Genomic DNA, 72,089 nt, shown 5'->3' on the forward strand with positions numbered 1-72,089 from the left:
GCATGTATGACAAGTGTGGAGAGTCTTTTAACACTTGTACAAATATATTAGTCCACTTGACTTCAATATTAACAAGTGTACCTAGTCTTTCATGCATGAAGACACATGGTAGATTTGCATAACCACTTGTCAAAGTCATTCAACACTTAGCTTTAAATCAATGTCACATGTAAAAACTCTTGTCATGTACCAATTATCTAAGAGTTTTTGGCCACAAGCTTTATGCAAGAAGCCATTTGGAAATAGATAGGACATTTGAAATAAAAAGACCCATGGCTATTGGTTGTAAATGAATTTTCAAAAAGAAATCTTTGATTTTGTATTATAAATAATACCAACAGACTGTACAGTAAAATGACAGTTCAATTATTATTTGCTAGGGTTGCCAGCAGAAACATTAGTACAAAGGTGTAGAACTGTTGGCTTTGTGAACTGGTTATGAGGCATATTGATTCACTTGTCAAGCATATAAAAGGTCAAATAAGAGGGGTGAATTAGTTGTAGTCCGAGGAATATGAAATGGAACAAATTTATTATGAGATTTTCCTCGTTTTCTGGTTCATCAACTATACATAAAATGTCAAGAAAGAAGTAATGAAAATGATTTTTAAGCTTTTTGTAAACAAAGCTACTCATTCAAGTTCCGTCTTCCATTCCGAGTTCATTTTGTATTGAGCTCCTCTGTACTAATTAATAACATTATAGGAAAAAAGATTTTCTGTCTACACCGCTTTTCAGAAAGAAACAAAAAAATTGATCGACAAAATTTAGTTAAAATAGGCACTACACTAAGAGATCCTATGTGATCTTCCTTTTTAAATTTTTTCATTTTTACTAATGTGATCTTTGTTGATCATGACATCACTTAATTTCTAGTTTTTGAAATGTTCTGCAATTGGCACAAGCAATAAAACTCAGTCACTACCTTAATATTTTCCATCCACCGGTCTAAAATAACATTATACTTTAATTGTTACGAGCTTTTAAAGTAGAATAACTTTATGCAAAGATGAAGAATCAGTTATTTTTAGGAATCAGCTAAGTGTTTGCCATTTTAGACAAATAAATACATTAAAAGAAACTTATTACAATAAATAGTGTCAAGACGACTTGCAAAGTATTTCATGCATATGTTCATAAGATAAATCGTACTTTCCTAATAAACCAATCAGGGCTTAACAAGCGATAAAGAAGTGCCTTCACCGCGATACCAATCTAATAGATGCATGACATAGGTTTGCATATTGATTTCTCTAAATCAACCATGGTTAATTAATACATATGTTTCTCTATTAAATAATTTAACTATGACAAATTAATAAGATTTGTGTAAACAACGAGTCCCAAAGATTCAGATTTTAATGAAAAGACCATTTCCACTTTTGTTTAATCCATTTTTGTGATGGTTGCAATAGTTCTTTTCAAGAAATGGAAAAAAAACATAATAGTACAAAATGTAAACCACAATAATGACATAATGATGATGGCAACGATTATAAAGCACACATTAATTATTAAATGAAAATTAGGTTAGCGAGTTGACAAATGATTGAAAAGAAGTCTTTAGAAATGCAATCCGAAATATAATTGAAGTGAAAGGGACTTGGTTTTGTGTTATTTGGATGTTTATCATCAACCACTATCTAGCCAAACCTAATCCCAAAATCATTTACATATAAATGCACCAACTTAACTACTTTTCTTTCTTATAGTCCATCTTTTTTCTCCCTCCAAAACTAGGGTTTTCTCATTATTCATCGCGACAATAGCTTTTATTCTTGGTCATAGTTATTATATTGATGATCTACGAAGAATATACAACGGTAAATGAGTAATCTTCTTATTCTTCAACTTTCATTTCTTTTTCTTTTTGTTAATACTAGCTATCAAGTTTCAAATGTGATGTTGGAATGGCTCAATCTAATCAAAATTTCCAACATATTTGGTCCTTTAATTTGATTGAGCCGTGCCAATATCATATTGGCTTCCAGCGAGTTGTTCCTTGTCTTTATTTTTTCATCTAATGTCATACTATGGGGGTGTTTGGCATGACGGAAAATATGTTCGAGCAGAAATTGTGTCATCATCCAACACTATCTAAAATTTAAGTATTATTTTAAATGGACGAGAAGAGAAAAATATAAGTGAAGAAAGTTGCTTTTTACCATTAGTGGAAGATATTTTTCAAGGAAAATATCTTTTAGTATTAGATGGCCTGAAATTGACTTATCTTCTGAAAAATACTTTCCTTCCTGCCAAACACATCCGTGCCTCTTAAAATCTATGTCTCTATCTCTCTTTGGGTTAGAGTATTATTTCAAATTTAATGCTCATATTCAGAAAGTCTAAATTTTCTCAACTTTCTCCAATTCAGGACCACTATAATTAGTATTGACATTTTCTTTTTCGATCTTGGATTTGGCCAACTTGTTCTCCTTGGATCATATAAAGATGGGATTGATATTATTCCTAAGGTATCAAACTGTCGATGTGTCGTCTCTCTCTTGTTATATTGACATAGCCAGTAGTTTGGTGAATAAACAATTTTTCATGTTCTTTATGTATTCATATGCAGAATCGAATATCTTTTTCCATACAGAATGTCATGATTTGGCATAACGCTGAAATAAGACTTGAAAGCATATATAATGTTTTAATAGAGTTAAGAGATTATTTTTTTCACTCGATGTCCCGTAATGGTATTAGGATCCGACTAAGTCTGCATTCACACTGAAAAGTCCAACATTTGGGAGGTAAACCGCTCTCTGACAAACACGCAGACTTCATATCGAGGGCGTGAATCCGAAATCTCTGGTTAAAGATAACTATTGGTGTTAAGAGATTTATTATTTCTCAAGAGTATCTTTATTAAAGGTATATATATATATATTTGAATTTTTGTGAAATTTGTAAAAGAAAAAAGAGAAACGTTTCAGATGACGTAATATTATATTGAATTTCTTTTTTTTTTGTTGTTGAGAAAATAGACAGACTCTGCATATCCTATAAAGAGTATAAACTTCTAATAGGATGCAATTTCTTTTCTCTTTATTTCTTTCTTAGGTGGTGTAGGTTTTAGCTAAAGAAAAAAAAAATGATATTTTTGTACCTTTGAATTTTCTTGCTAAAATCTATCTTAGGAAGAACCCACCTTCAAAAGAAAATTTATTATATCCTTATAGTTTTAAAAGTGATTTCTTTCTTATACGAGTGGTAGAAAGAAAATGGGAACCAAATAGAACTAACTAGCAGATGGCTATGGTCTCTGATGATTCTACCCTCTGGTTTGATTGTTTTTATCATAAGTTCCGTCAATGTTTATCTTATAATGATTAGTAGGTGGGTACCATCTCATTGGTATGTGAAACTTAGGTTTTGGGATTATAGTAATATGTGCGATTGAAATGAACTCACCAAAGTTGAGTCTTAATTTTAGTTTGACAAGCGATTGAAGTTGTGTGGTTGAAGAAGTTAGAGTTCCTATTAAGCGAAGTGTTCCACAGGATAATAGGTATTAAGGTGGAGTTTGGAGTTTTGATGGAGGCATTTGTTGTATTGTTGGTAGTGTCTTTGAGACACGTATCTTTTATCAAGTGGACAAAGTTGTATACTTGTGATTTTTGAAGATTGAGCAAAGTCCATAAATGGTATGAATTTTTGCACGAGAAGAAGATGTGATATATGTCTTCTAATTAGTTTGGAGTATTTTTTTTTTGAACGGGAAGTCTTTAGTAGGTAACTTGTGGTGCACAAATAACCACATGAAATATTTCAGCTTGTTCAAACACTTAAGTCGCCAGATACATGAGGTAGTGGTAGTGTTTGGTGGCTTTATTAGGTTGATGATTTGTAATTGTAGTAGGTAGGTTGACTTTGTGGCAAAATTCCCAATGAGTGCTTGGTTTCAGAAGGATTGATCAGTGTTTTGTGAGAAAGAGATGTAAATCTTGTTGACTTTGTGTACAGTATCAGGGTGTAGTGTTAGAGATAATTTATCAAAGTAGCATGAATGATTTGTAAGGGTTGAAGACATTGTTTGTTGTTCCTCCATATATTGTAGAGGCCCCTGTATTGAATATCTTAAACATGTATTATTAGGGATCCAGTTGTCATGCCAGAGATTTATTTTTTTCCCATATCCTATGTTCCAGAAAAGCCCTGAGCGGAATAGAGGATTTGCTTTGGTCATGCATTTCCAAATATATGAATCAGCAGGTTTTGCCTCGAGTATGTCTACTCGTCTATGCTGGTGTAACGATCCGACCGGTCGTTTTGAGCTTTTGCACTTGATCGCCAGTTCTCGGGCATGACTTGCCTCGTGTAATGTATTTATGACTGATGTAGATCGTTGGTTTTGATTTTCAGGAAAATCGAAAGAAACTTGAAAGAACAGTCTCAGATGAAAGCTTCGAATTTGAAAGGTTTGACCAAGAGTTGACTTATTTGTATATGAGCTCGGATCGGAATTTTTATGATTTGGTTAGCTTCGTTGGGAGATTTATGACTTAGGAGCCTAATCAGAATTGATTTTGGAGGCTCGGAGTAGAATTAGGCTTGAATTGGCGAAGTTGAGATTTTGGCGATTTCCGGTTGGTAGGTGAGATTTTGATCCGGGAGCCAGAATGGAATTATGAGAGTTGCAGTAGCTTCGTTATGTCATTTGAGATGTGTGTGCAAAATCTCAGGTCATTCGGATGTGGTTTGGTTGGGTTTTTGATCGAAAGCGTATTTCGGAAGTTTTTAGAAAACTTAGGCTTGAATCCGATGTATTTTGAGTGATTTGTTGTTGTTTGAGGTGTTTTGATGATTGGAACAAGTTTGAATGAGGTTTTAGGATGTGTTGGTTCCTTTGGTTGAGGTCCCGGGAGCCTCGGGTGGTCAATCGGACCATTTTGGAGTTTGGAAAATTGTAGATTTTGTTCCAGCAGTTGCAGGTATCTTGGCCTTCGCGTTCGCGAAGAGGATCTCGCGTTCGCGAAGGGCCGGGTTTCGTAAGCTTCGCGTTCGTAAGGGTCCATGCCACGTTCGCGAAGGCTTGTGAGGGGACTTCATCGTGTTCACGAGTGTGTATACGCGATCGCGAATGAGGATTTGGTCTGATGGTCAGTTATTCATCGCGTTCGCGAAGGTCAAGGCCATGGAAGCATTGCGTTCGCGTAAGGTAAAAGTTGGTCAACGCAATTTTGTGCTACGCGTTCACGAGAGGTTGACCGCGTTCGCGAAGAAGGAAAGTCAGGCTTGGGCAGAATATTTTTAAATCGTCTTGTCCGCGATTTTGGGTCTATTTTCACCCATGGCTGCTCGTTTTTGGAGATTTTTGAAGGAAATTAAAGAGGGATTCAAGAGGAATCAACTTGAGGTAAGAATCTTAGTCTTAAAACTCGATTATATTGTGAAATCCACCTAGAAATTCATGGAAACTAAGCCTAAAAATTGAAGAACTAGGGCTTGAGAAATTGGACTTTTGATTTGGGATTTGAAAGACCATTTGGGGTCGGATTTGAGAAATTTTGGTATGTATGAACTCGTGTAGAGATAAGTCATCTAATGATGTAAAAAATTCTGAGTTTCGAGAAGTGGGTCCGGGGCTCGGGTTTTGGCAATTTCGGGATTTGTGCCCGTTATTGATTGTTTTCGCTTTTGCTTTGTTCCCTTAGCGTATTGTGATGTATTCGTTCTGATTTTGGATAGATTCGACGCACGTGGAGGCCGATTTGAGGGGCAAAGGCGTCGCGAGCTAGAGATTTCGCCGGTTCGAGGTGAGTAATGATTGTAAATGATATCTTGAGGGTTTGAAACCCCGGATTCGCACATCGTAGTGCTATATTGAGGTGAGACACGCGCTTGATGATGAACGTGTGGTCATTTACTATTGGGGATTGTGACTTGGTCAGTCCCGATTGACGCTTCTACCGCGTATTTGATTGAAACTTATTTGTTATCATCATTATTTGGAGTGATTGCCATATTTGGACTTCGAGCCAACTATTTGAACCCTCTGGGGATTTTTATCACTATTTCCTCAATGTTTTGACCTACTACTTGAACTCAGTCGTACTGTTTTCAACTGTTTTACAACTCAGCCACTTTTACTCGGTTTTGAAACTAAAATGATATAGTAAATGATGTTTTGGACTGAGATCTACTGTTTTTACTAATGCCTGAGGGGCTTATGTGATTTATGGACTGAGTATGGCCGAGGGCCAGATGTGAGGATACTAAAGGATCGGGCTGCGCACCGCAGCAGCGTTCTACTGATACTGATATTAGGCCGAGGGCCTAGATTTTTATGCCACGATATGGCTTAATATTGTGCTTGGGCCGTAAGGGGCCCCTCCCGGAGTTTGCACACCCCTAGTGAGCGCCGTCGACGAGATATATGGATCGGGCTGCACGCCGCAACGATATATGGATCGGGTTGCATGCTGCAGCGGTGCTGGTACTGTTTTATGTGTTTACTTTATTTTATTTGTCTGCCATTATCTATTGTTTGTGCTACTTCATGTGATATCTATCTGATTGCCTGGCATTATTTGTTAATTGAGTGTTGTGCCCGAGGGGCAGATTTTCGTGCTTATCTACACTATTTGTTTTGCACTCATTTGCGTAACCGTTGAAAAAGTCATTTTTAAAAGAGGTTTAAACTGAGCTAAGATGTTTTTCCAAGGATGTCAAAGTTTCACTGCTTTTACTCAAAGGGTTTTAGACTGCTCTATACAACATGATGGTTTGTTTTACGTGATTTCTTACTGCTCAGTTATTATTTACCTTTATTACTCACTAAGTTGGAGTACTCACTTTACTACCTACATCTCGTGTGCAGATGCAGGTATTTGTTCACCCGGTAGCGGGTTTTGAGATGGTCAGAGGCTAAGTTATCGGAGTTTAGCGAGGTGGCTGCCAACGTTCACAACACCATTTTTTCTCCCTTTTTGCTCATCAGTCCTGTTTTTTTTTGTATATTTCAGACCTTGTAGTTGTATTTATACTCTAATAGATGCTCGTGACTTGTGACACCCCGGTTAGGGCTGTGTCGGGTTGGGTTTCCGTTTGTTATCTCTATTTTCGCTAAATATTGCTATTGAATCATATTTGAAGTATCTTTATGTTATTAACTGCTTAAAGAAGTGTACTGTGTTGGTCTGGCTGGCCTTGTCTTCACGAGAGGCGCCATCACGACCCGGTTCGGGGTTAAGGTCGTGACAAGTTGGCATCAGAGCTTAGGTTATATAGGTCTCACGAGTCATGAGTAGGTTTAGTTGAGTCTCGCGGATCGGTACGGAGACGTCTGTATTTATCCTCGAGAGGCTGCAGAACCTTTAGGAAAAATTTCACATTCTTGAATTCTTATCGTGCGTCCTTGATCCAGCTTGAAAAGTAACTCTTGAAATTCCTTCCACGCGTTCGCATGCGCGCATGAGCACTCAGTATCAGATGTGCCTTGATGGCTTGTGATTCCCTGATCGAGGGGCGAGATGTGATATCTGTGAGTTTGATGTTGGGCCAGTCTTGAGAACTTGAGGCCGGATCTTTGCCTATGGCTTGAGCACCGAGGTGCTGATTGTGTGAGCAAGTGCTTTGAACTTATATGTTCAGTATAGTCCCTATTAGTGGGAGAGACGGTTGGATAACTATGTGATGAGTATGTTAGTAATGCAAGATGTATATATATGACTTGGAAGTGACGATGAAGGTCTGCTGGAGGATAGAAAAACTTTTAGGTGTTTGAATTCCATCTTGGTTTGAGGTGTAGCCCTGAGTTATGGGCGTATGAGGGATCTTTCAATGTTTCCCAGTTGAGAGTGAAGTAAATTTCATGTTGCGGTATGAGTTTAGACTCAAGAAGGCTAAGTAACTGCGTACAGTTTGTGATAGTGGAAGGTATACAGAAATGTTAATTGAAGGCAAAACAGGTGGGTTATCTCTTGCGAAGAATTTTGGGGTTATGTGACCCTTATATGTCTGTTAGAAGATATCATTTACCAGTGAAATATAAATGTTGAAATTTGAATGCGGGTCACTTCAGAGAGCAAGCTTGACTGTTGCGCGAGTGAATTGCGAGATTTGCAGAAGAGTTAAAATTCTAGATGATCTGTGTTTTCACCAGTTTATAAAAGATTTGAGTTTAATCTCACTATAGTATTGTGGCATCAATAGAGTATAAGTGTTATGAGTTATCGAGTGTGTTTTGATCTATGGTTTCGAGCCAAGTGGGGGAGTTTGCTGTTGATTTGTTGATTGCACGGTTATGTGCTATGTTGGTTCTAGTTTGAGGCGCACTGGTGAATCAGTTATGGCTTACGGAGATTGAGACCGAGGATGTCTCGAGTAAAGGAAAATTTTTGATAGAGGTTATGTCATGCTTCATAGGTGTATGGGAATCTCAGAGTGTCTTGAGCTGTTGTGGTAATGGATGCTTGGTGCATAGAGCAGGAAGTGACTTGGTTGTTCTAGGATGAGGTTACACCCTGCGGTGTCGGAGTGCTATTGAGACACGGGTGGTTCTGTTCATTTGATCAGGCTAATTGCAGTTTGAATAAAGTGAATGACTCTCGAGAATGGTTCTAATATGTTCAAGATTTTACATATAACAATTGGGTATTTTAAAGTTGTATATGTGGTTAGAAACTGAGTTTTCATTGGAAGATATCGAGACTTGTGGTATTTTCTTTATAAATTATGAGATTCTATGTATCAGTACTAGAAAGGTAAAGGTAACAAATTTAGATTCCCAGGAAGTCTCTTCAGAGTGAAGCACTTTGATCGTGGTGCTCGTGGGAATATCTGAGAAAGTATTCAGCGGCTTATGAGCCTTAAACGGTGTGGCATTATGCTTGGGTCCCGTCTGGTAAGTCTGGGTTGAGGAATTGTGATGTTATAGCAAGAATGAGTATCAAGTTGAAGGTAAGTCAGAAGGAAATTCGAATAGATGGGATAGCTTGGTAGTAGGCTGAGTTGGTATGGTAAGAATATGATTAGTTCTTTGGATGCTTGAGATAATGAGTTTCTACAGGTGTTTCTCGGCAATTCTCTTGGGTTTTAGTGATTTGCGTAGCTTGGTTGAGTTAGAAGGATTCAGTCCTGGCAGGTCTGGTTTGTGCAAGGGGAACTCGGAGAGTTCTTGATGATTTCGACCTCGGTTGGAAATGTATATTTTCTATGGGCTTGAGGAGCATGGTATGTATAGTGATTTCTTTTAGATGGGAACAATGGAAGTTCTTGGTTGGTTGAGTACGTAGATGTTTGTGGCTCGGAAGGAAGATAAAGTTCTCATGTTATCCTGAGATGGTATGGTATATGCGGTAGGTTGTGGAGGATTGAAAATTGCGTGTGGAAGGTTACAGTTCAGTTCTGAACGGAAAGTCATGAATTCTTAGGTAGCACGGGCAGTTTCAGATGATTAAGGAAGTGGTAGTGCTAATTGGGGTGATTTGACGAGGGTATATGTTTCAGAAAAGACAATGTGATTAAGTTGATGGTACTTCGGTAGTATTGCGGCACTTTCTTGTTAGATCGACTGGTGATATTCGAGTTTTGCTTGGTGGCACAGGGAAATATTTGAGTATCTATCGTGGAATGATTGGGTATTTGAGGCGTAGCATGTATTCGGACAACGAAATTGGGATCAGATATGGTAATTCATGGACCGTGTGGATTTGGAGATGGAAGTTCTCATATTCAGGCTATGTTGTGGTTATGGATCATATGTATCGGCACTGTTTAACGACAATCGGGATTTGGAGGCTCGAGTGGATCTTTCTTTGTTGGTATGTTAGATGTTGGATGTGATGTTGGAGTTCAGAATGGTTGTCTCAGTGTTGGGTTATTCTGGACTATTATGCTATGGACTAAGCCAGAAATGCCACGGGTTGAGTGGCGAGGTACGGCGGATTATGTTCTAGTAGAGTGGTTTATATTTCAAGGAACCAGCGAACAGTTGGGAAGGATTGCCTTTCTTAATTGAGCCTTCGTGATGGATGTCAGTGCAGAGGATTCTACCACTGATTCAGTTCCGGTATTGAGGGACTCTCCGGATGTGTTTCTTGTGGCGGGGCATGTCACCGGGCAAGTTTGTTGATTTCGGTATTGATTTAGTGCCGGGCACCGTATCGTATGGCTCCGGAAGGAGTTATAGTAGTAGAAGGAGCAACTTCGGGCTTCCGTGGTAAGGAGTTCGTTGGCAGGCCAATGTGGATGCGTGTTCTAGCTTGAGTCGGCTTGGTTGGCCCCGAATTGTATTGTTGAGGGATAGGTTGATTTGACCATTATTGAGTTTATTAGTGATCTGGGGAGATCTATGAGTTGCCTTTCTGTGTTGCGAGACGTTATGATTTGTTGGTTATGGGCACACATGGTGCGGTTCCATTGGGGTTCATAGTGGAAGTCGAGCGGGAAGAGTAATTGAGTGTTGCTCGATGAACGGCGTATGGGTTATGTCCTATCGGGTTTGCGTGGTATATGTTACTTGTTTCACCGTGGGTGTATTGATTTGCTTTGGTTCCAGACGTCAAATTGTGCGTGGTTGTTAATTTCGAGCATAGTGACTTGAGGTGTTTCATGTGGAACAATGTTTGGATAGGATCGTGCATTTTGCAGCGAAGCTATGTGGAGATATGACCTTTCGGGTTAGATTCGGGTGTTCTATTTCTATGATGTGAGACGGGTCCTCAGTCTTGTATTGTGATGGTACTGGTGAGCTTGAGGGGCAGCTCTTTCGTTAGAGTCATTTTCATGATTTAAGTATGTTCGGACAGTTGCTTATTGGTGCGTGTATTATGCAAGTTGTGGCTTAAGCCTGTGTTGATGTGTCATGTCACCGGAGTAGTGTGTTGGATCAGAGGAGATCGTTGGGATCATTAATGAATACGAACGGAATCGATTTCAGCATGTTGGAAGGATAGTATCGAGGTTCGGCTCAGAAATTGCTATGGTTTTTGCCAAAGAAGAAGTGACTTCATGAGTGGTTGATCTGAGAAACTGTTATGGCCTTTCATTGGCAGTATATGAAAGTGTTGGAATGAGACTTTAGTGGATAAGAGGTTTTCTACCGGTATTCGGTTATTGTGTGCAGCTGCTGTGAATGGAAGTTATCGCTACATGTGCTTGAGTTATGCGGTATATCATATAATTGCACCTGAGGTTGCAAGCACGGGTTATTACAGCTGATTCGGGCCTATTCAGAGCATAGATGTAGGGATATGATCGTATTGATGGTTTCAGAAGTGGAAATGTGGTTCTATTGGTTTATGGGCTAGATTGGGATTGTGTAATTTCAGTTACAAGGTGTTATCGGACCTATGTGAGATAGGGTGATGTGGGATCACCCCCGAGTATATGCATGGTAAAGTTATTTATTTATTGGTTGGCTTCTAGAACAACTCTGGGTACGTTCGAGGACGAACGTGTGTTTAAGTGGGGGAGGATGTAACGACTCGACCGATCGTTTTGAGATTTTGCACTTAATCGCCAGTTCTCGGGCATGACTTTCCCCGTGTACTGTATTATGACTGATGTAGATCATTGGTTTTAGTTTTCAGGAAAATCGGAAGGAATTTGAAAGAACAGTCTCATATGAAAACTTCGAATTTGAAAGGTTTGACCAAGAGTTGACTTATTTGTATATGAGCTCGGATCAGAATTTTTATGATTTGGTTAGCTTTATTGTGAGATTTATGACTTAGGAGCGTGATCAGAATTGATTTTGGAGGCCCGGAGTAGAATTAGGCTTGAATTGGCGAAGTTGAGATTTAGGCGATTTCCGGTTGGTAGGTGAGATTTTGATCTGGGAGTCAGAATGGAATTCCGAGAGTTGCACTAGCTTCGTTATGTCATTTGGGATGTGTGTGCAAAATCTCAGGTCATTCGGATGTGGTTTGGTTGGGTTTTTGATCGAAAACGTATTTCGGAAGTTTTTAGAAAACTTAGGCTTGAATCCGATATGTTTTGAGTGATTTGTTGTTGTTTGAGGTGTTTTGATGATTGGAACAAGTTTGAATGAGGTTTTAGGATGTGTTGGTGCCTTTGGTTGAGGTCCCGGGGGCCTCGGGTGGTCAATCGGACCATTTTGGAGTTTGGAAAATTGCAGATTTTGTTCCAGCAGTTGCAGGTATCTTGGCCTTCGCGTTCGCGAAGAAGATCTCGCATTCACGAAGGGTCGGGTTTCGTAAGCTTCGCGTTCGTAAGGGTCCATGCCGCGTTCGCGAAGGCTTGCGAGCGGACTTCATCGTGTTCACGAGTATGTATACGCGATCGCTAAGGAGCATTTGGTCTGATGGTCAGTTATTCATCGCGTTCACGAAGGTCAAGGCCATGGAAGCATTGCGTTCGCGAAGGTCAACGCCATTCGCATAAGGTAAAAGTTGGTCAACGCAATTTTGTGCTACGCGTTCGCGAGAGGTTGACCGCGTTCGCGAAGAAGGAAAGTCAGGCCTGGGCAGAATCTTTTTTAATCGTCTTGTCCACGATTTTAGGTCTATTTTCACCCATGGCTGCTCGTTTTTGGAGATTTTTGAAGGAAATTAAAGAGGGATTCAAGAGGAATCGACTTGAGGTAAGAATCTTAGTCTTAAAACTCGATTATATTGTGAAATCCACCTAGAAATTCATGGAAACTAAGCCTAAAAATTGAAGAACTAGGGCTTGAGAAATTGGACTTTTGATTTGGGATTTGAAAGACCATTTGGGGTCGGATTTGAGAAATTTTGGTATGTATGAACTCGTGGAGAGATAAGTCATCTAATGATGTGAAAAATTCTGAGTTTCGAGAAGTGGGCTCGGGGCTCGGGTTTTGGCAATTTCGGGATTTGTGCCCGTTATTGATTGTTTTCGCTTTTGTTTTGTTCCCTTAGCGTATTGTGATGTATTCGTTCTGATTTTGGATAGATTCGACGCACGTGGAGGCCGATTTGAAGGGCAAAAGCGTCGCGAGCTAGAGATTTCGCCGGTTCGAGGTGAGTAATGATTGTAAATGATATCCTGAGGGTTTGAAACCCCGGATTCGCACATCGTAGTGCTATATTGAGGTGAGACACGCGCTTGATGATGAACGCGGGGTCATTTACTATTGGGGATTGTGACTTGGTCCGTCCCGATTGACGCTTTTACCGCGTATTTGATTGAAACTTATTTGTTATCATCATTATTTGGACTGATTGCCATATTTGGGCTTCGAGCCAACTATTTGAACCCTCCGGGGATTTTTATCACTATTTCCTCACTGTTTTGACCTACTACTTGAACTCAATCGTACTGTTTTCCACTGTTTTACAACTCAGCCACTTTTACTCGGTTTTGTAACTAAAATGATATAGTAAATGATGTTTTGGACTGAGATCTACTGTTTTTACTAATGCCTGAGGGGCTTATGTGATTTATGGACTGAGTATGGCCGAGGGCCAGATGTGAGGATACTAAGGGATCGTTGTGCGCACCGCAGCAGTGTTATACTGATACTGATATTAGGCCGAGGGCCTAGATTTTTATGCCACGATATGACTTGATATTGCGCTTGGGCCGTAAGGGGCCCCTCCCGGAGTCTGCACACCCCCAGTGAGCACCGTCGACGAGATATATGGATCGGGCTACACGCTGCAGCGATATATGGATCGGGCTGCACGCCGCAGCGGTGCTGGTACTGTTCTATGTGTTTACTTTATTTTATTTGTCTGCCATTATCTGTTGTTTGTGCTACTTCATGTGATATCTATCTGATTGCTTGGCATTATCTGTTAATTGAGTATTGTGCCCGAGGGGCGGATTTCCGTGCTTATCTGCACTATTTGTTTTGCACTCATTTGCGTAACCGTTGAAAAAGTCATTTTTAAAAGAGGTTTAAACTGAGCTAAGATGTTTTTTCAAGGATGTCAAAGTTTCACTGCTTTTACTCAAAGGGTTTTAGACTGCTCTATACAACATGATGGTTTGTTTTACGTGATTTCTTACTGCTCAGTTATTATTTATCTTTATTACTCACTGAGTTGGAGTACTCACTTTACTCCCTGCACCTCGTGTGCATATGCAGGTATTTGTTCACCCGGTAGCGGGTTTTGAGCTGGTCAGAGGCTAAGTTATCGGAGTTTAGCGAGGTGGCTGCCAACGTTCACAACACCATTTTTTCTCCCTTTTTGCTCATCAGTCCTGTTTTTTTGTATATTTCAGACCTTGTAGTTGTATTTATACTCTAATAGATGCTCGTGACTTGTGACACCCCGGTTAGGGCTGTGTCGGGTTGGGTTTCCGTTTGTTATCTCTATTTTCGCTAAATATTGCTATTGAATCATATTTGAAGTATCTTTATGTTATTAACTGCTTAAAGAGGTGTATTGTGTTGGTCTGGCTGGCCTTGTCTTCACGAGAGGCGCCATCACAACCGGGTTCGGGGTTAGGGTCGTGACAGCTGGACATATTTTGCTTGCAGATTTTTACCTAGAGTGATTGATTGTTCGTATGGAATCTCCATAGTAGTCCTGCTAGCATTGCATAATTCTTTTCACTGGTTTTATAAAGCCCTAGTCCTCCGAGCACTTTTGGAGTGATTATAGTCTCCCAGTTAATAAGGTGTACTTTTCTTTTTTCTGGAGTTGAACCCCATAGGAAGTTTCGTTGGATACGGTCTATGTGGCTCCTAGTAGAGGTTGGCAGTAGGTTATTTTGCATGGAATAGTTTGTATGGTGGCTAGTACTAAGTGTATGAGGATGGTTCTACCTGCCATGTTGAGAGTTTTTGCGTTCCATCATGAAAGCTTGTTATTCATTTTATTAATTATGAATTGATAGTCTTTGCCTTTGGGGGAGTTGTCAGTTAGGTGAAAACCTAGGTATTTACCAAAGTTGGTAGCCTTGCGGATGTTTAGGGAACTGGTAAGGCACTCTTGAGTGTTGAGTGTCAAGTTTTTGGAGAAAAAAGTTTTGATTTAGAGAAATTAATTTTTTGCCTTGATTGGTGGTGGAGAGAATTGAATATATTAATAATTATGTAGATCAGCACGAGCGAATAGTATCAGGTCATCCGCAAAAAGTAGGCGGGAGACTGGTAGCCCCGATCTACTAATCTTAACTGGTATCCAGTCACTATTGATTATGGCTTGATCAATTTGGTAGGATAGTGATTGCATATAGATGATGAAGATGTATGGGGATAGTGGGGCTCCTTGATGAATGCCTCGAGATGGTTCAAAGAATTTAGTAGGTCTTCCATTTATCATGATTGACACGAAGGAGGTGGAGATGAAATTCATAATAAGCTTGATTAGAGTAGCTGAGAATCCTAGGGTGTAAAAGACTTGCATATGAATGACCATTCCAGTCTATCAAAAGCTTTTTCTAGGTCTAGTTTAAGGATCATGTTTCCCATCCGTCCTGTCATGAGATTAAAGGAGTGGATATGTCTAAATTATTTATTAATACTCTTGAGAAGTCATTTCCATAATTTGCGTACTAAACACCGAAAAATGAATAAGATTACTACTTGTTTTCTAAGAAAACATTTTCTTGGAAAATATTTTTCGTTATACCAAACACACCCTTAGATGAAAATAACTACAGAGACGACTATCAAATTAACTAGTGATGATAGACTATAACTGCATATTTTAGTCGCTTATTACACTCCAATGTACTGCGCTTTAATTGAGTTTTAACTTTAATCGCTAGTGTTTTGCACTAATTATGTATTTTATGCTTTGTAGGAGTGATTCCAAGTTATGTAGATATTATGGAATGAATTCAAGTGATCTGGAGCTTTGAAGTCTGAGTAAAAGCCCAAGGAATCAAGCCGGGATCGTGTTCGGAGATCAATGGATGATAGTTAAGAACGAAACAGAGAATTGAGCGGGCATACGATGCCTTGTATACTAAAATGCACATAACCTTTCTCTCAGAACTCCGTTTAAGCTCCACAGTATATCGTTGGAAAGCTATTTGAAAGGGCTACAACTTTCGTGTTTTGCATTTTTGCGAATTCCCACTACTACAGTGCATGGCGCGCCGCGCATGTGGAAATTTCCTGTAGCCTGTCAGAATAAAGCTGAACTTCCCCATAAGCACACCGCGTGGTGCGTCTCCCCATGCGGCGCGCCTGTGCAGATTTTATAGAGCCAGAGTCATATTTCACGCGGGAGAAGGTATTTTCGTTTGGGCCCGACCCTATTTGGTATAAATACATATAAAAACGCTATTTTGAGAAGGGAGACATACTTTTGACATAATTTAGACCTGTGGAGCCGTCGTGGACATCGGAGATTTGACCTAGGAGGCAAGAACACACTAGGAGCAAGGCGGAGAATTCTTCTACGAGTTTTTCAGTTCCTTCTTTCTATTTCCATTATTGGTTATGAATTCTAGTATTGTAGTTATGCATACTATTATGAATAGCTAATTTGTTATCTAGGGTTTTGATGGAACCTATTGGAGGATAATTTTTCTATTATGTTAATATAGATTTGTTGTAGTATTTTCTCTATTTGTTCAACTACGTTATTATTGTGGTTGGTTGAAGAGCTCCCAATCGACTGTGCCTATTTAGTATGTATTACTCGTGAGAGAGTGCATATTTAGGTAGTTGTTGAACAAAATCACTCTTAACGTATATGAGGGATCAATACGAAGGGTTTAAAGGTTAGGGATAACGAAACCTTGAGTGCGATCCGAGTGAGCCGTACCTAATGCCAGCTAGCATAATTCTGGAGAATATGTCTAGTAAATTATGGTAATTACTCGGGAGAGAGTTACGACAGTCAGAGTGCTCATGATCAGTAGAGAATACTTAGGCGAATTTATAGAAAACGTAGCGGGAAGGATTCCGACAATAGGAAAAATTATAACTCTAGACCTCCTTAATCTTGTCTCTAACCTTTAGTATCTTTAGTTGTTAATTTACTATTTTAATTTGTTAGTTAATTAGTTAAACACAAGAATCTTAATATCTATAAGTTAGGAATTGTTCAAGCTTGTCTTCTTAGTGATAGTGAACAGTTGTAGCTAAGCATTAGTTCTTTGCGAGATTCGACTCCGGACTTGTAAACCGAATTATATTTGTAACGACCGCTTAATTCTTTTTATAAGGCATAGTTTGGCGAAATTAACTAGTCGCGGAACCTTGATGAAAGATTAAAAGGTTTCGGTAAATGGTTACTATGTATTTAGGTAAACAGTTAGCGGGTAACATATGATATGTTAAATTAAATACTTCTAAATAAATACTAGTAGATGTTTTTCTCATGAGATATTACTCCTAGTACAATTATTAAACAATTGACCATATGCCCTTGAACGCTTTCTTCCATTGATTGTGTCACAACGGTAGAAGAGGTGACGCGCCAATCCTTCATTTGCTGTTAGAAATATTTAATCCCACGGGGTGTTTGACTCAGACCAATGAATATAACATAACAATTTTTATCATTTAATCATAGTTAAATAATAAATATTCTTTTTAATTTGTTTATACTTAAAATTAAATTGTTCTAGATTAGAGTAAACGTTGTGCCTAAATAATATTTGTCGTTCGCCATCTCTATATATCTATATCTATATCTATCTATACTATATTAAAAGTGGAGAACTCTTAATAACTTCTAACTTGATAATAAATAAGTATGTATTTATGTACAATTGAGCATAAATCAGTGACTTAAAAGGACGCACCCGAGTAATTAGTCTTATCAGTAATTCTATAAAATTCATTAATTTATGGCTGAAAGGTATTCTTCTCTTACTGTGTGTCTTTCTTTTCTTTCTTTTTTAAAATTAAATTCCGCTCATACCTTTCTTTTGACCTTTTCACTTAATGTTTAGTCGAGTCTCCATATTGTAATTTACAAATAGTGCTAAAGTTCTACACATATATTGAGTTGATTTTTATTTAACTTACAAAAATATGAATATATTTTTTTCTCTTGGGTGATCATTGCTTTAAGAAGTGGAAAAAGAAAATAATTATTGCATCTATATATTATATTTTCTGCTTTTCTACTAACTTTTTATTTTGACAATGCTTTTCGACTAGCTTTAGACAAGGCGATGCGATGCAATGTTTGCATTTTGTAGCATAAGTTATTTATTTTTAAATTCGATCAAACTAAAAATTATTTTACGCATAGATCGTTCGTCTCTAAATTCAAGCACCGGCTATTTTCTATTAACAGTCAGATTTGGAACTAACCAAAAAGTAGTAAAGTTCAATTATTATACTTTCTTGAATTTAAAATCAGATTTAGAATATAAAATATTATATGTCAAAAGAACCGCTGGTCTTTCCTTTTTTTCTTTAGGAAAATAACAAAAAAAAAAGGTTGTGATGTTGGCAATAAATAATTACTACTCAGATTATCTGTATTTTAAAGTTATTTTCATATTCAAGTTCCCTATATATCAAATAGCCTATAAAATTATGTTATAATGATAAATCTTGATAAAAATAAATTAATAGTTTTAATGTCAAAAGAAAAGAAGATCCTGAAAAAAAAAATCAAAATATGATATTTTAAATAAATCGCTACTAAATAAGATAATTCAAATTAATTATTTTGTTAATTAACCATACAAAGTTTATTTTATGTAAATTACAAACTTAAGTGATTTTGTGACATACATTTATTTTTATGAATACATTAGCAATGAGTTTATGTTTTACTAGTTTAGCCATTAGGTTTCATGTACATAATATGTTGTTTGTTTAAGCTAATCGTCTACTTGCAAAGTTAAGTATTTGTTTGGGATGAACTTTCAAAGTCAATATATGATGATTTACGGGGACCATTTGTAGAAATTTATACCTTAATTATATTAATATTATGTTACAAAACTTGATATCGTACAGAGACACTAGTATTATTATAAAAGCATAAAGCCCTTAACTAAAACGTCAAAATACCAAATCACCCTTTTAAATAATCAAAATACCTATTATTAATATACTAATAAAATATTAAATAAATTCGGCGAAACCGTAAACTGAACAAAGAGGGAATCATTTATGACTAGAGTTGTCAAAACGGGCCAGTCCAGCCCAAGCCTCGCGGGCTTTTAAATTTGGAGGGCTAGGACGGCCCGGCCCGTCACATGAACGGGCCTTAAAATGGCCAGCCCAACCCAGCCCTAAGAGGGCCGCGGGCTGGCCCTTCAATTTTTTTTTTTAAGAAAAAAGAATTTCTTTAAATCCTTAAATATTTTTTCGTGACATAATCGATTAATCATGTAAATAACTTCTGTTTACTTAGAGAATTTCTTCCATTTTTCTCAGATTCAGGGATTGCTTCAATAAGTTTAAATGCTGAAGTTTTTTAAGTTAGGATTAATATCATTTACTGATTTCATCATTATAGACCATAAAATTTTTAAAATTCCTGAAATTTGCTAGTGGTCAATTTTTTTTTTGTTGGTGTTTTCAAAAGAAAGAATTACAAGAAAATACACATGATTTCACACCATAACAAAAAATAGCCCATATTTTTAAGTTTTACCCAACCTAACCCATATTGTACATATTTTGAAAGCACTAGCAAATTCAAAACTTGTGTTCTTACAACCATTGCTTCTAAAAGCTATGGAGTTAAATATGTGTTCTCACAATCATTGCTTTCACTCTCTGTTCTTCTTACATCTTCTACATATGCTTCAAAGGGTCGTCCGCCATTGATGCTTGTTACCCTGTGTCATCTAGTTGCAATGTAAGAAAATTGAAAAGTAGAAGTCCACCATTGAAGGCCATTCAAAGTTTTGCTTTCGAAAATAAGATTTTTTGAGTTTGTTATTTATTTGGATTGAGTGTTGTTCTAATTGATTGAAAATATCAAAAGAGGTTCAAAATTTAAATTTGAAGTGATTTGGAGTAGATTTGGGCAAGATTTGAGTTAAATTTTAGAAAAGACGCAAGGAAGAAGACGAAGTCAGTTTTTTGTATAATTATGTATAATCTTGTATAGTGTATATAAGTATATAAACACATCTTATACACTTTTATACAAGCGCCTGTAGACGAACTTCTTCCACGATTTTCAGTTGCAATTCTTGTTTAAAACCAGTCCAAAATCTCCATTAAATGACTTCAAATTTTATATATAACCTCCTTATACTATTTCTAACAAGTCTAAATAACACCCACTCCAAGTTTCTCACAAAATCAAATTCGAAATTTAAACCCACACGTTTAAGCTTGTTAAAAATATAATTTTCACCATCCAAATGAATTTGGTTTGTTGAACTAATATTTGAGTCACAGTTACTGAATCGAAAATTAACTTAAAAGCTTGGGCAATCTTTTTTAAAAATTAAATAGTAATTTCTAGAACCTATTGGAGTTGGATATTGAATCTTAGCCTATTATTTTTGGGTTAGTTGGTTGTAAATTAAAATATGGGCTATAAAATTGAAAAGGAGGGAGCTCAGTTGTTCTTACGTGAAATTTTTCCTTTTAAAAAATTGATCTTTTTCTATACTAAAGAGCAATTTAAATATTAATAGTATATTAAAGTAATCCAAACTGATCATTGGCTACTTAAAGTAATATTTTCTTTTGAAAATTGATTATTATTGCTAAAACTTTTCGAGTTCGTTATTAATTAAGTAAAAGAAAAACTAATTTTATCATATTACATGCATGTCAAAAATGTCAATTCTAGTTGATATGGAATGATAAATGAGCAATCTAGGGTTGGAGAATGGGGATTATAGTTAATAGTTTTTTTTAGTTTTTACTTTTTTCAATATTAAATATTTAATAGTTAATTAATTTATTAATTTTTAGCCCACGGGCCGGCCCAGGCCCAGCGGGCTGACTTGGGCTGGGGTTATAAGCCTCAGTTTTTGAACGACCAATTATAAATCTGGCTATTTTTAAATTTCTCCCAGTATTTTTGCTTTGTCATCTCAAGAATCGAAGTAGAGTTAGCAAAATTATGTACCTATTAATATGTCAAAAATGCTGCATATTAGGTAAATATGCTTTATTTCATGTTTGTACCTTATAAAAGTGAATAAGCATAAAAAATACATACATCTAATTAAAAATTAATTTTTTTATAGTTAACGATATCAAATTATCTTGACCTCAACAAATAAGTCACTACATGATAATCCACGTTGAATATTTACGTAAACTTGTAGTTTATTCTTTCATGTTTTATTTACTTAAAGCTTTATTTAGATAATATCAATATTATTTTCTAAAACTATATATTATATGACTCGGCATACACGTGCAACGCACATGCCGAGAAACTAGTTACTAAATAAAAAGGAGGGTAGCGGGAGGAAGGTGAGAGTTTTCCAAATCTTGTTAGTGTGGAAAAATTACTTTTAAAATCAAGAGTTTTCTTCTAATTCTCTTTTATTGTTCTTCTCAGAACACATGACGAAGCAGTTCATCACTATCACTCATAAAACTACTAATCAACAAAAAGGGAAAAGGGAGATGATGAAAGTTGTAGCTTTATGGTCACAAACTTCAGCTTGCACCACTTTCTAAATATTCAAAGTCCCAATCCACCAAAAGATCTTCCCCTTCGTCTTATTCAAAAGGGCAACAGCACTATTCATTAATCAAACGGTTTTTTAATAATCCATTAGCTATTTAGTGGTAGCCAAAAGCTTTTTCTGCATTTTTTGATATACTAACTATCATGTTTGAATAATAAGTAAAACCAGATCATATGTTGAACTAAAGAGTAATCAGATTAACCTCATAAGGTGAACTAAGTCATCTGGCGTAATTAAATATGCTTATCCGTAGGAGACAATTAGACAAATCCACAAATAAGGTTAGCATATGTTAAAAAAATATTCACCACAAGCCATTGATCATCCTGAATAGAATTCCTAGCTCCTCAGCTGTTGACATTTGATATGTCCTCTATTATCACCTTACCGTCTGTGGCATCAAAGAAGAAAAAGTTTTTAAGGGGATCTCCTTTTCCAGATATTGCTTTAATAACCTCCTGCAAGGATAAAAACTTGAACACATCAGCGAAAAATGTCAAGAGGTACCAAATGAACAAGACAGCAGCATAATCACCTGTACAAGGACTCCTCCCACAATGGCACAAACTGGAGGAAATTCATGTTTAGATGCTAACAACCTTTCTAGTAGAGAATCCGGGATCTGAGATTCATTTATGCACTGCAAATCAAGAGGCAATTTTGTTAAGGACTTGGAGGAAATGCATTACATTAATATACTTGAATTCATGGGATATACCTGCGCCTCACATAGTTCCTTCCTCAATTTCAGAACATTCGGAAGGTCATCCGCAGAAGTATCTCTAGGATTCCGCTTTTCAAGTACTTCAAACCTCTCAATGACTGCAAAAAGATTTACCAGTCACAAGTCAAGGGACAAGATAATTTAAGTAAATTTACTGTTGCACTTGGGCCGTGTATCAAATACGCAATCATGGACCTCCTATCATTTTGTCACCATTACCACTTTCAGTGAAAACAAACACCAAGATAGCTAATTAAAGTATTCTTGGTGTGCAGGCTACCAAAAAGTGGAATATTTCCACGGACTGCTGCCACTGTACTATAATTAAAACAGATAACATATATCTGTAATTTGAAGACCACAAATTATCATAGGATGCAGAAGAACACAAAAACTGTAATTGTATATAGCACCCTGTTAAGTATCTCAAATTTTCCCCAAGGTTTTTTTTTTTTTTGCAGCAAGCTACTACATTGTATTTGAACACCACAAATAGTCAGTTCTTATCTCATAATATAAGCTTCTGGATAAGAATAATGGTGGTTGGGCCGTTGGGGGAAGGGGGAGTGGAGAGACTAGGAAACAGCCTATGACTGATACTGCATCCTCTCTGAAGGTGAGCAAATTGATTCAGTTTCTATATTCCTAATGTATCAAAGCAGAAGCAATGATCCTAAGAACTTAAACATGCCACATTGGGATTGAGTCTGACTGCAACCCACTGATCTCTCTCTTGTTCTTGTTACTTATATAGCTGAAATTCCAATTGACCTTCATGCACCAGCAGGTACCAGATAGCGAAAGTCTGTACTTAGAGAGCATCTTTAAACATGCATAAAAAATTACAAGAACCTGAGTAATACGGTATACCTCTCATGGCAAAGTATAGCTTTGACATTCTCTTGGGTAGAGATCTCCACGGTACTTCAGTGGCTTCCTGCAGAAGTTTAGGTAAGGCAAGTGCCATTTCAAATGAAAAACTTATAAAATACTCTGCAACACAGAAACCATACTAACTTCAGGTTAAGAAACCAACAGATGTAGTAACCCAACCATTTTTATCTGATTTAGAAAGTTAAAAGGGATTATAGGAATCTTTAGCGTATGTTACATTGCTGTCTCTCTTTAAAGCATAATTGCCTTTAAAAATCTACCTGTTCCAATGAATTCCATACATCATCTCTTATTTTTTTGGGAGTATGAGAGATCCTTCAGGATTTTGAATCCAGATCCAATCATTATGTCCATATTTATGTCTGAAATGGTGTCGCAGGACTTCATCAGTGCTGAAACTGGACATGAGAACAGGTTAAGGTGGATTATTTGATGTCTGGTGATGGTCGTGAAGAAAATGGCAGTGATGAGAGGCAAGCCGCATTAGAACCCTCACAAATAGGTGGTGAGGTGTTCATCAATGGAACTGATAATGCAAATCGCAAGGGTGTTGTCTCTCGGGCGAATTAAGTCTTCCTTAAACTACTATATCTAGACAGAATGTTAGGAGGTTCTTGTTACTTTGAAATGAGAAGGTTATACTCACCAAAAACTTTGCCCAACTCTATGGAACATCACATGTGCAGCTAATTGTTTCCGTTTAAAAGCTGCCAGATACTAGTGACAACCTTCAAAGCTACCATATAAATGTTAAGATGTAGCAGATGGATTATTAACCACCAAACATTTCGAATGGTGCTGAAAAAGAAATAGTGCTGAAACAAGATTGAAAGGGAAAATCAAGAAAAGAAAATAGGGGTGTGCATTCGATTTATCGATTCGATTTTGAACCTTATCGATAATTACTTATCGATTATCGATTTGTACATATGCTTATCATTATCTTTTCAATAAGGTTTCGATTTATCGATTTTTGGGGCTTATCGATTCGGTTATCGATTATACCAATAAGAAAATTTGCGGGATTCCACGGAAAGTATATCACTATAAACACGCCTAACTAATATGGACAAAAAGAAGCTAAAATAAGACGAACACCGTTTATAAATAAAAATTGTGTCAACAAGCACATGCAACGAAACTAAAGTAAGGGATCAAATGTATGCCACCAACACTCCAACGGTATATAGAAAAAAAATACATCATCACGGCTAATTCTATTTTCCATTAATTTGAACTTCATTCCCTTGAGCTTTAAATATGATCATTCCTTAAATGTGGTAGATGAAATAATAGGGTTAGAGACTTAGGGTAAAGGAAAGGGTATTATAGAATAAGGGTAAAAAAAATATATATATCTTATCGGTTTAATCGATAAACCGATAACCGAAGAGGAAGAGGACAAAATCGAAATCGAAATCGATAACTCGATAAGGAAAATTTCGAAATCGAAATCGATAAACCGATAACAAATAATCGATTCGATTTATCGATAAACCGATTCGAATGCACACCCCTAAAAGAAAACATCATAGACTTTAGGCAATGATATAGACAATCATCCATCTGGACTGGAGCAAATTGATCTGCTTAGAAGCAACATAAAGAGGTCCATAAGGTTTCAGCTATGAAGTATGAAATAATAACTAGTTCAAATCACCTTTTATTCATTAATCATACATTTGCTTTCTGCTAGGCAGATATAGTAGTCATTAACTTAAGTTGAAAAAGAAAATCAAAGGGATGACTTCGACATATCTGAGATTCGCTGAGACTGAAATCTTAAAAACGAAAAGAAGATATAATCTCAACGATACAATAATGTAAAACAGCACAACAGCTAAACAAGAAAACATTTTCTTTGTTGATGGCTTCGATGAAGTCATACCTCAAAACTCGGATAGTGTAGTTGGCATTCAATTGTTTCTTCATTCTTTTTCTGCAGAAGTGATAAGAAGGGATTTAAGAGATTCCTTCAGATTTAGCTATATGATAAGCAAGACATAGGCCCTTAAGATAAAATACACAATGTGTGGAAAGGACTGGATCGAACTGAACAGAGATGCTCTATCCAAGGACTAAATCCACCACAACCACAGGAGACTTAAAAATGAAATGAATTTGGTTATAACCTTGGAATAGCTGTAATTCTGCAAGTCAACAAATATCTCACCGCAGGAATCTCGGCATTCTACATGGTAAAATGCGACACGCCTTGGCAACTTGCGACACTTTGCATTGACTGATTTCTGCATAGGGAGCATAATCGAAAGGAAAATCATAAAAGACTGATATTTTCATTGGAAAACCCATCTTATCTATGTTCAACAAGAAAGAAGAATGTCCATACTTTTGTCAATAGGGAGCAACAACTGATGACAACAGCATCGAACTTCTGAAAGAATTCAACATCGAAGCTGGCCAGGTCACCTAAAAATATCAGTGGCAGATTAACCTAGCTTAAGAAGACATTACCAGATCAAAGAACAATAAAAAGTGGAAACGCAGTTGCTTGATGAGTTAGAGGAACTATATTTGTAGCAACATTTTAAATATATATATATATATATATATATATATATATATATATATATATATATATATATATAGTACAAAAGAATACCAACCTTTTTCAAACAGAAACAGAAACCATGGGGTTGAAATCTTTCGGTGATTCACAACAAAGCTCAGCAAGTGATTTCCCCCGGGTTACATTTTGATCAGAAGGAACTAAGAAATTAGCAGACAGCAACTCTTCTGTTACAAATCGATCATCATTTAGCGTCAAACTACCTACTCCGGCCAAGACAATATTCTTGCAAAACTGGAAGAAAAGGGAGAAAAAAGAGTTAACAAACTGAAAATAAAGGAGTTAAATACAATACGAAGTTCCTCAATTTGATTTTAGCATCTGGCGCACTAAATGTTTTATACAAACTTGTCCTATCAAATGACCACGAATCATGATGTTCACAATTTAAGCTTGGATAAAATCCAATTCCACCAACAGGAAATGATTAAGTTGTTCTATTGATAACAAAAAATATTATCGAAATAAATTTTTACTCAGAAACTTGATCACCGGTAGAATTGTACCTCAACAACAGTCCCTTTCAGTCCACTGACAAATATATGAGATTTGCTCAACCTGACATAAGTAATAAAATAGTGGAAAATTTTATAAAATGAAAAAAACTAGATGGTCTGCCATTTGTCTATCTAAAAATTCTTGTATATGTCATTCCTTTGAAGATAGATATTGTTTTTTTAAATTAAAAGTACGTCATATATGAAACTAGGATGAGCACACATTCCATTTGCCCTTCATGTGAATCGCAGAAACAAGGGTTCCCTCTTTATCCATAATAGCAAGTTACACCAGACTAAAATCTACATATGTTACATGGACTTAAGTACAAATATCAGATTCAGGTAGGTGTAGGATTACAGCAAATTTTAGTAGGCCTTTTGTAGTGTATTTTGGAAGATCCAAGTAAGGAACCATTGTGAAGTACTGAAGTCTCGAACTTGACAAGGGTAAGCCAAGAACTGAGGAGTCCATGTAACAAAGAACTTCACACCTTTGCTCCTCACTTTATGCTGAAGAAATATACACTAAACTATAGATGAGACCAACCAAAAAGATTTCACTAAACAGAGAACTTATATGGAGTAGTAACCAATATGTAGCAGTTAGCAAGCCTACTTGGTTCAACCAGTCAATCAATCAACGACTCCTCAATCTCAAACTAGTTGTGGTCGGCTAAGTCAATCAACCATGCTTAGTTGATTGACATACAAATCTCTACTCACAACTAGTTGGTATCACCAATATGGATTCCTTACTTCCACGCTTCTATGTTTTAGCTAAGTTCGTATCGATTATGAAAGATCTGGGAGCCTCGTTTAGTTAGATGAAGAAATGAAAAAAATAAGTTTTGCGCAGTGAAGAGTAATCAACTATAATAGTACAGAAGCTAATAAACTCAACCTTCATGACTAATATTAACAAGATAAGATATTTCTTCATCTGAAAATTCTCTAACCTGCAGGTTACTTAATCAATAAATTTGACCTCTTCCTTAACATACAGAAAACACTAAGTTTAAGAAAAAGGCAGCATTCGGATTGACAAAAATATTCAGCAGTCTTGAGTCTACAGAAAATCATCCTCATTTGGAGTCAAAGTAGAAGAACCATCTCACGTACTAAAAAGCCAGCAAGAGTGGTTGCAATTTGAAGCATCAATCTCTATTGAATCTCATCGATAGGTCGCCAAAAAACAACCTAGAGTTTCGCCTTTTGAAGTGCTAGTCGGCAGTCGCATGGAATGATTGAGCCAGACCAAGTAAAAATGACTTGCTACTCAAGAAAGGAGAGTGATGGGAAGTAGAGATGACAAATAACACAAGCAAAGCAGGGTGGGACATGTAGTGCCTTGCCCTACAACAATTTTAACCCAAACCCTACAGTCACTAGGTAAAATAAAACCCTTTACGGTTTTTAGAAATCTTTATAGAGTATTAACTACTCTCCTTAGCTTTTTGGTTTAACAAGAACAACAGAAAATAGAAACACTATGCCTCATCTCCTAAATTCTCAATTTCTCGTGATCCACCTAATTGCTTTACCAGATTACACTCCACCAAGCACAACAACAACGACCCCTGTGAAGTCCCACAAGTGGAGTCTGGGAGGGTAGTGTGTATCCAGACCTTATTCCTACCCTGAGAAGGAAGAGAGGTTGTTTCCGATAGACCCTCGGCTCGAGAAAGATGAAAAGAAACAGTAGAAACAAGCAAAATCAACAAAGAGGGCCAGAAAGATAATAACGACAAAGGAACCAGTAGCAACAAGCTGTAACAACAACAAAATACTAAGAAACCGAAGTGAAAGGTAATGGGGAAACAACAGGAACTACTAGCAATCTAAGACAAGAAAAACTACGAGATTAACCCTAAAACCATCGATATAGAATAGAAATACGCTCGACTAACTACTAATCTTCTATCCTAATTCTCGACCACCACACCCTCCTATCAAGGGTCATGTCCTCGATAATCTGCAGTCGTACCATGTCCTGCCTAATCACCTCTCCCCAATACTTCTTAGGTCTCCCTCTACCCCTTCTCGTACCCACCACGCCCAACCGCTCACACCTCCTCACCGGTGTATCAAGGCTTCTCCTTTGCACGTGCTCGAACCATCTGAGCCTCGCTTCCCGCATCTTGTCATCCACGGGGGCACTCTCATCTTCATCCGGATATCTTCATTCCTAATCTTATCCAACCTGGTATGCCCACAAACCTATCTCAACATCCTCGTTTCTGCTACTTTTAACTTCTGGATTTACACTCCACCAAGTAATAAACAAATCACAAACTGAAAAACACTTGCTGCCTAAAGTCAAGTCATAACCCCATTATCCTTACCTGAGAGTGGGTCAGTATTGCTTACCGTTTCCAATGATGATCCAATGAAGGCTTAATAAAGAAAAAGTAGAGAGAGTAGAGAAATGGATAACGAGGCTTTGTTCATGAAGTGCAGCGAAACTAAGTTTCAACCTGACCTACCCATATCCAGTCTCACTATACATTTTTCATAATTCTATTTTTGTTCCAACCCTGCTCCACTTAAGTATTCTCCCGTTTCGCCCCATTAAGGCTTTACCTTTCCCCACTCCGCCCACCACCATGTCCTGCTACATTGCCATTCCTAAGGGGAAGCGGGACAACACGAAGTCTGATCATCATAAACAATCTTCAGATTACCTTATTTTGTAGTGATTATTTTATCATCCTCATTCTCATTCAGCTATCGGTAAAAGTGTCTCTACACAGCTATGAGGACCTTGCTTTTTGACATATGTTAAGAGGTAACTTTGAAAAGTATACGCTCATAATACAATGTAAAGAATATAATGTTCACACTATCAACAACAATATAAACACTGTAGAAGGTTACGTACCACACTAAGCGCACAAGTACCAAGAACATTTACTTCCCTATTATCACCGGTTATAAGGATGCTAAACTCAGATAGATGTATGATGTAAGTAAACATCTATAACAACCGTCTATTTGTGATGCATTATCTTACTGGTTGCCTGTGTAAATGAGAAAAACAAATACCTTCGCTGAGCGTCGACACCCCAAACCCTAATTTGACGATCATATATGGCAGTTTCTTGCTCTGTCAATTCCTCACATTCCTTTCCCATTTGCAACCTGAACTTTCAGCATAGTATAAAAATGATACCCACAGACTACAAATAACAGAACTAAGTCAGCATTATTAACTTTTTGCAGTTATGGCTCAATTTTTCAGTTCAGCTCGGTCAGTGTTTCTCGAGCTCGGGCTTCTATACAACTGGTCAAAGCAGTATGGTCTAAATGGAACGACACTGAGGAAAATCCGTTGCATTGGAGTGCAAAAATTAACTGGAAGAACGTATGTTACGGAGCATACATTGTAAATGAATAAAAAAAAATTGGGGGAAAAACAAACTAAAGAAGCAAAGGAGAGAGCTTACACTTACACTGAGGAAACACTACTTCCGACTTCGATTTTAGGGTAAAATCAGATAGAATGAAGCAAATATGCGGATCAACTTCAATTGTTTCCCTTTTTCTTTTCCTCTGTAGTGCCATGTTTTTACTTTTTAGTTCCCACCAATCATGTTTTTTGGTCGGTCTTATTTTGAGTTAAAAGATAATTCAAAGTTTAAATTTCTCATCATCACAATATTTTCATCTGGGTTCATGAAGTAATGATATGAATTTTATATTTATGTTGTAATTTAAAATCTGCATTATGTCTCCGAATGGCTGTAGACGAATAATTTTTTTTCAGGATTTTCCACACTGAATACAGAACTATGCACACTCCTAAGGACTTGAGTAGGCATCCATCATTTTATCATCACTTATATAGAGTGCTTCCTTCCTTCTCCTTTTCTTAAATAAACTAGTACTCCAATATATAATAAGCGAAAGTTGTTGGATGGCCGAGGGTACTGTACAGAAATAAGATGGTAATTTTGTCCTCATTCCTTAAGAGATTTTCGGGTGTCCAATTTGAAGCACCACGCCGTTTAGTTTTTTCCCCCACCCTTTTGCTTCTCTCCATCTCAAAGTGCTTTCCCATCTTTATTTTCTTCTGCTTCACTAGAACAGAGACATTTATGTCGGGCATACACGCGTGCATAGCATGTGTACATGCCATCTAGTTTTGTGAGAAAATATTAGCATGAACCCACGAAAATAATAAACAAAGGTTATGTTGGTTTATATTTTTAGCCAATTATAACATTCAGTAGATATATTACTCTATTTTTCTTGACATCGTCATTAAGTGAGAGTACCAGTAATTTTTCTTTAATCAATTTTGCTTTTTGCTTTTTAAGTTCTTTTTTTTTCATAATATTGGCCATATAAATGTAATATTAATTTATAATAAAAAACGAGTGTTTAACCAATTTTTGTGAGCGGCCTCGCAAATTGATAGGTATGTGAAATTTATATGCATATATTATATCATTTTAAAAATGCTATTGTTTGTAATTTATATTGGATTTGAAGAAGATTGAGATAGTTCAGAACTGACCTAGACCTACATCAGCTACAGAAATTCGGAGCTTCTTGGGTTTGGCAGGTTATTATCGCCGTTTAGTGGAGGTTTTTTCATACATCGCAACTCATTTGACTAGATTGACCTAGAAGGGTGCTCTTTTTAGATGGTCCGACGAGTGAAAGGCGAACTTTCAGAAATTCAAGATTGCATTGACTACAGCCCCAATATTGGTGCTTACAAGTTCGGGATCTTATACTGTGTATTGTGATACATTGCGTATTGGGCTTGGCACAGTGTTGATGTAGGACGGTAGGGTGATTGCCTGCACGTCTCGTTATTTGAAGATTCGTGAGAAGAATGACCTTGTGCATGACTTAGAGTTGGCAGTCATTTTCCACATGCTGAAGATTTGGAGGCACTATCTATACGGTGTTCTATGTGAGGTCTATGCCGACCATCGGAGTCTCCGGCACATGTTCAAGCAGAAGGACCTTAATTTGTGGTGACAGAGATGGTTAGAGTTGCTGAAAGACTATGATATCACCATACTATATCATCCGAAAAAGGCCAATGTAGTGGCTAATGTATTGAGTAGGACGACTGAGAACATGGGCAGTTTGACATATTTTCCGGTAAAGGAGAGGCCATTGCCTATGGATAATTAGGCATTGGCCAATCGGTTCATGAGATTGGATGTTTCGGAGCCTAGCCGGATTCTCGCTTGTATTGTGGCACAATCATTGTTGTTGGAGCGTATCAAGGCTCGCCAGTTTGATGATCCTCACTTGTTGGTGTTGAAGGATACAGTGCAGTGGGGTAGTTCCAAGGAGGTTGTGATTGGAGATAATGGTGTTATGCATCTTCAGGGCCGGATTTGTGTTCCAAATATTGATGGGTTGAGATAGTTGATCCTTGAGGATGCTCACAATTCGTGCTATTACATTCACTCAGGTGTCACGAATATGAACAATGACTTGAAACATTACTATTGGTGGTGAAGAATGAAGAAAGATATTGTTGCTTATGTCTCTCGGTGTTTGAATTATCAACAGGTGAAGTACGAGCATCAGAAAACAGCTGAATTGACTCATAGATTGGAGATACCGGAGTGGAAGTGGTAGCGCATCACTATGGATTTTGTGTAGGCTTACCATGGACTCTAAGGAAATATGACACAGTCTAGGTTATTGTGGACCGGTTGACTAAGTCCGCACACTTCATTCCAGTGATAACTTCATATTCTTCAGAGAGTTTGGCTCAGATTTACATCCGGGAGATTATCCGCCTGCACAACATGTCCATTTGCATCATTTCTAACTGAGGCACGTAGTTTACATCACATTTTTAGAGAGTCGTGAAGGTTACGGTGCAGTGGGGTGGTTCCAAGGAGGTTGTGATTGGAGATGATGGTGTTATGCGTATTCAGGGCCAGATTTGTGTTCCAAATATTAATGGGTTGAGATAGTTGATCCTTGAGAAGGCTCACAATTCGCGCTATTCCATTCACCTAGGTGTCAGGTGAAGTGCGAGTATCAGAAGCTAGGTGGATTGACTCAGGGGTTGGAGATACCGAAGTGGAAGTGATAGCGCATCACTATGGATTTTGTGGTAGACTTATCACAGACCCTGAGGAAATATGATGCGGTTTGGGTTATTGCGTACCGGTTAACTAAGTGCACACACTTCATTCAAGTGATGACTTCCTATTCTTGAGTTTGGCTTAAATTTACATACGGGAGATTATCCGCCTGCACGTTGTGCACATTTCCATCATTTTTGACTAAGTACTTTGTTTCATCCTCAGACAGACAGATAGCCCCAACGCACTATTCAGATATTAGAGGACATATTGCGGACATTCTCTATGGATTTCGGGGTTTCGGAGGTTCATGGGACCAGTTCTTACCTTTAGCAGAGTTCACCTACAACAACAGCTATAAGCCGAGCATTCAAATGGCTTTGTATGAAGCTGTATATGGGAGGTGATGGCATTCGCCGATTGGTTGGTGTGAGCCCGAAGAGGCTAGATTATTGAGCACTAATTTGGTTTGTGATGCTTTGGAAAAGGTTAAGGTAATTCAGGAGCGACTTCGTATAGCTCAGTCCAGGAAATTGATTTATGCGGACCGGAATGTTCGAGATGTGGCTTATATGGTGGGTGAGAAGCTTCTTTTCCGAGTGTCGTTTATGAAGGACATGATGCAGTTTAGGAAGAATGGCAAGCTGAGCCCGAGGTTTATTGGCCCGTTTGAGATCTTGGGGAAGTTGCTTATCGGATTGCATTGTATCCTAGCCTAGTAGGGGTGATATTTCACATTTCCATGCTTCAGAAGTATCATGAGTACATGTTACATATTTTGGACTTCAGCACGATGCAGCTTGATGAGAATTTTACATATGAGGTGGAGTCGGTGGCTATTCTAGATCGACAGGTTCTAAAGTTGAGATCCAAGAGTTTTTCTTCTATGAAAGTGCAATGGAGAGGTCAGTCGATTGGGGAGGCTACGTGAGAGTCCGAGTCCAATATATGAAGAAGATACCCACACCTTTTTACCTGTTCAAGTACTTTTCTATGTCTGTTCAAGGACGAACGTTTCTTTTAGAGGTGGAGAATGTAACGACCCGATAGATCATTTTGAATACTAACCTTTATTTCTATATTACGAGACCTCTCATAGCTTTGTTTGATGTTATATGACTTGCGTTCATGGCCCGTGTCATTTTTCGGAAATTTTTTACATGAAATTTTTAAAGAAAATATGATTTTTGTCTTTGAAAATAACTAAAGTTGACCACGGAAAACATTCTTGATAAACGAACTAGGATCGGTGTTTTGATGATTTCGGTGGGTTCGAATTATATTTTTGGACTTGTACGCATATTTATTTGTGGTCTCGGGAGACTCGAGGGCGTTTTGGCGTGTTATGTGGAAAGTTGGAAAATGAGTTTAAAGTTTGAAAAAACTGAAGTTTTGATGATCGATTCGTGATTTTTGATGTTTTTTGATGATTTGAGGTAGCGAGTGAGTTTGCATGATATTATTACACTTGTGCGCATGTGTGGGTTGGAGCCCGGGGGACTCGGTGAGTATTGAATTAATTTTGGACCATTTTTGGCCTTGTAAGTTTGTTGGTTTTTCTGTTGGTGTATCAGTGCTTCGCGATCGCGAAGGAGAAATATGGGGCTGAGGCTGGTTGTTCTACGCAAACACGAGGGTAGGCTCGTGAATACGAAGGCTTAGGGGGATTGACCTTCGTGAACACCGCAGACCCTACTGTATAAGGTAGAATCAGTTCGTATTAAATACTCGACTAATAGAGCGATACGTGGAACCGGAGAAAAATAAAAAGCGAGGTAAGTAGAAACCAAGACTGACAACAGCAGGTTCGCTTGGCACCAGGAAGACCCCGAGTGGAATATTGCTAATGAAGACAAGCGAATGTTTGCCACCCAATAATATTCAATAAAGAATATTATGTTGTATTAAATACACAATCCGTTATAGAGAATTTGGGCATTCATAGTCTGCCGTTACACATTCATCAATAGCCACCATAATTATCATTTAAGAGGGTCTTGATCCTAGGATCTTGTTCCCTAGGTGCAGCTATAAATAGTGACTTCAACAGCCATTATAAGAGGGATGAATTTTCTGACAAACTTATGCTACATATTATTCAAAATCTCAATAACACTTTATTTCTTGTCTATTGATATTCTTGTTACTGCCTTCGGAGGCTCTGCTCCCGGAACCAAGATATTTGTTATCTTTTCTCGATTTTAACGCTAAGTCTTGAATTTTATTTAATGTATTTATTGTTTTTGGGATCAAATCGATTTGCTTGTCTATAAACCACGTTACAAGTTCAACTGTACCGTTTTACGGGTAAACAATTTGGCGCCCAATATGGGGCCTAAACATTTGTGTAATTGAGTTGATCCTTGCATCTATTACTAATCCGTTTAATTCTTTGTTTTTAGCAAAAAATCATAAAATATGGCAAGTAACGATGTCAACATCACACATAACATTGAGGTCCAAGGAAATCAGCCTCAACACGAAGATTCGATCAGTGATACCCATAACGAGGATGATGTAGCCACGTCGGTCCATGGCGGGCAATATCCACGACATGTTCGGGAAAGCAACTCTTGATGATGTTGAATACGAGCACATTGCGGAAACGGTGAGAATCCTGGGGGAACAACAAAAGGCTATTATGGTCCATCCCTCGCGACAAGATCAGGTCATGATAGAGCTGAGGAAAGCATTGTCGGGTGACTCTAACAACACGAGTGGAAGAGGTCCAGTTCCTCCCAGTGTTCCAGCAAACTAAACAGCTCAAAGTATTGATAACAGAACCCCGAGGGGTGAGGTCGGCTTCGATAGGGTCAGGGGGAACGACAGGGGATCTAATAATAATAAAAAGAATGATTCGTTTAAAACCAAACTCATGCGGTTTATGAGGGAAATAAATGCTCGAATGGACCAAATCCCGATTGCACCGCCAGTGTTGAAAGGACCAAACTCAAAGAAATATACCTAGTTGATGTTCAAACCGAGTGTGACGCCGGAGTTAATCCTGGAGCATTCAAAATGCTAGACATGCCAAAATATGATGGGACGTTAGATTCTCAAGAGCACATTACCACCTACACAACGACGGTGAAATGAAATGACTTAGCTCCGCACAAGATTGGGTCAGTCTTACTGAAGAAGTTCGGGGAGACCCTCATGAAAGGCGACCTAACATGGTATTCACTTCTACCTGAGCACTCAATAGATTCCTTTGAGATGCTTGCAGATTCTTTTATCAATACCCATGTCGGGGCCAAGAAGGTGCAAGCCCGAAAGGACGATATATTCAGAATTGCGCAAAGAGAGTTCGAATTGCTACGAGAGTTCATGACTAGATTCCAGAAGGAAAGGATGCCGCTACCAACCGTGCCAAATGAATGGGCAGCTGAGGCATTTAGTAAAGGGCTGAACCCGAGGAGCTTTGATGCTTCTCGAAAACTAAAAGAACGTCTGCTCGAGTTCTAGGTGCCAACATGTGCAGATATCCACAACCGCTACAAATCAAAGATAAGAATAGAGGATGATTAGCCTGATTTACTAGCATCAACCAAGGGTCGAGACCGAGAGAAGAATAATAAAAAGTTGAAGGATGATTTCAACACAGGTTGACGGTCTTCTAAAGGCCGATTTTTGTCCTACGAAAGGGCCGAAGGACGCATGAGAGGTTTTCGGTCGGCGGATAGGTTCGCTACCAAAATGAGATTTGGTTGTGGTAGGAATAATAGTTCATTGCAGGACAAAGAGATATCGGGCTCTCGAAACTCCACCTACCCCAGACTATTCGAGTACAATTTCAATATCAGTGTGGTAGAATTAGTATCAGCGATGAGGAACATTAAGGAAGCATAGTTCCCGAGGCCGATGAGATCTGTTCCCAATCAGAGGGATCCTAATCTATAGTGTGAGTATCATGGGACCAACGACCATCAGATTGGGGATTGCCGACATTTGCACGAGGAGGTGATGACATTGCTAAAAAGTGTCCATCTCAGATAGTTCTTAAGCGACCCAACTAAAAATAACTACGGCCGCAATCGGGATAATGCGGAGCCCTCGAAGACGAGAGAAGATCCTCCTCGTCTAACGATCAACATGATTTTTGTAGGGAGAGATTAATGGTGTAACCTTTTCAGCAGCAAAAAAAACAAAGGTATCAGTGACCTATAGCAAAAGACTCTAAGAAGTCACCGAGAACGATATCACCTTCACGGAGGAGGACGCATATGGACTCTTACTACCGCAAAACAATGCCCTGGTAATTTATCTTAATGTTTTAGATTTTAAAATTAAACGTGTTTTGGTGTACCCAGGAAGTTCAACCAATATCATTCAATAGAGAGTGCTGGAACAAGCAAAGCTAACCGAAAGCATCATTCCTGCCACAAAGCTCCTTGCCAGGCTCAACTTATTAAGTGTGACAGCCTAAGGGGAGATCTCGCTACCTACAAACACCAAAGGGGTCATGAAGACAACCCTCTTTGAAGTAGTAGATGGTGACATGGGCTACAACATTATTCTTGGAAGACCATGGCTACACGAGATGAAGGTTGTGCCATTAACTTCTCAAATTTCTAACTCCGGAGGAAATCAAACAAATAAGAGAAGATCAACCGACAGCGAGGGAGATGAACGCAATCTTGGTTTCCAGTAGTAAAGGAAAGGAACATGCAACATAGCAATTATAAGAACCAACGCCTGCTCCCGAGCCAAACGAAGTTGATAGGGAAGGGGGGAACCGTCGAAATCCTATCAGGTACCAAGGTATTTCCAGGTACCAAAAAACAGATGCAACCAAATTTACATCGTGACACGCCCCTTTTTCTCGCGAAATCGGGTTTCGACACGTGACAACTCTTTTAAGGAAGGTGTTAAAAAAGAGAGTCGCCACCTAACGGGTTTGAGGTGTGTTAGGGCACCTATTTGTAAATAACTCTGATTTAACTAGTTTGCATCACCAAAGATCGGGTAAGGGCTCAAATTACCTTGAAGAGAAGGTGTTAGACACTTTTCGAGGTCCACAACTGTGGGTCCCGGCCGAACTCCAATTATATGAATTAGTCAGATAAACAAAGACAAAGAAAGCAAGAAGTTTGGGAAAACTCATTTAAAAGACACAAATAACTGATTTAAACACGAGATAGAGAGGGGGGGGTCCTAAATTTTTTAGCCTAAAGGATCACCCAGTGCAACATAAATAATACTTCGTAACTCCCTCGAGATGGGAAGTTACTCGTATTATTCAGCGGGTACAGACTATCATCTCCTGCTACCCTATTACTATCTTTAAGTTGTTACTTAAAGCGCACTAGTTGATTCTAAACCGTGCCTTATGCGTGTACTACCCGTCCCAAGAGGCATTTGGACCTCTATTTTGGGTGGTTCTAGACTTAACTTAGGCTGCTCAAAAATGATAAAACTAGGTGACATACAAAATAAGTTGGAATTCATGTAAAGGCAATTAAGGGCTCAAGTTAGCCTGTGCACTTAGACAACAAATGCACGCGAACAAATTCTCACATTAAGTGTTAGACAGTTTCAGAATTGAGCCAAATTAAAGCCATTAAGCCATATATACAGGGTTTCTATGTGACCTCGTGCAGGCAGTTTCAGATGCAAGGTGCCATCTTATAGACGTGATTTCTTAAACAACTATACAATTTAGGGGAATTTTGTATTGCATGCTGATTATTGAAATTACAAATTATACGTGGTTAAACCTATAGACATGATCTCTAGATGATTTACGTAGTAGCTGGCAGTGATAACCATTGGAAATACTCAGAATTATTTAGTTTGATCCTACATGCATGCTTTCTAATAGTGGCAGAGCTAAGCAATGAAACAGTGTTTGCAAGTTCAATATTAACACTTTAAAGCGGGTGGTAATATCATATAGGCAAGATTTCTAATGATTAATGATTGAAATTGATTTTTTATACTTAGCTCCTATAGGCATGTCTTCTGGGTGAGCAGTATAATGACAACAACAAATTAACCAACTAAAGTCCTATAGGCATGATTTCTAGATGAAAACCAGTAGAACATAAGCGAGTATAATCCTACAGTCACAGTATCTGATGAATATGTTGCAGTTATGCAAATTGAAAGAATAGTCATTGACATTTATCTCTTATAGGCATGATATCTATCAAAACACATAGGAGCAGAATATATTGAACGAATCAAACACTCAGGTCCTATAGGCAGGTTATATAACAAACACATAGGAGCAGATCATGTTGAACGAATTAAACACCTATAGGCAGGATTTCTACCATTTCATGCAAACATTAAAAATAAACCCATTTTCCCAATTTTACTAATACACCAATTGTTATTATAGAATTATTACAGGCCTAGTGACGAAACAAATTACAAAGTGATAGGAATAACTATAGTGGGCCTAACACAGGCTCAAATTATACCCAGCTAGGTCTTCAATTTCGTATCCATACGGGTTTCACCACAGCCCAGAAACCTCAAGAGAACTTGAAACAAAACCAATAGCCATAGTTGACCAAATGATCCATAAAACAGCCATTTATACAAGCCAATTGGCTTATTCTGTAGGCACAGAGAGGCAAAATTGAGTAATTAGGACAAGGTAGACAAAGAACCTCAGGCCCCAGTGTGTGAGAGTTCACAAGGGTCTCAGAGTGGACCTCGAGCAGTGCTCACACTAGAGAGGTCAGTAGTAAGAGTTTTGGTGGCCTTGGCTTTCAGCCAACCAAGAATGGTAGGTTCAGGATAGCATAGGTAACAAATGAGAGAGAGTGGACAATGGTTAAAAAAGACAAAAGTTGAGGAAATACACTCATAGCTTAAAGTAGACATAACAAAGTTGAGAACACAGAGCAACTAAGCAAACATGTCACAAGACTTAGAAGCAGGTTCAGCAAGACTTAGAAGCAGGTTCAACACTTAGAAAAATAACATATAGGTAGTCACATATTGAAAGAATAAAGGGAGAAACAAATTTGCAAAGCTTATCATGCATAGGTGCATAATACTAAACAAGTTTAAAACCTAAAAGGTCTAAATTATGCTAAGTATGCATCCTAGTATCACAAGACAACCATATTAACTTGTATCATAAAGCAGAAAAGTGTCAAACATGGTATGGAAACACAAACTAAGGTGGTTATTCTAAAGGTTTCAATTAGTTACTAAGGATATAGGACTAAGTAAAACAGGGATATGGAGTGAGACACACTATTAGGGAAGCAGATCATAGTTGATAGAATAGGTCTTGACACTGATTAGAACACATTACATATGCCACACTATCATTATAGAGATTCAGAATAGAGTGGAAAGTAAACCATGTCAAATAGGAAACGTATGCATTTAGGTATTGACCCGTAGACTAATTAACTAAAGAATGTCCAATTTATTCGGATGAAGCACATTCAAATGACAGAATTGACAGCTTTTATGTAAGAATAAATACTAAAGAAATTTAAACAAGTGTGAAACTGGCAAGGTCACACACAAAAGTAGCCCAGAACACATTGGCTAAACAGACTTAAGAGAGTCCAAAATTATTCAAATTAGGCATAAGCATGTCTAAGAACTAGCAGCATTAAGTGAAATTAAATGCTAAAGAGACATAAATGAGTGTAAAGTTAACAGAGTTGCACACAAAAGGTAGCCCAGAATAACATTAAGTCATGCATTTCAGAAGTGAGAATATATGCAAATCACAGACACGTGAGAACGAAATTGCAAAGCCAAGTGTCTTACCAGTTAAACGAACAGTAAGAAAGAACAAAGATTCCACAAGAACCCAGAATCTTAATGCGTCAAAGTACCCAAGAGCTTCAAAGGAACCCGTGCAATGCTCATACCAAGAAAAGGTTGAATAATAGGATCCCAGTGGCCATGGCTTTCAGCCAGCCAAAACAAAGCATAGAACAAGATAATGAAGGAACCACAAAACAAAGCTTCAAATTTTAGTGAGATTATAGCGATTTCGGTTTGTCTTAAAGGGGCATGGGGATGGGTTTATATAATAGCAGAAATTGAACAAGTAAACAAGGAAAGTTGTAAAATCAAACATAAATAAGGAAGTATTAACATCCATAATAAATAAAAATCGGATTTAGGAAAAAAAATAAGTAAACCCTAGTTGGCAGAAATCGAAAATTAACCGAAGATCCTGGCCAATCGAATCCATATAGCCATGATATAAACGTATATGGACGAGATTTTGTCCAGATTCTAGCGATTGAAGTTGAACGGACCCAAATATGAGAGATGATACTTTCCAAGTTTAGGCAAGTACTAAGTGATACCATAGTCTTGCAAGTAATACCGAGATAACACATAAAAGGCAAAATAATTATGGAAGGGATCCATGATTGAAACAGATTGGGAGAAGATTGAGAGGGCGACTAGGGTTTCTGGGGGAGGGAGGAGTGTTTGAGGGTGGCTGCTGAAGAGATAATGGAGATTAGGGTTTGGGCGAGGGGATATAAAGAGAACGGGGGAAGTGTTATGAGCCGTTGATCTGATCAACGACTGAGATTTGAGAAGAGTTGGATCGGTTTTTTAGACTGAGTTGGGAATTAGGGTCGTTTGGATTGGGCTTAGGGAGGTTGGGCCAGAGATTTGGGGCTTTTGGTCCGAAATTGATACCAATTTTGGGCCAAGTTTTAAAAATAGAAAATTAAGGAGAAAATAGTTTAATAAATCAATTAAATAAATTATAAAAAATGCCCTTTATGCAAAGTTGTCACACCTTCTTTTTACCGCAGGGGATAGAGAGTTTTTCCAATTTAAGTGACACTAATCGAAATTGGATTATTTATTTAATTTTAGAGTCGCCACTTGGAATAATTGATGGTGTCCCAAGTCACCGATTTATTTTAAATCCCAAATCGAGGAAGTTTGACTCTGTTTTAAAATTTGCGAAACCAGAAGACCGAATAAGGAATTCTGTTAATCCGAGAGAAGGTGTTAGGCATTCCCGGATTCCGTAGTTTTAGCACGGTCGCTTTGATCATAACTGACCTAATTAAATTATTTTAGTTACGTATTTTAGAACCTATGTACATTTTACCTTTTACCACTTTTAATTACTCGATTATTCGTGATTAAGTAATTATCTTGAAACGAGTTACGCGTATGTGTACTCGCTTTGTTTGGCGCGTCAAGAATCATGTCACGCGTACATGTACACAATTCACAATACTTAATTATTTAAGAAAGCTTGGCCAAAGTCGCATGAACGTGTACCTTGATTTATTTTGGAAATCGTACTTATGTTACGCGAACGTGTACACAATCACGATGATAGATTAAGTCGCGCCTGAAGCATTTTCTACGAATATTTGTGATTTATTAACGGCCTAAGCATGTCAAAACTAACAAATTTCAATCCAACTCAGTAACTAATTTAAAGATCCAAAAACTAAAGGAAATAGTACTGCCAATTACGAAATAAAAGCAGAATCTATGAGATTAAATATATTTCCTAAATATGACGACCAAAGAAAACCTCAAACCATGTCGGAAATAACCTACTGATATACTAATTAAAAAGGAAGAACGCTAACAAAAGAAATTAAATTTTCAAAATATACTACTATAAAGTATAGGAAGAACTGTAAAATAATATATGCATATAAGAATAGAAATTCTAATACCTTTGGTTTAAGAGCTTTTAAGACTACCTTAATTTAACAACTAATCACATAAGGGCACTTATCTTGTTCCATCCGGGAAGGCATAAGAAAGATACAATATTTGATCATGCAAACAGGGCCTTGAGTTTCATCATTGCTTCTGGGTAAGTACATTCGTTGGCCAAACATGAGCATTTTATATTTATAGAAAATGTGAGAATCTTCTACCTACAAGAACCTTAAACTTCATAATATGCGACGTCCATGATTTTGATTTAGTCACTTGAATCTTAAGAACACGTGAAGTACCACAACTATGTAAAGACAAGTTATTGTCAGAGAATAGCTATATTCATTATTTACAGAGACATTAATAAACAAGCATTCAACTTATAAACAAGAATGCAAATAAGAACAGAGAAGAGGGGGACCTTTAAGTAGTTTTTTTCAATATATGAGTTTGATTACAATGAACTCTGGCGACGCAGAACTGGATCGTACAATAGAAACGGCAATGGGAGCTGGGACTGTGAACCGCGAACGACGACGGGAACACCTCGGGCTCCTCAAGCATAAACCAAATACAACCACCTCAAGCTTGTATTGGGAAAAATTACATTTATATAAGGATGACGTGTCGAGACACGTGGGCTGATCAAATAGTCAAAAAATTACAATTAATCAAGAGACACGAGCAATAATAGAAACGAGCAAGGACAAAGGAAAAGACACAGGTGGCCGTACCTGTTTAAGTCATTTATATCCAAGAATCAAAAGGAATGGATCTGACCATAGTAAAGAGCGCAGATACAAAATTTGACAGACAATAAATACTTGATACGTTAAGGAATTTGTATTGATTATAATGATTATGTAATGTAGCATTCAATGTCTTTAATTATTCATAATAGCCTTATTATGATTTGGGGAAAACGCATATCTTTAAGATACCTATAAAAGGGAGATATCTGATCAATTGTAGGGACAAGGGATACCATCGGAATATATTTTGATTTACTTGTTTTTCTCTTGATTACATTCTAATTACTTTAAATTACTTTCCTTTGCATATTCTTTTGATTATCAGTAACCCTTGTTCTTCTAAATTCTAGCTTTGACTGGAATTCTATTTTTTGGTTAAACAAATTGGTTCTGTTACCGGGAATCTAATAATCTATTTTCTTTTCACTTGACCTTCCTTGTTGCATCAATTATGTCGAATAACAATGACAACACCCCAAGAAACCAAGAGAACCAACAAAGTCAGGGAGGTCCACAGAATATTAACATTCAAGTTCCTACTCCGCAAGACTCTCCACGACAATCTCGTGAGGGTACTCCTGATGGGTCTCAAATAAACGAGTATGCTCAATTTGAAAATGCTGAAGCTGTTGATGAAGCTTTGCAGAAATTAATTGTCGCTCAGGTCAACAAAGTTGTTGAGGCACTTGTTAACCAGTTACCTGTTGCAACACCCACACCTACTCCAAATAATAACACTGTGGAAAACCCTCGTTCTGGACTTGTTAATTCAGGTAGCGATGGAACTCCCAGTAAGTCACAGGAGAGAGAACCAGGTAATTTCATTAATTCTGATTTGCAAAATTTAGTACTAACCTTGCAGAAACAGCTCAAGGAGCAAAGTGAGCGCATAGAGCAGATACCCGGGGTGCCGCCCATAATCAAAAGGGTAGATATGGATAGATATTCGCAACAACCTTGGAAGCCAAGTGCTGCTCCACTCCCAATACCAAAAAAGTTCAAAATGCCTGATATTTTAAAGTATGATGGAACAACAGACCCACGAGATCACGTGACTGCGTTCACAACGGGTGTAAAAGGCAATGATTTGACTAAGCAGGAGATTGAATCAGTCTTAGTAAAAAATTTGGTGAAACACTCACCAAAGGAGCGTTAACATGGTATTCTCTTTTACCCGAAAATTCTATAAATGCTTTTACTGAGCTTGCAGATTCTTTCATCAAAGCACACTCGGGAGCTCAAAAAGTAGAGAAAAGAATGGAGGATATTTTTAAAATCAAGCAGGGGGACTCTGAACTGCTTAGAGAATTCATGGACAAATTTCAACGTGAAAGAATGACATTGCCACGCGTACCTGACAACTGGGTAGCGATAGCTTTCACAAGTAGTTTGAATGAAAAGAGTTCGGAAGCTACGAGGAGACTCAAGGAAAGCCTTCGAGAATTCCCAGCTACAATGTGGAATGATGTTTATAACAGGTATAGCACGAAGTTGAGTATTGAGGAAGATACTATTCCGCAATTCCAAAAAGATGAAAAGATAAGTTCAAGACGGGCGGAGACCGAAAAAAGGTCCGATAAAAACAGGTACGAGCCTTATATGGGACCTTCGGGAAAAGACTCACGGTCAAAGCAGGATAGTCAAAGGTACGATCATAGATCAAGAAATAGAGAATTAGGTTCTTCATCAAAATTCAAGAACGAGTGAAATAACAGAGAGTCACGAGATGACGATAGAAATTTAAAAGCAAGATTTGGTGGTTATAACTTCAACGTCAACACCTCTGAGCTCGTGGCTGTTTTAAGAAGCATGGGAGATAAGGTTCGGTGGCCAAAGGAAATGAGATCAAATCCAAACAAGCGCAATCCTGACCATTGGTGCGAGTTTCATAATGACCACGGGCACAAAACAACAAATTGTAGATTCTTACAAAGTGAAGTTGATCTTTTATTAAAACAAGGATATCTTACTGAGTTGTTCAGTGAGAAAGGCAAGTAGGCTTACATGAAGAACAGACAGGAGCCTCCAAAACCACCTTCTCCCAAAAGAACTGCTAACGTTATAAGTGAGGGTGAAAACGTCAATGGTATATCATATACTGCAGCTAACAAAACTTCCAAAGTAACAATTACCCAAGGTAAACGGGTGCGGCATGTTTTAGAGGAAGACAATATAACATTCAATGATGCAGATATAGATGGCGTATCAACCCCTCATAACGATGCACTGGTAAATTCTTTAATTGTACATGATACTAATGTGAAACTAGTTTTGATTGATCCAAGTAGTTCCGTCAACATTATTTTGCTAAGAGTATTACATGAGATGCAAGCTGAAGATAGAGTAATACCAAAGGCGCATACTCTATCTGGATTTGATAATTCCAGTATTGTCACGAAAGGGGAGGTAATACTTACCACATTTGCTGAAGGGGTCGTCAAAGATACAAAGTTCCAGGTAGTAGACATTGAGATGGTTTACAACGTGATTCTTGGAAGACCCTGGATCCACGAAATGGATGCTGTTCCTTCGACCTTGCATCAAGTTATTACATTTCCATCGCCATGGGGAATCTGTCAAATTCGTGGAGATCAACATATTTCCAGGGCTATCAACTCCGTTGCAAATACAAGCATGAGAAGTGAAGGTAAATAGCAATCACAGAAGGCAGTTGACGACTTCGCAGCATAAGCCTCGACTGAACAAGGGCAAACAGACGTAGACTCAAGGCCTGATACCATTCAAGAACCAGAAGAGAATGAAAATATCAAAACAACGATAGAGCAATTAGAGCCTGTCGTGTTATTTGCTCAATGGCCTGATAAAAAAGTTTATGTAGGAGCCAATCTTGACCAAGGGATGAAAGGTAAGGTAATTGAATTTTTGAAAACTAACATGAACTGCTTTGTTTGGTCCCACTCTGACATGACAGGAATACCACCAGAAGTGATGACTCATAAACTAAATGAAGATCCATCATACCCCCCTGTGAAGCAAAAGAAAAGAAAGCAAGGGACTTTCAAGAATCAGGTGATTCAAGAAGAAGTTCGAAAATTGCTAAAAATTGGTTCCATTCGAGAGGTAATCCTAACTGGTTAGCTAACACTGTTGTGGTTCCGAAGAAGAATGGTAAGTGGTGGGTTTGTGTAGATTACACAGATCTTAACAAAGCCTGCCCTAAAGATTCTTTTCCACTACCGCATATAGATCAATTGATTGATGCAACTGCATGTCACTAGCTGTTAAGTTTTTTAGATGCATATTCAAGTTATAATCAGATTAAAATGGATCCAGGAGATGAAGAAAAAACTTCATTCATAACAGAAGGGGGACTTATGTTATAAGGTAATGCCCTTTGGCCTAAAGAATGCAGGTGCAACGTATCAGAGGTTAGTTACCAAAATGTTTCAAGAGCATTTAGGAAAGACCATGGAGGTATATATAGATGATATGCTTGTTAAAACTCAGTACTCAAAAGATCACATATCACACTTATCTGACACATTTTCGATTTTGCGCAAATTTAATATGAAACTAAATCCCGAAAAATGTGCATTTGGCGTTGCTTCAGGTAAGTTTTTGGGTTTTCTTGTTTCTAACCATGGTATTGAAGTGAATCCTACACAGATTAAAGCCATTGAGGAAATTCCTGACATACTTTCAAATAAGAAAGAAGTTCAAAGATTATCAGGAAGAATTGCAGCCTTGGGAAGATTCATTTCTAGATCGTCAGAAAAGTGTTTCAAATTCTTCTCAGCCCTTAAGAAGCAAGATCATTTTGAATGGAATGAGGAATGTCAATAGGAACTTAGGAATTTGAAAACGTACTTATCAAATCCACCTTTGCTGGCAAAACCAAAGGCTGGGGAAAAACTACTCATCTACCTTGCTGTTTCGGAAGTGGCGGTAAGCGCTGTTTTGGTCCGAGAAGAACAAGGTAAACAATTCCCTATCTATTACGTAAGTAAATCTTTGTTAGGTGCGGAGACGAGGTATCCTCAGTTAGAAAAACTTGCACTTGTGTTAATCATGGCATCTAGAAAGTTAAGATCTTACTTTCAGTGTCATCCTATCGTTGTAGTAACTGCCTTCCCTTTACGTAACATATTACATAAGCATGAGTTATCAGGTAGGTTAGCTAAGTGGGCAATAGAGTTAAGTGAATACGAAATTGCATACCAACCTAGAACTGCTATAAAATTACAAGTATTAGCTGATTTAGTGGTTGATTTTAGCTAGGGAATGCAGTTAGAAGCAGAAAAAGAATTGCAGGTATTCAATGGAGCTAACCCAGGGACTTGGACTTTATTCACTGACGGCTCTTCTAACGTAAAAGGAGCAGATTTAGGGGTCGTATTGGTACCACCTACGGGTGAAACCATTCGGCAAGCTATCAAATGTCATTCCATAATTAACAATGAGGTAGAATATGAGGCTATGATTGCATGTTTAGAACTGGCACGGGAACTTGGCATAAGTCAGATTATAATCAAGAGTGATTCACAACTCGTAGTCAATCAGATGTTGGGGACTTATACAGCCAGGGAAGCAAGGATGCAACAGTACTTGGAAAAGGTACGGGAATTGATAAAACAATTTCAAAATTGGAAAGTTAGACAAATACCCAAGGACAAAAATCTTGAAGCAGACACCCTAGCTAATCTCGCATCTGTAGCCGACGTGGCAAATGATGCAAATGCCTCAGTGATACATTTATTTCATTCAGTTCTTGATCCTGATGTGAGTGAGGTAAATTTTAATAACTTAACATGGGATTGGAGGAACGAAATTATTGCTTTTTTGCAGTATGGAACCGTCCCTGATGACAAAAAAAGGGCTTATGTGCTACGAAGAAAGGCTGCTCGGTACTGTTTAAAACAAGACAATCTATATAGTAAAATGTTCGGTGGTCCCTTGGCAAGATGCCTTGGACCTTCGCAAACAAAGTATGTAATGAGAGAAATACATGAAGGACATTGCGGGAATCACGCAGGTGGAAGATCACTAGTAAGAACCTTAATTAGGGCAGGTTATTACTGGCCTAAAATGGAAGAAGAAGCGGAATGTTTTGTAGCCAAATGTGATAAATACCAAAGGTACGGTAACAATATGCATAGACCTGCGGAACTATTACACTCGGTCATTGAGCCATGGCCATTTATGAAATGAGGAATGGATATCGTGGGTCCATTACCACAAGCAAAAGGACAGGTAACGTTTTTGCTTGTTCTCACTGATTATTTTACTAAATGGGTGGAGGCAGGTGCATTCAAACATGTGCAAGAAAAGAAAGTCGGAGAGTTTATTTGGCGGAATATCATATGTCGATTCGGCGTACCGAAGGAGATCGTATGTGATAATGACCCTCAATTTATAGGAGCTCAGATCACGGAATTCCTTCAAAGTTGGCAAATTAAAAGAATAACGTCTATGCCTTATCACCCAGTGGGTAATGGGCAAGCAGAATCAACAAATAAAGTCATTATCAACAATTTGAAGAAATGATTAGAAGAGTCAAAAGGGAATTGGCCAGAAGTACTACCTGGTGTTTTATGGGCATATCGTATAACAGCGAAAACTAGTACGGGAGAAACACCGTTTTCATTGGTTTATGGAACTGAAGCTTTGATTCCAGTCGAGATAGGAGAACCGAGTACCCAATTCACACAGGCGACACAAGAATCTAATGACGAGGAGATGCGGGTCAACCTAGATTTACTCGAAGCAAGGAGAGAAGCTGCACTAATAAGAATGGTAGCACAAAAGCAAGTCATAGAACGATACTACAATAGAAAAGCACGCCTCAGGTTCTTCAAAATTGGGGACTTCGTGCTTAAAAAGGTTTTTCAATCTACAAAAGCATCTAACACAGGAAAATTAAGTCCAACATGGGAAGGACCCTACAAAGTTTGTGATGTTTCAGGAAAAGGACCAAATGAGAGGAACTATCAAGTGCTCGAGGCTTCATACTTCAACACTCAAACACTTGGGGGACTGCATAATATACATAGACATGTATATAAAGAAGGCAAAGAAGATTGAGGGAAAATCAAGCCTAAAAGAGTTAAGTGCAGAGTAAAAGTTACGAGATGGAGCCACGAGCTGAGGCTAAAGAGAAACAAAAATCTCATTATAGCTAGGGTATTAGGGTAAAGGACATATACTAAAGCGGGTTATAAGGAAAAACCCCGTACCTATTACTCTTCTTTTGTAAAAATCTGTTACAAGAAAAACAGTTACGAGAAAGTTATAGATGTACTTCAAATACATGTAAAGAATTATAAGTTCCAATAACAACTTGTCACAGTTATTTCAAAGAAACATGTGTGTTCCGATTTCTTTTATCGTATGTTAACACCATTATGAAGTTGAGACGTCTACTTCATTAAGTGTCGAAATATAAAAGGGCCCTCTTTTATAAAACTCATGTTCAAATTAATTAGTCATGAGGATAATAGAAGCATTTTCAAAGAATAAAAATGCAAATTATTCTGTAAGTCCTTAAAAATTAAGGCAAGAATAAAGGAAACAGAAGTTTATAATAATAACATGAAGAACTTCTTAATATGTAAAAATCTAAGACTAAGGACAAACTTAGTCATAAAACTACGAGACTATCTATATAGATTGCCCCATAAAAGACTTGGGGACTTACGACTTCAAAATCAACCCTCAAATAAAGTTAAGGGTCTGATTACAGTTTTCCAAAACAAAAGCAAAGTCACTAGAATGTTCAAAACCGGTCAGTGAGAAGTTTAAGGAACCGAAGCAGGAGCATCAACAACAATGGGTTCAATTTGGGAAGCTACATCAACAAATGCAGTTTCAATTTGGCTTGTAGCAACAGATTCGATTGGGCTTAAAAGAATTGGGATACCCATATCAGCCTCAACATTCACGGGAGCTTCAGCCACGGGAGAAGGGAAGTCCTGAGTTTGTTGAGCCTTTTCAATGGTTTCATTGATCTTAGCTAACTCCAACTCCAGGTTGAAGTTTTCTTGACCAGCTTCAAGTAGGGTATCATGACGAGAATTCAAAAATGCCCAACTTGTCTCGACAACAGATTTTTCTTCAAGGATCTCATAATCCTTTTCCCAAGCAGCGATCTCATTCTTTAGCTCTTCATTTTCAGCCAAGGCGGATTTGTGGGAAACTTGGAAAGTGGCATGGGAGCATTCTAAAATACACACTTTATTAGCAGAGATTCTAAGATCCTCTTGTGCTTGAGCTAAGTTTTGCACGAGCTCCCCAACGTAAACTTCCTTTCGGTCCAAAAGAGCTTTTAACTCTCTGATTTCTTCACTAGTTTTAGATAGTTTCTCTTAGAAGGAGGACTCGAGACGTTCTTTGTCTTTTTCTGCTTGGCTTAAAGAAGCTTTTGCAACCACCAATTCTGAAGTTAAAGCCCGCACTCGTTGCTCTAAGGTACTCTTGATCTCTTGTAAGTTTTCTATATCAATCTGTGCACTCTCAAATTGCTCTTTCCAATTTATTGCTTCCGAATGAGAATCACGTGCTATCTTCTCCAAGGGGGCAATTCTTTTCATCATTTCTGTGCCAATAAGGTTGGCCTGAAAAGGGGAAAAAGAAGTAAGAATCCTCAAAGATAGTCAGATTATAAAGCAAAAAAAAGGAAGAGAAGGAAAGCACCTTCAAAGTAGCATGTACGATATCATTCATTAAAGTCAGGGAACTATGACTCTCCAACTTGGCCTTTTCAATTGGGTCGATTAAAGGCTCCAACCATGCATCTACCTGACCTGACTTTCTTAAAAGGCTGCTCTCGGTAGGAACTTCACCCGCCTCATAGCGACACTTCTACTTGAAGAGCCCGCTTTTGTATGATGAACGATAGGAGGGGGAATAGTCAAATGAGGAGCTGGAGAAGAGGTGAAAGCAGTAGAAGAAGGAACGGAAATAGCTGGGGCAGGTAAGGAAGGAAACACAAGCACGAGAGTTGGAAAAGAAGATAAGGGTAATTCGTCTAAAACAGGTCCTACATCTTCACGGCCAAATCCGCTAATGATAAGTTGGTCAATAGACTCACGAGTATCGTGGGGAGTGACGTCATCGTCAGGAATTACTATTGGAGTTTCAACAGGTTCGATAAGAGAAACCGACACTTCAGCTTCGTCATTAGGTACGATGCGTCTCCTAACTCGAGGCCTTGTCACTAGGGAGCCCTCATTTCCCTCTTCTTCAGAGTCTTCCTCTTCTGCAGCTTTTCTTTTTACAGAAGAAGAACCCAAAACTATTTCCCACGCTCGTTTTAGAGAGATACGGGTTCCTGAAGGAGTACGGGTTCCCGAGGAAACACGAGAAGCCGCAACTGCTTCAGCAGTAACTCCTCGAATAGCAAATCCTGACGAAAAAAAGATAGAAATTAGAGCAATAAAAGATAATATAGACACGAAAGGCACAAAATATAAATTCTTACCATGAGTCTTTACCTTCCAACCAAAACGGTTAGAAAGTGTTTTCCAAGACCTACCATCCATCAGTGCGATCTTCAGCAATTTATCTACCCAACCACAGAAGTTGGGAACATCCCCTACAACTCCCATGGTTGCTAAAAAAACAACAAAGGCAAAATTAGAGAAGTTGGCAAATTTGAAGGAAAAAGGTACAAGAAGGTTAAAAGACTTACGTGCAAAATTCCACTTTTCAGGGAAGGGAACATTATCCTCACCCACTAAACCAACAGTGGGGGTAGCAACAAATTGGGCATACCAGCCGCGGTCTTTGTCATCTTTGGGACTCACCAAAACCCTCTTACTCCTGGCTACTAGTGTAAAAACACCATTGCGAAAAAGCCTAGGTGAGTAAAGATGAATCAAGTGGGGGAAAGTAAAAGGAACTTCAGCTTTAGTGGCTAAATTCCTTAAACAAGCAACATCCCTCTATACGATTGGACCAATTTGGCCCAAACAGACGTTGAAGAAACGGCAAATTCGAGAATGACTGGGTTAATCGCTGGTCTGAACCCTAAAGTAAAAGGGTATCTGTAAACAAAAGAAAACCCAGTTAAATAAGAAGTTATCCTCTGATTCGGATTAGGGATAATAATGGAAAAATCGTTACTCCAATGACAGTCCTTACGAACCACAGGAGTCAAAACTTCAGTAATTTGAGTGGGGTAAGTATCGACACGATCTAAAGCGGTAGTATGGTTTCTAAGAGATTCCCTATCGTGGTAAAAAGATAATTCTGTAGGGACTATCTGTTCTACTAAAGGTTTGCGTAATGGTTCAGAAGGTTCTTTACTCCTAGAAGAAGATTTGTGAGAAAGGGAACCTCTGGTTCTAGAAGAGGGACCAGAACTAGAAGAAGGCATAGACGAACCACCTCGAGTAGATCCTAAGCTACGAAGCCTACCTCCCTTTCTATGCCTAACAGGGGCATTGGGTAAAGAATCAACAATGGAGACTTCTCGAGGGTGAGGGTTTGGTGAAGACATAGCGAAGATGAATGATGTAAAGAAGAAGTAAACAGAGAATGGGGAAATTAAGTGTTCAGTAAAACTTTATGAGGTAAAAGACAAGGGAAGAAGTTATACTTATATTGATAATCGACCGCCAAAGGTAAAAATGCAGTAAAGGAAGGATCACAATTATGATAACTGGCACTTCGTAAATAGTGGAACCGTAAAAACCTTGAAAGAGGCTGCAAAAGCTGCAGAACCAATGAAAAATTGATATGTGTACGGAGTATTAAATGGAAGTGACAATTGAAGCGTCAATTTTGTCATAACATTAATGGTGACAAAAATTCTCGTTTTAATGAAATCCACTTCCCAAATATTCAACTGATAAATAAATGGAAAGTGGGGGGAGTATCTGTATTGGGAAAAATTACATTTATATAAGGATGACGTGTCGAGACACGTGGACTGGTCAAATAGTCAAAGAATTACAATTAATCAAGAGGCACGAGCAGCAATATAAACAAGCAAGGACAAAGGAAAAGGCACGGGTGGCCGTACCTGTTTAAGTCATTTATATCCAAGAATCAAAAGGAATGGATCTGACCATAGTAAAGAGCGCAGATACAAAATTTGACAGACATTAAATACTGGATACGTTAAGGAATTTGTATTAATTATAATGATTATGTAACGTAGCATTCAATGTCTTTAATTATTCATAATAGCCTCATTATGATTTGGGGAAAACGCATATCTTTAAGATACCTATAAAAGGGAGGTATCTGATCAATTGTAGGGACAAGGGATACCATCGGAATATACTTTGATTTACTTGTTTTTCTCTTGATTACATTCTAATTACTTCAAATTACTTTCCTTTGCGTATTCTTTTGATTATCAATAACCCGTGTTCTTCTAAATTCTAGCTTTGACTGAAATTCTTTTTTTGGTTAAACAAAGCTATACTCCATTTTCGCTATTAATTCTTCTTAGAGATGACTACATCAACTGTGAACTAAACTAAAGGGTGAATGTTTTCTTTCCATTTTTGAAATCTGGAGACTTACCAGCTAGCAAAGCAAACTATTAGTTTTTGGTTTTCCTTCTCAAAACTCCAAAGAAACAGAAAAGGGAAAGGTCTAGGGGTGGTATGCTATGGAAGAATGGCTAAAGTGTGCGGTTGGTTTCTCTTTCTTGGAGATCTACTCTTGAGCTTCGGATGATGCATGGAATTTTGACGGAATAACGCAGACTAAAATATACGTAGTCAGCTCCAGCGCCAAATCACTCTTCTTCTCCCCTTTTTACGTCTGCCCTCCTACTTCTATATATGAATATGTCTAGTAGTGAGGTCAAAGATGTGCAGGTGGTTTAAAATAGATGTGTGTGATCGTGTGTGTGTGCCAGTGAGACGTGAAAGGTGGGGGGAGTTAGGGGATTGGGACGTCAGGAGTCATGGATGAGTTGGAGGTTAAATTTGTTACAAACTTTTTAAACAAAACACGTGAGTAATTGCTGCTTCTTTCTTTTCTTTTCTTTTTTGTTTATTTTCTTTTATTAAATAGAATTCAAATAAGTATTAAGACAAAAAATATTAATTAACTAAATCTAGACTAACAATATATATATATTTCTTTTATTTAAAAATAAGAACTAAACTTATACTCTAAGAATGTGAATAGTTTTTGTAGTTTTTAATTTTCTTAAATAAAACCTATTAAGAGTAAGATAAAAAGTTTAAAATATCAATATTAGACCTAAAAAAAAATATTTACACTAAAATAGTATAGAATTTGGGTGTGGTAAAAAATTAATTGTTCACAGCATGCCCCTCTTTGCTTGAAAACATGAAGAGTTTTCAGGCAAAGAAAAATGAACAAGGTGACTAATTTTTGACCTCACTATTATTTGAAAAGGAAAAGATGATAAAAGAAAAAGATGCGACCGAGCCTTGATTTTAGGCAGCCTACATATCCCGGGTTATAAAGGAATCAGGTCACGTGTAGTTCAAGTGAAAGAAGAGTAATGGAGTATGCTTAGATGGAGAGTCGAGCGAAGTTCCGTCGAGGTTCCGATCCGCGGTTCCTAATATTACATCAAAATGAAAAGAAAAATTACATACTCTTGAAATCTAAGAGTTACAAAATTCCTATCTAAATACTATCTGGAGTCTTGACTTGATTCTTGAGTTGCTTCTCCCATTGACTTTAGACTGAAACTTGATGCTCTCGATGCAAAAGACTATGAAATATTCTCCCAAGCTTGATTCTTGATCAGATAATGAGAAGATGGATTTTGACACCCTATGTCTTCGCATGCATTATGTCAAAGTTGGTTGCAGCTGATATTGAGATCAAACGTTCCACTTTCTCTGGAAAGAACTGAAATCTTAATTTTGCACATCCAATCCGTACTTTACAGAAAAACCTACAAGCCATCACAAACAAACAAGACGAACAAAAAATTTCTGCCCCAGTTTGCACTAGGAAATTTTTGTGAGTTATTGAAAACACAATAAATTCGCTATTGCAAAATGAAGAATTGAAAGAGAAATGGGCTCTTTTTTTTCTTTTTGATAATAGGGGATGTGGTACCCTATGTTTGCAACAAGAAATGCAACCAGGGGATGTAGTACTCTGTGTTGGCAATGAGGTGAGGTTCTTGGCTCTCTAAGATTCTACTAGGGAATGTCGTACCCTATGTAGGCAGAAAATAATGCGACTAGGGGATGTCGTACCTTGTGTTGGCAATAAGTTGAGGCTCGTAGCACTCTGGGAGGCTAATAGGGAATGTCGTACCCTATGTGGGCAAAACGTAATGCAACCAGGGGATGTAGTACCCTGTATTGGCAATAAGATGAGGCTCATGGCACTTTAGGATGCTACTAGGGAATGTCATACCCTATGTTAGCAATAAATTGAGGCTCGTGGCGCTCTGAGATGCTACTAGAGAATGTCGTACCCTATGTTTGTAACAAGAAATGCAACCAGGGAATGTGGTACCCTATGTTGGCAATAAGGTGAGGCTCTTGGCATTTTGATATGCTACTAGGGAATTTCATACCCTATGTTGGCAGAAAGTAATGTAGCCAGGGGATGAAGTACCCTGTGTTCGCAATAAAATGAGGCTCGTGGCATTCTAGGATGCTACTAGGGAATGTTGTACCCCATGTTTGCAACAAGAAATGCCACCAGGGAATGTAGTACCCTGTATTGAAGATAGGGTGTTGATTTCCTATAATGAAACTAAAAATAACATGATTACGTGCAAATTGGAAGGAAATCATGGATTTGAGAACTTCACTTGGTGATGTTCAACTTTCCACGAACTGTTTCACTAAACTATTTTGTTCCTATTCTAAACAAAGAAAGATTCGTTAGTTTTGAAATGGTGGTCAGTTTGTGGCCTTGATCTCTTGGGCGACTTGACCTAGTGTCCATTGCACTTGTTAGAACAACTGGCTCTATCAATGGTCGTACGAATTACCGGGAAATTCCGTCTTTACTTTCTAGAGATCTTCTTTCTCAACATCAAAACCTGCCTATTTTGCGCCTATACCCATTTTTGTTTGCGGTGCAAACAACCTTGCTCCCAAAACAACTTTTAACCGAGTAACTTTTGTTGACCCTTGACACATTGTTCATTCCTTCAAGCCATTTGCTCGTCAAGGAAAATCAATGATGGCTTTATGCCTTTGCCCATACTGTTTATGCCCAGAAATTTTCTTCATACAATAGGAAAACTGTAACCAATTTTGCAACCTTTTCTTTGCTTTACTTTGACAAAAATTAGACTGAAAGGGACTCAAAAAAGTAATGCGAAAGAAAACAAGAAGGTGAAATAATAGGTATTATAACTTAATCAAGAAGCGTCCCTTTCAAGGGGAAAAAAATAAGAAAGGAGTTATCTGGAGGAATATGGTGACTTCAATGAATCATGACATGCACTTTGGACTGGATGCTCGATCCGCTTGAATTGTCTAATTCTCGAAATCTGTTGTAAAATTTACTTTGAAACTGAGTTCTTTGTCTTAACCATGCTTCTGCCGGGATATAAGAAGACCTAAAATCGATCAACCATGCTCTTTGTGGGTTTTCACCAATTGACCTCTCTCATTTGCCTTTTTCTCAACTCAACATCGCCTTATAGTGATCGTGAGGGTTTTCACTAAAAAGACCCTCTAATTTATTTTTCTCTCTTTACAATGGCTGAGGCATCACCCGCAATATACTGACTTAGCATTCTCAAAAGTTGATCAGAAGGACTTAAAAGGGAAATGTAAAAAGAACTATTCAACTGAATTACAACTTTTGGAACCATTTTGATGGAACAGCCGTCAAAAATAAAATAAAATCATGCCCCAGTTTCTTTGAATATTGGGAAAATGTGGATTTTTATTTTGGTGTGACCGAACCCCAAAGTTAGGCTGCCTACGTATCCTTTTGGAACCAGGTTAGACGTAGTTCAATTTACATGAACTTGTTTTGATGATAGTTTTTTAAGTACATTGGTTCCAAAAGAGGGGAAAACAAAGAAATATAAACAAGGCTTCAAAGGGCTAACTAGGGTTGACCAGTGTTTGGTAGCAAGAATGATAGCCTTTCGCCATCCCAACCTGAGAATGCTAAGTGTAAACAAAATGCCCTAATAGAAGAATGTCAGACATAGTATCTCTTGACCGCATCTACGTTGATGGATATATCTGTCACCTTTCCATCTATATCTGCCAAGTGTAGAGCTCCTTTTGACAATACTTTTTTGATAAGGTAAGGACCTTGCCAATTCGGGGTGAACTTTCCTTTTGCTTTTTCCTGGTGCAGAAAGATGCATTTCAAAACAAGCTGTCCTACCTCGAATTTTCTTGGGTGCACTTTCTTATTGTAAGTGTGTGCCATTCTTTGTTAGTATAACTGACCAAAACAAACTGCCGCTAAATGTTTTTTATCAATTAAACTCAACTGTTCCAATCGGGACTTGACCTAATCAATGTCCTCGATTCTTACTTCAACAATGATTCGAAGAGAGGGAATCTCAACTTCAGCAGGTATGACTGCTTCAGTGCCATAAACCAATAAGTAGGGTGTTGTGCCAACTGATGTACGGACAGTTATCCGGTATCCTAAAAGAGCAAAAGGCAGTTTCTCGTTCCATTGTCTAGACCCTTGGACCATCTTCCTAAGAATCTTCTTGATATTCTTATTCGCAGCTTCAACAGCTTCATTAGCTTTGGGCCGGTAAGGAGTAGAATTGCGATGCTCAATTTTAAATTGTTCGCATACCTCCTTCATCATATGACTATTCAAATTAGCAGCATTATCTGTAATAATGGTTTTTGGAATACCGAAACAACAGATAATGTTGGAGTGAACAAAGTTTACTACTGCTTTCTTGGTGACTGCCTTCAATGTAATAGCTTCCACCCATTTGGTGAAGTAATCAATTGCAACCAAGATGAATCTGTGCCCATTTGAAGCTTTTCGCTCGATTGGGCCAATGATGTCCATTCCCTAAGCAACAAAAGGCCAAGGAGCCAACATAGGATATAACTCTAAAGGAGGCGAGTGAATCAAATCACTGTGAATCTAACACTGGTGGCACTTGCGAACAAAACGAAAGCAATCTCGCTCCATAGTAAGCCAATGATATCCTGCCCGAAGGATTTTCTTTGCTAGAACATATCCATTCATATGTGAACCACATACTCCTGAATGCACTTCATTCATAATCATTTCAGCTTCTTTGGCATCCACACATCTCAAAAAATTCAAATCCGGAGTCCTTTTGTATATGATTTCCCCACTCGAAAAGAAGCCATTAGAGAGTCGCCTAATGGTTCTCTTTTGATCCCTATTAGCATGTTTCGGATATTCTCTTATTTTCAGATACTGTTTGATATCACGGTACCATGGTTCTCCTTCTAGTTCTGCTTCAATTGTATTGCAATAACCATGTTGATCCCGAATTTAAATTTCTAATGGGTTAATGTGAGTATTACCCGAATATGGAAGCATTGAGGCCATGGTGGCCAAGTCATCAACTAATTCATTGTGAAACCTAGGAATGTACCTGAACTCGATGGACTTGAACCTCTTGCTAAGATCTTCCACGCATTGTCTATATGGAATGAGCTTGATGTCTCGAGTCTCCCAATCACCTTGAGCCTGCCGAATAAGCAAATCTGAATCTCTCATCACCAACAGTTCATGCACCTTTATGTTTATTGCCATGTTTAGACCCATGATGCAAGCTTCATATTCTGCTGTGTTGTTTGTACGGAAGTAACTAAGTCGTGTCGTGGCAGGGTAATGTTGCCCAGTAGGTGATAGAAGAATTGCCCCAATCCCTACGCCTTTGATGTGACAGCCCCATCAAAGTATAGTTTCCAAATTTGACTGTCATCTTGGACTAGTCTTCAACTAAATTAACTTCTTCATCTGGGAAATATGTGTTCAAAGATTCATATTCATCATCAACCGGGTGTTCTACCAGATGATCAGCCAAAGCTTGTGCCTTCATGGCAGTGCGAGTGACATAAACAATATCAAACTATGTGAGCAAGATTTGCCACTTTGCCAATCTGCTAGTTAGCATCGACTTTTGAAAGATGTATTTCACGGGATCCATTCGGGATATGAGGTAAGTTGTATAGGCCAAAAGATAATGTCTAAGCTTCTGAGAAACCTAGGTTAAGACACAACATGTCCTTTCCAAAAGAGTGTATTTGGCCTCATAAGTGGTGAACTTTTTGCTCAAATAATATATTGCTTGTTCCTTTTTGCCTGTGGCATTATGTTGACATAGAACACAACCAAAGGAACCATCCATTACTGACAGATATTCCTTGATCTTATCAAAAGCTTCTTGGCACTCATCTGTCCACTTGATAGCAGCGTTCTTTTTCAACAACTTGAAAATAGGCTGACATGTGGTTGTAAGCTGCGCTATGAACCTGCTGATGTAGTTCAACCTCCTGAGCAAACTCATGACTTCTTTTTTATTCTTTGGGGGAGGCAGCTCTCGAATGGTTTTTATATTGGAAGGATCTAACTCAATGCCTCTTCGACTAACTATAAAACCCAAAAGCTTCCTAGAAGGAACTCCAAATGCACATTTGGCTGGATTGAGTTTGAGATTGTACTTTCGTAGCCTTTCAAAGAACCTTTTCAAGTCTTGCACATGGTCATCTTGTGTTCTGGACTTAATGATCACATCATCAACGCATACTTCAATCTCTTTGTGCATCATGTCATAGAATATAGTAGTCATGGCCCTCATGTAAGTTGCCCCTACATTCTTCAAACCAAATGGCATGACCTTATAACAATAAGTTCCCCATGGAGTTGTGAAGGCGGTCTTTTCTACATCTTATTCATCCATCAGAATTTGGTGATATCCGGCATAACAATCCACAAAAGATTGGATCTCATGTTTAGCACAATTGTCAACAAAGATATGAATGTTGGGTAAGGGAAAGTTGTCCTTTGGACTTGCTTTGTTTAAATCCCTATAGTCAACAAAAACTCTAATTTTCCCATCCTTCTTTGGCACTGACACAACATTTGTTAACCATGTGGTATATCGGACGACCCTGATCACATTTGCACTTAGTTGCTTCGTGATTTCTTCTTTAATCTTATCACTCATATCTGTCTTAAAATTCCTTTGTTTTTGTTAGATTGGTGGAAAATTAGGATATGTGGGAAGCTTATGGACCACTAAATCGGCACTCAAATCCGGCATGTCATCATACGACCAAGCAAATACATCTTTGTACTCGAACAAAACTTGAATTATGGCATCTCTCGTCTTTTATTCAGTATGAATGCTTATTTTTGTTTCTCTGGTTTCTTCGGGACTTCCCAAGTTAATTGCCTCAGTTTCATTTAAGTTAGGCTTAGGCTTATTCTCAAATTGATCCAATTCCCTTTTTATTTCCTTAAGAGCCTCATCTTCATCATACTCAACTTCTTGATTCATTATTTCGAGATTAGACAACTTTTTAAGATTTGGGCATGAATTCCGCGTGCATGTCATGTTTTTAAAGCCAACATTGACGAAACTAAAAATGATAAGAAATTAACAAAATTAGGGAAAGGAAAAGACAAAATTCTACTATAAAACTGGAACTTCATTTCATTGAATTTGAAAGGATAGAATGGTTAACATCAAAGCAAAGCAATTAAACTAAAATATCTGGATTACAACCTTGAAAATAATCCAAATACAGAAAAAGCAACAAAACAGACTACTAAGACTCCTTCCTGATGGGAAGAGGAGTTGCTTCCCAGTTGTTGAGCGAGGTATTTGGACCAATCAACTGAACACTTGCACGGCTAGGGCCCTCACCAACTTGAACCATATTGAATTTCATAGAACATCTCCTTAAGACCCTGGCAAACTTCATCAATGTTATCCTGAGCAGAAGGGTTTTGGACTTCTTCAAATTGTGGCTTGACAAAAGAGTATGCAATGTGAGGGATTGGTTCCAACCATTCTTTTTGCGGGCCTTGGCTCTGTTTATGGCAGCTAATGTTGGTTTAAACCACAAGCCAAAGGTATCTTTCTTCGAAAAGGGAGCAATAGGGTTCACAATTCCCTGCAAAAAGGATCCTAATCTGTTTCCTGGTTCATAGCCGTTCCTCAACATCAGTGAAGCTACTATCATAGATGTGGCTGAAAGACGGGGATGCAGAATTGGTTTTCCTTCTTCCACTTGGTCCACCTCAACCACCTTAAATGCTTGATATATGAGGGATTCACATCCTTCCTTGGCCTCGGTACATGGAATGGACGGGTCATTATAGACGGATGAGTTGTCCTCCCCATGAACACCAATTTCTTGCCTGTCATACTCGAATTTGACCATTTTATGTGGGGTGGATGGTACAGCTCTGGCCATACGGATCCACAGCCTTCCCAGAAGAAAATTGTAGGAAGTTTTCATATCCAACACTTGAAAGACAATGTTTAAATCAACCGGGCCAATTGTCATGGTGAGTTCGATTTCCTCAATAGTGTCTCTTCTTGAACCATCAAAAGCTCTGATGCTGACACTACTAGTTCAAATTCTGTTAGTATCAATGTTCAGCTGTTGTAATACCCTATGACTCCTGTGATTAAAAGCTTTTGATTGTCTCTTGTGATTTCCTTGTTCTTGTATGATAGTTCTTTCTAATAAAATGGTGTTTAGTTATACATACTAGTAATATTTAATGGTACTAACGTCCCTTTTGCCGGGGGCACTACATTTTTGAATGAATGTAGGTGGCTCCATAGCGGACAGTGCCGATCACGCGTTGCAGAGTGTCCTCCTCTCGAAGTCTTAGTGAGCCCCTTTTTCCTTCAAGGGGTTATGTTGTACATCTTTTGTTGTAAACTTCCACTTTTGAGGTATAGCCTGGGCCTTGTTGCCGGCGTTGTCATAATTGTCTTTTGTATTCTTAGAGACTCCATAGACATTTGTGTGGGTTATGTATGGGTGTTGTATGAGTCTATGAACTAGGTTATAATCCTAAACTCTTGTTTCTCTAAATTGTAACTGTATGGAATCTTGGAACTTAACTACGATTTAAGGTTGTGATATAAAATGAACTATCTATGTTGAATGTAGAATCTCTCCTATTATATAAATAAACGAAAACATGGTTTTCTTAATCATTTTGAGTTGGGTAGAAAGTGTTTGATAAGGCTTGATCAGTTGGGTTCACTCGACTGAGCGCCGGTCGTGCCTCCCGAGGTTGGGGCGTGATAATATCCCTGGTCTTACAGGAATCAGGCCGTATGTAGTTCTGGATTCATCGGCGAAGTATACCGATGAGGTCATTTCAAGAACAGACGCAACATCTAGGGTTGGGTGAGTGAATGGTTGACAGGAATGATTAGGTTTGATATGGCTTAGATAACTGGAGTGGGATTGCTCCTGTTGGGATAGCCGTTGCTTGCTGGGTTACCTGCAAATAGAAGCAATACAAATGTATACTGTGCATAAATTAAACATGATGCAGGTTCCCGTTGGACTATGAAAGTTGTCTTCGGACGGTTAGGGATGTCGTCCTTAGATCATGATGTCCTGGGCTATGAATTTCTCGATGAGAGATTTGCCGGCCATAAAATGATGTTCTCATGACATGAAGATGGTGCCTCCGAACCATGACGCCTTTGAATAATGATATGCAAATTTGAGGGGTCCTAACGCCATGACATGGTGTTTTCCGGCTATGAGGATGATGCCTTTTAGACTGCGATGCCTTTGGATAGATTGGCGATATTTTAGCCCATGATATGCAATAATATGATGTTAACAAGACAAAGCTTAGTCTCACAAAATGGAGGGCAGAGCTTAGCCCGATTGGAAAGCAAATTGATAGTGCTAGAGATAGAGCAATATTTGTGCCGAGGGGATGGTGATTAGCCTCATGCGAATGTGGAGGCAGGGATTAGCCTTATGCAAGTATGGAGGCAAGGATTAGCCTCATGCAAATGGGAGGCAGGGATTAGCCTCATGCAAGTATGGAGGCAAGGATTAGCCTCATGCAGGTATGGAGGCAAAGATTAGCCTCATGCAAGTCTAGGAGGCAGGAATTAGCCTCATGCAAGTATGGAGTCAAGGATTAGACTCATGCAAATGAGAGGCAAGGATTAGCCTCATGCAGGTGTGGAGTCAAGGATTAGACTCATGCAAATAGGGAGGCAGGGATTAGACTCATGCAGTTATGGAGTCAAGGATTAGACTCATGCAAATAGGGAGGCAGGGATTAGCCTCATGCAGGTATGGAGGCAGGGATTAGCCTTATGCAAATAGGGAGGCAGGGATTAGCCTCATTGAGTCAAGGATTAGAGTCATGCAAATAGGGAGGCAGGGATGATCCTTATGCAGGTATGGAGTCAAGGATTAGACTCATGCAAATAGGGAGGCAGGGATTAGCCTCATGCAGGTATGGAGGCAGGGATTAGCCTCATGAAAATATGGAGGTAGGGATTAGCCTCATGGAGTCAAGGATTAAACTCATGCAAATAGGGAGGCAAGGATTAGCCTCATGCAGGTATGGAGTCAAGGATTAGACTCATGCAAATAGGGATGCAAGGATTAGACTCATGCAAGTATGGAGTCAAGGATTAGACTCATGCAAATAGGGAGGTAGGGATTAGCCTCATGCAGGTATAGAGTCAAGGATTAGATTCATGCAAATAGGGAGGCAGGGATTAGCCTCATGCAAAGAGCACATAACAAATAAAGGTAGTATATGTCTTAGCTGGAGATATATTCGGTGTCTGATGGCCTAATTTATAGTGATCTTGCTACGTGAATGTTATCGTTACGTCGGATGTGCCTGCGTTCAAAGAAAAATTGTAAGTTTTGTGAGGGGAAGGTTGGTTCGTATTTCTGTCGGCTGGCTTTGCTTTACTCCGTTCTGAAGCCCTTTCGAGTTCCCCTGGATGACACCCGACTGTTGTGGAAATAGAGTTTTCGAAAATATGTAATTATTGATAAAAATAGAGTTGTTTTGGAAACGTATTAACATATCAAGTAAATTTTGATGAACTAGTGACTATAACACATCTCGAAGGCATTGCAGCTCTCTCATATCAGAATTTTGAGGGTCCTCCTCAAAATTCTACCCTAGTTTGGTAGATGATCTTTTGACCATTTACGAATAATGGATCTTGTCGAACCTTCTCCAAAATTTTGAGAATCCTTCTCAAAATTCTGCCCCAATTTCTTGACTGGCTACTGACCGTCTAACACATGTTGGCGTTGGATGGACCTGCTCCGGAATTTTGAGGATCCTCCTCAAAATTTTGCCCCAGTTTCTGGTCTTGGGGGAGATGAAAATTTTATTATGATATGACCCAACCCATAAGGTTGCCTACGTATCCCCTCTTAAACGGGAATCAAGTCAAGCGTAGTTCAATTACATCAGATGAAGAAATGTAAATAATCTAAGCATAGTATCTCTTGACTGCATCTAAATTGATTGGTTTTGGCCAGATTTCTCCATCCATTTCTGCAAGTATGAGTGCTCCTTGATTTTGTCAAAATTTTTTGACGGACCTTGCCAGTTCGGTGAGAATTTCCCTTTGGCTTCATCTTGATGTGGGAAGATCTTCTTCAGCACCAACTATCCTGGTGGAAATTGCCTTGGTTTGACCCTTTTGTTGAAATCTTTGGATATTCTGTTCTGATAAAGTTGGCCGTGCCACACTGCATTCATCCTCTTTCCATCTATAAGGGCCAATTGTTCATAGCGGCTCCTTATCCACTCTGCATCGCTGAGTTTAGCTTCCTGTATGATTCTTAAAGAAGGAATCTCTACCTCAACTGGGATGACATCCTCTGTACCATAAACCAACATGTAGGGAGTTGCTCTGGTTGATGTGCGAACTGTAGTGCGATATCCCAAAAAAGCGAAAGGTAACTTCTCATGCCACTGTTTGTGGTTCTCTACCATTTTCCTTAGTATCTTCTTAATGTTTTTGTTGGCGGCTTCTATGGCTCCATTCATCTGAGGCCTGTAGGATATGGAATTCTTGTGCTTGATTTTGAAAGTTTCACACATAGCTTTCATTAGATCACTGTTGAGATTGACGGCGTTGTCGGTAATAATGCACTCGGGAACTCCGAATTGGCAGACAATACGACCCTTGACAAAATCTGCGACGACTTTCTTGGTTACAGCTTTGTAAGATGAAGCTTCTACCCATTTTGTGAAGTAATCAATGGCTACCAGTATAAACCTGTGTCCGTTTGAAGCAGTAGGCTCAATCAGACCAATAACATCCATTCCCCAAGCAGCGAATGGCCAAGGAGAGCTTGTTGCATTGAGCTCATTTGGCGGCACTTCTATCATGTCGGCATGCACTTGACATTGAAAGCATTTGTGGACATACTGAATGCAATCCGTCTCCATGGTCATCCAAAAGTAACCTGCCCTCAGTATCTTCTTATCCAAGATGAAACCATTCATATATGGACCACAGGTCCCAGCATGCACAACCTCAAGTAGCTTAGAAGCTTCCTTTGCGTCGACACACCTTAGTAAACCCAAATCAGGAGTTCTTCTGTACAAGTTTTCTCCACTATGGAAGAAGTGGTTTGACAATCTCAAGAGTGTGCATTTATGGGTGTGATTTGCATGCTCTGGGTATTCTCCTTTTGATAAGTATTCTTTGACGTCATGGAACCAAGGCTTTCCATCTACTTCTTCCTCAACATGAGCACAATATGATGGCTAATTATGGATCCTCACCGGAATGGGATCAATGTATTTCTTATCCAGATGTTGTATCATGGATGACAAAGTGGCCAATGCGTCAGCAAACTCGTTCTGAATTCTGGGCACATGTCGGAATTCTATCTTTGTAAACCTCTTTCTCAATTATTGCACATGGTAAAGATATGGCAATATCTTGGAATTCTTGGTGGCCCACTCTCCTTGTACCTGGTGCACAAGCAAATCTGAATCACCGATCACCAATAACTTCTGAACGTTCATGTCAACTGCCATGTTGAGTCCTAGTATGCAGGATTCATATTCTGCCATGTTGTTGGTGTAGGGAAATTTGAGTTTAGCAGATACCGGATAATGCTGACCTGTTTCTGATACCAAAATTTCCCCAATGCCCATTCCTTTGAAATTTGCGGCTCCGTCGTAGAACATCCTCCAACCATCATATGCTTCAGTAATGTCTTCCCCTACGAATGACACTTCTTCATCATGAAAATATGTTTTCAAAGGTTCGTATTCTCCTCCCACCGAATTTTCAACAAGATGATCTGCCAATGCTTGTCCTTTGACCGCTTTTTGAGTTATGTAGACGATATCGAACTCACTCAATAGTATCTGCCACTTAGCTAACTTCCCAGTTGGCATGGGTTTTTGAAATATATATTTCAAAGGATCCATCCTGGATATGAGGTATGTAGTATAGGCACAGAAGTAATGCCTCAACTTCTAGGTTGTCCAAGTTAAAGCACAGCAAGTGAGCTCCAGCAGAGAGTACCGTGCTTCGTAAGACGTAAACTTCATCTCAAGTAATATATGGCTTGCTCCTTTCTTCCTGTCTCGTCATGTTGTCCCAAAACACCCCCGAAGGCTCCATCTAATATAGATAGATAGAGTAGCAAAGGCCGCCTCAATTCTGGCGGGACCAAAACTGGTGGTGTGGATAAGTACTCCTTAATTTTGTCAAAAGCTTTCTGACAATCCTCGGTCCAACTTGTTTCGGCATCTTTTCTTAGCATCTTGAAGATGGGCTCACATATGACTGTGGACTGTCCTATGAAGCGGCTGATGTAGTTGAGACGTCCTAGGAAGCTCATCACATCCTTTTTGCACTTAGGTGGTGGTAACTCCTGAATAGCTTTGACTTTAGATGGATCCAGCTCGATCCCTCGACGATTGACAATGAATCCCAATAACTTTCCTGCAGGAACCCCGAATTCACATTTTACGGGGTTCATCTTCAAGTTGTACCTCCTTAGTTTGTCAAAGAACTTTCTCAAGTGTGCTATGTGATCTGCGTCCCTCTTGGATTTGATAATGACATCGTCCACATACACCTCTATTTCTTTATGTATCATATCATGGAATATGGTTGTCATGCCTCTCATATAAGTGGCCCCAGCATTCTTCAAACTGAATGGCATCATTTTGTAACAGTATACACCCCATGGTGTAATAAAAGCTGTCTTCTCTGTATCTTCATCATCTATCCAAATCTGGTGATAACCCGCGAAGCATTCTACAAAGGATTTGATTTCATTCTTGGCGCAATTATCGATCAGGATGTGTATATTCGGCAGCGAGAAGTCATCCTTGGGACTTGCTCTGTTTAAATCCCGATAGTCAACACATACTCTAACCTTCCCGTCTTTCTTCGGAACTGACACAATATTAGCTAACCAGGTTGGATATTCGACCACCCTGAGAACTTTGGCTTTGATCTACTTGGTAACTTCCTCCTTGATTTTCAGGCTCATGTCTGGCTTGAACTTTCTGAGTTTCTGTTTTACTGGCGGACACATGGGATTAATAGGCAAATTGTGAGCCAGTATGGAAGTGCTCAAACTAGTCATGTCATCATATGACCATGCGAAAATGTCCTCATATTCTTTTAGGAAACGAATGTACTCTTCCTTCTCTGTTGGTGAAAGTGAGTGCTCATGCTGGTTTCCTTAACGATCTCGGCGTCTCCCAAATTTACTGCTTCGGTTTCGTCCAGATTGGACTTAGGCTTATTCTCAAAATTTTCCACCTCCTTGACAATTTCCTCGGGTATTTCATCTTCTTCCTCTGAATTACTATTCTCATGTTGCGTTGCCTCATTACATGTCACAGTCACTAGTTCATCAGGAAAAGTAATAATAACGCTGTGGAAGGAAAAATGTAAAGATAGTAGTGAATAATAAAGAGCAAATGCATTTGATTAAAACTTGAAAAATTGTCCAGTCAAAGTGTGGCTCGATGAATCGAGCATTTATTTTGAAACAAGTAAATCTTAATTTTTAAATCTTAAACAAAATTACGGGAAATCTTAAATGCCGAGAATGGCTATAGAAGTAAATTCTGCCAAGCTACCCAGGGACTCGGCGGGCTCGAGATGGTGTGGCGGTCCAGTTCTTGAGAACATCTCCCTTCGCCACAGTCTGAATAGTGAGGCCTTCTTCCTCCCCCTCCTTAACTATGGCACCACAGTCCATGTCCTTATCCTCCAAGAATAAATTCTTCAACCCAGCTAGTGCTTCTTCCTCTGCAGTCCCCCATACTGTGTCAGCCTGATGAAAAGCTTGTTCCAACCGTGGCATTGGTTGCTCAAGAGGGTAATACGGTCCGCGCCATGGAGGCGACCAATCATTGTACTCTTACCATGTATACTGGTATTCAAGCCCAAAGGTGGTGCTATGATTTTTCAACTGTATTGGTCTGGTGATACCTTGGAGGTTCTTTCCCAATCCTTTGCCGAGTTCATATATAGACCATGCTAGGATGCTTTCTATTTTGCTACTCCACCACTTATCCTTCTTGACAGCATTGACCCGTTCGATGTGATGATAGGTTCCCCCTCCTAGCCTTTTTCTATATCCAATGGCCGATATGGTTTGACTAGTGTAGATGGGGTTACTTCCATCTTCGTGAATGATTACCTCCTGAGGGTTCCATTCAAACTTCATGGCTTGATGTAGTGTGGAAGGCATGGCTCCAGAGGCACGGATCCATGGCCGGCCCAACAGAAGATTATATGAGGTTGGTATGTCAAGCACTTGAAATTCAATGTCGAACCAAGTTGGACCCATTTGCAAGCAAAGATTGATTTCCCCGATCGTGGCCCTCTGGGACCCATCAAAAGCCTTCACATTCATGCTTCTTACCCGTATCTCATGGAAAACTTTGTCCAACCTTTTTAGAGTGTCTAGTGGATAAATATTTAGGCTCGAACCTCCATCAACCAAGACCCTGGAAATGAACTTGTCTTAAAATTGCACCATAATATGCAATCCTCGATTGTGATTCAGCCCCTCAGGTAGTAGCTCACCCTCATGGAAGATGATCTTATGACTTTCTAGTACTTGCCCAACCATGTTGGCCATTTCACCGCTAGTGATGTTATTGGGTGCATAAGCCTCGCCTAACACTTTCATTAAAGCGTTTTTGTGTGCCTCTAAATTCTGCAATAGTGACAGGGTAGATATCTGAGTAGGGACTTTGTTCAGATGGTCAACAACAGAGTACTCCTTCACTTGCACTTTCCTCCACAGGTCATCTGATCCGGTCTCAATGATAGGCTGCCTAGTAGTGGCCTCCTTACTTGAACCTCCCAGGTGTTCAGGTGTATAGACTCTTCCGGTTCTAGTCATTCCTTGTGCAATGTCAGATTCCACTACCTTGGTTTTCCCTTTCCACTGAGCCTCGACAACATAATCTCATGGTATTGCTTTTGAGTTGAATGGGGGTATGGTTGATACTGTCATAGTGAAAGGTGTGACCACTTCTACTTCAAATAGAGCAGGGGTGGCTGAGGGCGGAGCGTTCCACCTCAAATGGAACTGATGCAGTTACCTCAACCTCGATTGGTGCCTGAGTCTGAACCACAATAGGAGTAAGTGTGACTGCAACCTTAATGTCATTTCCTTCTCGAATAAGCCTGATCGAATCCTCGGGGTCCCATTCTTCATTTGTCTATATCACATGTACACCATCACCTCTATGATCAGGGAATGGATTGTTGCGGACATTAGGTGCGGGTTCCTTTGCTTGTATGACCTTGTTGTCAATTAGCGTCTGGATCCTATCCTTTAGTGTTCGACACTCAGCAGTGGTGTGCCCTTTCATACCGAAATGGTACGCACAAGTTTTGTTTGGATTGACCCATTGGGATGGATTTTCTAATGCCACAGCGGGAACATAAGTGACGTAACCTGCAACTTTCAACCTTTCATACAGTTGGTCGACGGGTTCAGCAATGGCGGTGTATTTTCTGGGTGTCTTGCGGTCGAAGTTGGGTCTTGGTCTTGGATAATTTTGGCGAGCTGGTGGTGATTGGAAGTGGGATGGTTGGGTGTTATAGGTGTGATGGATAGTGGCTGATTGGGAATATCTGGGAGATGAAGGTTGATATGTAGGCGGTGATGCTTGGTATGTGGGTGGAGGTGTTTGATATGTGGGTGGAGGTGTTTGATACGTAAGTGGAGATTTTGGGCCCTGGGCCACCATTACTTCCCTAACATCTCCGTTTTTCGATATGCCACCTGAATGTAGTGCCTTATTCATGGCTTGCAGTGCCTCGAAGTTTCTTACCATCCCGCTCTTGATTCCTTCTTCGATTCTTTCTCCAAGTTTGATGATGTTAGAGAATTTGTGATTTTTGATAACCATCAACCTCTCATAATATTGTGGATCCTATGCCCTGACGAAGAATTTATTTATCAGTTCTTCGTCCAAAGAGGGCCTGACCTTGGTCGCTTCCGAACTCCAACAAGTATCGTATTCACAGAAAGTCTTAGTAGGTTTCTTTTTAAAATTCTGAATGTAGAAGATATCCGGTGTATTCTCTGTGCTAAACCTGAACCGGTCCATGAAATCTGACGCCATGCTTACCCAATTAGACCATTTCTTGGGATTCTGGTTGATATACCAAGACAAAGCGTCCCCAGTAAGGCTCATCATAAAGAGCTTCATCTGGATCATTTCATCTTTCCCGACCCTGACAAGCTTGTCACAATAGGTCATTAGATGAGCCCTGAGATCACCTGTACCATTGAATATTTCGAACTTGGGAGGTTTATACCCCTCTTGCAGTTCGACATCCGGCTCTATGCACAGATCTTCATAGTTCAAAGCTTCTATTCCTCTGTCGCCCTCAATACCTTGAACTCGGCTTGTTAACTTCTTAAGTTCTTCAACCATGTTTTTAATGAGCAAGTCCTTCTCGGAAGATTCTGATGTACAAGATATTAGTTGGGTAGAATGAGGTATAGTTTCCACATATATAGGGTTGCTTTGATGGGTGCCAGGAACTTGGGTGTAATGATGGTCATTGGTGGAGTTTTGGGGATTGGGAATAGGTTGTGGTGTGTTTTGGGGAGTGTGGTAAGTGGTGGTTGGTGGGTACTAAATTGGTTGATGATGATGTTGCGGTGGAGTTGGTATCAGTGGATTGATATTTTGGGGTGGAGTTGTGTATTGATTTGGTGCGGTAGGATTTTGTGGTTGTTGGCTTTGTGTGTTCTGAGGAGGTGCTGGGTTCTTTGTGTTTTGTTGGTGGATGTCGGGGACATTGAGGGTGAGTGACATGTTTGCCAAGTTGCGAACCTACTCAAGTTCTCCTTGCAATTCCAGTATCATTTGTTCCAGTCTCAGGACTAGATCATTTGGGGAAAGAGTACTACAACCATCTGAGGTTTCTACGTTCTCGATATTCTCCTTTCGAATCCCACTTAAGTCGTCCATTTGTGCTTTTCCTCTTCCTTTTGTGTTGTTTGGATGAGGAGGAGGTGGATGGCCTCTAGATCTGGTGTGGTATGCTGATGAGGCCAGTATGAGTGAACCAACCTAAAGGGATGGGAATAACAATAAAAAATAAGCAAAAACAAAAAGGTAACAAGTTAGTGAGGATCCTGAAATGTTTGTAGTATTTAAACATATATTGCGGAAATGTAAATTCACGTCCTACTTTGGGAACCTCGGTGTGACCGAGGTGGACCTAGCGACAAATAAACTTGGAGAATTTTTAATGCCAATAAATGCTTCATTTCATAATATAAAAATAGACGAATCTCAAAATGACACTAAGATAATAAAATAAGTCACTACTGGCACTTGGCCTTATTACATTTTAGGAAAAGCAAGTAAATCTAGCCTATTCGGTCCCAGAAGGACCTTCTCCAGATTCGATCTTCCGAACTCCATCATATAGATCCCCCAACTCATGCAGCCCCAGGAGCAAGTAGGCTCTGGCCAAATGTCCTCCTTCAGTTCCTTTAGCATTCTGGCAATTTTCAGTCCTCTTTATGACTTTACCTTCCAGATCCACTATTCCTCGCTCCAGATATTCCAGTTTCCTGTTGGAAGTGACTGCCATCTCTTTCCACTCCTCGATCAACCTCACATTACTCTCATGTATTTCCCAGTGCTCATTCTCAGAGTCATGGACCCTCTTACGGAACCTGTTGTACTTGACTTGAGCTTCAGTTTCCTCATCTATGATTCTGTTCCCTCTACCGGCCCCTGGTGCCACCATTCCTTTTAGATTGTCCTCCAACCATGCCGAGTAGAGAGGCTCACACCGTGCATGATACCTGTCTAGCTCAACAGTGTTCTTCTCCATAATGATTTTGTAGTGCCACATATGCTGAGCTTGGCAGTTGTTAGGGACATCGTCATCTTGAAAGTCTGCCCTAAAATGACTTATCTTAACATCCCTTTGTACAACCTATTTCCTTCCTGCTTGCCTCATAACTCGCATAGGGACATATGGGTATATCCTCTCAATCCGATTAGCACCAAGTGCGGAGCATCCCTGGACCTGATAATAAA

The 72,089-nt window shown here is 38.8% G+C and overlaps 2 protein-coding genes across 2 annotated transcripts; both read right to left on the minus strand.

Moving 5' to 3' along the window:
• Positions 1–21,650: 21,650 nt before the first annotated feature.
• On the minus strand, positions 21,651–30,224 carry LOC107831548 (SUMO-activating enzyme subunit 1B-1-like). The gene is made up of 10 exons (XM_075219651.1): positions 29,225–30,224; positions 26,189–26,240; positions 25,731–25,916; positions 25,443–25,547; positions 25,225–25,341; positions 24,981–25,031; positions 23,069–23,135; positions 22,193–22,296; positions 22,010–22,114; positions 21,651–21,932 (listed from the first exon to the last, which is right to left on the minus strand). The coding sequence occupies exons 1-10, from the start codon at positions 29,311–29,313 to the stop codon at positions 21,822–21,824; spliced, it is 987 nt and encodes a 328-aa protein (XP_075075752.1). The 5' UTR covers positions 29,314–30,224; the 3' UTR covers positions 21,651–21,821.
• Positions 30,225–57,035: 26,811 nt separating this feature from the next.
• LOC142163316 (uncharacterized) lies at positions 57,036–58,283 on the minus strand. Its single transcript, XM_075220588.1, has 2 exons — positions 58,211–58,283; positions 57,036–57,373 (listed from the first exon to the last, which is right to left on the minus strand). The coding sequence occupies exons 1-2, from the start codon at positions 58,281–58,283 to the stop codon at positions 57,036–57,038; spliced, it is 411 nt and encodes a 136-aa protein (XP_075076689.1).
• Between the last annotated feature and the right edge of the window lie 13,806 nt (positions 58,284–72,089).

Source organism: Nicotiana tabacum, chromosome 8, assembly GCF_000715075.1.
Source record: "Nicotiana tabacum cultivar K326 chromosome 8, ASM71507v2, whole genome shotgun sequence".
NCBI classification, from domain to species: Eukaryota; Viridiplantae; Streptophyta; class Magnoliopsida; order Solanales; family Solanaceae; genus Nicotiana; species Nicotiana tabacum.

Coding starts and splice junctions, on each gene's coding strand:
- LOC142163316 (XM_075220588.1), bottom strand. CDS start 58,283: ATGGCAATAAACATAAAGGTGCATGAACTGTTGGTGATGAGAGATTCA. Junction 57,374..58,210: donor GCTTATTCGGCAGGCTCAAG/GTGATTGGGAGA, acceptor CCATTATTACAG/ATAATGCTGCTAATTTGAAT.
- LOC107831548 (XM_075219651.1), bottom strand. CDS start 29,313: ATGGGAAAGGAATGTGAGGAATTGACAGAGCAAGAAACTGCCATATAT. Junction 22,297..23,068: donor GCTATACTTTGCCATGAGAG/GTATACCGTATT, acceptor ATCTTTTTGCAG/TCATTGAGAGGTTTGAAGTA. Junction 22,115..22,192: donor AGGAACTATGTGAGGCGCAG/GTATATCCCATG, acceptor CTTGATTTGCAG/TGCATAAATGAATCTCAGAT.